Here is a 72,089-nt window from a genome sequence, read left to right on the forward strand (position 1 = left end):
GTCATTAAAAAAATTATAAGGAATTCACAAATGACTGATAATGTGAAAACACAGAGACTCGGATTCTGCTTCAACAAAGGTCCTGGTGCAGAGAAATGCTGGAGCCCTCACCTAATTCTGCACTCCAGGAATGTGCTCGTGGGCCAAAGTTAACAGCCAAAGTCACACTGGCTTCAGCAGGAGGCTGATCTGGCGAGGGAGGACGTGGGAGCTTTGATCTGGAGGGAAAGGTTCAGGGAACATTTGAAACCTGGACTAGCCTCGTGCACACATCAGTAATTGTATGTGCTAATCAGGTAAACACTTCTGAAAAAGAGGACAAGCTTGAGCAGGGGAAAGGCAGGTGCAGCAAATTAAGCGAGCCAGTGGGTCCCTTTTATCTCTGACTCCCTGATAACCAGTGGAGGATGTTGGAAGACTCACTGCATGCACAGGAAAACACGAATGGAAATTTTCCTAAATGTCATTCAATAACTGCAGACAATAGACGGTTCTTACAAAAACAGAACTGTTGGGAGCAGGAAGATCAGAGGGAACGGAGCTGCCACTCATGCCTTTGCTATGGTGGCTCGCAAGAGCACAGTGCTATGAAAAAAAATACTTTTCTGGAAAAGTGACTTTTTCAGTAGGGATTTGCGGAGTTATAACTCGCCTCGCATGTCTTTTTGTGTGAAGTGGAGGGCATAAAGCATAACCAATCATATAGGGAACTTTTCAACTAAAGATTTTTCTCTCATCTTTGTGATAATTAACACTCTTTCATTAAAATGCTGTGTCCCCCCTGGCCAGAGCAGAACTGTGCATGCCTTACACCCTGCTCTTAATAATGTTTTTAAGTTCTTGAATCTTATCAATTAATATTTTGGAGTGATTCATACCATTTCTAATATGCAGCCACTGAGCAGAATCGTGCAGATAAAAATATTTTCTGAAGAGATTCAAAATAATTGCTTTTTTAAATTGCTGATGGGGGTTCTGCCACTCAAGCAGTTAAGCCTGAAAATGTGCTTAAGAGATTAAACAAGGAAAACTGAGCTGGTCTGGTAGCTGGCCCCTTTCCATGTGTCGGGGAGTTGTCACTACTCCAAGTGCAACGAGATGACTTAGGATTTGCTGTGGTTCATCCTGCACACAAGACAGACAAGGTGCAGAAGTTTCCGTGTTCAGCCAGGCTTTGCACAGCTTTTCCAAACAGTCACCCAGGCACTGACTGGTTCATCCAAGGGAAATATGTGTGCCAGGCAGTGATATGGTGCTTGGAGTCAGAAAACTGCTGCTGGCAGATCCAAACAGGCAGTGTGCAGTTTGTGCAGGACTCCCAGGGAGGTTTGCAGGGTGATGGATGCTGCCCCTGTGGGGCCAGAGCTGTTTTTCACCTCTGTGCACTCATCAGGAGGGGCCCTGTCCCATTCCTCCAACATGGGAAGTTTCCCACATTATTCAAAAATATAATTTCTTAACACAATGGTGCTTTCTGAGGGGCTGTGCCCTTTGTCAAGGCTGAAACATGGGGCTTGTTTGCTGCACAAAAACACAGTTTTGGATCCACCACCAAACTGTGTGTGTGCATACACCCCTCCTCTGCTCAAGATTGTGTATTTGTGCAGTTGTATGTATGTTTTTACATGTTCATTCATAAAAATAAACAGTGAGGAAGCCTTTGAAGTTTCTCTTTATGCAAAACTAAAAGCAGATGGAAAATTTCTCTTGATTTTATACATATAAATAGAGTTGAGTCACAGTATATATATCATTTTTCTTCTAAAAGGAGAGCCCAACTCTCAGCTTCCCTATCTACTTGTGGAGCCAAAATTTTGGGTCATTAGAGGGTTGGCTTCTCCCATGTCAGGTGCCTAAAGATATGTCAAAGCTGTCTAATTTCCATATATTATATCTAATCTCTTATTCCCTGTATAGCAGTTTTGTGCACTGCAGTATTAAGACACCTGGAGCCACCAGTCACTGGTTAGATGCCCTGATTTCACACACCTGAAACTCTTAAGCAGCCAGGGAATCTGAGTAGCACTGGAGAGGAACTGATCACTTAAACACCTTAAACTCTTATTCTAAAAATCCAGTCTGTTTTTTAGGCTTATGTTTCCAAGGATGTCTTCCAGAGCCTCTCTCTCATCTCCAGGGGAAGTCTGCACTACCTTCTAATGGAAGAGCCAAGGGAGCAGGGAGCAAGCAAGTTAATTTAGTGTAAGCCATATCACAAGCCTGCTCATCCCTGCAAAGCTGAGGGCAGGCAGGTGAAAATCTGTAGGTGAAAAGTTATAGTGAAAAGCTGAGGGACCTGCAGGACAAAGAATTCCATGTGGGCAGGTCCTGGCAGGTCAAGGAGGAAGGCAAGGAAGACACGGTCAAGAGGCCCCAGAGACTGAAAACCTAACAATAATTAACTCACAGGTTCTCCTTGGAGGCTCACAACTTCATATTCAAAAGATTGCCCTACTTTCTGCTCTCAGATGATTTTTGCTTCGCAGAGCAGCTTCATTACTTGCTTTTCACCAAGGGGACTCCCTCCTTCCCAGGTGCCAGCTTCAGGGGGCAGGCATTCTCCTTGCTCTTACACAAGCTAGAGAGCTGACACTGAGTCCTTTTCTAGGTAATTTTGTCCATTTAAAAACCAAAAAATTCAAATATTTATGAAGAAAATGCTGACCTAGAAGAAATGATTTACCATGCAAAGGGGAAAGGTGAACAGGACAATTAGAGGCCCAATCTAATGGCTGTGCTAAGAGCAGAGGGTTTGTTCTTCTGAAATCAAGCCTTGAATTTTATTCTCCATTAATAATGGAAAATTTGACTGATAAATCAAACATGATTAGTGGTGTGGAACAGAGATAACACGAGAGTAAGCAGTAATAACTATGCCTTTCTCTTGCAAAGCTGCCCTTTTTTTGGTGTTTTACAAAAGGAGGAATGCTACCTGTGACTATGGAAATGTGCTGAGCTTTGTGAATAGTTCATTTTTACTTCTGCTATATTGAGTAGTATCTCTAAATTGCTCATGGTGCATGTTGCTCCCCTGAGCACCAGACCAACATAAATATGAAAATTGATTGCAAAAAGGACGCTGTAATAAAACAAATGCATGTGCTTCAGTCCTTAAGACAGTTCAGCATAGGCTGGTCTGTTATTGCTGGATAAATCTGAGCTTTTACGAAAATACATATGATAACAAGAATATCAATTTTTTTCTTAAAAGTATTGGATAATACTGGAAACAGATCATCTCTGCCTGGATAACAAATTTGTTCTAACAATACCATTCGCCTGAAAAAGATTGTATAACTGTTTGTCCCAAAGACTGAATAAAATCCATAACCTACTAATTCCAGCATGGTTATCAATTATTTTAAATTAGGACACAGAGATTCAAAAAGCTTTGTGAAATTCCATTTTAAAATTTCAATCTCTTTTTTAATCAGAAGTGAATATTAGGGAAGACCCCATGCTGTTGTCCTCAGCTCACATTGTTTTCCCGTCATACAGCATCCAAAACAAAGTGAGATTCAGGAATATGATGGAGAGATTAAAATCATAGCACATTCTAGTTAGAAAATTAGTGAGTACAAATTATTGGCTGGTATAAGCATTGCACCACTCCACTGCATGTCTCCAGTCCTGTCTTGGATGGACTTTGGATCCATGCTGTGTCCTTGTGTCCAGCTCTGACTCATGGATCCATTTCCTACTGGCTGCACCCTTTGTGAGGGTCTGGTGCAGCTCTTGCCTTCTCTGGCAATGCTGAGGGACCCATCAAGCTCTGCCCATCACCTTCAGACCCTCACTGCCCTCACCCCAGGCTGGGGTCACCCTCATGCCCCAGCTTGGCCAGGGAGAGGCTGTCCCTTACTGCCCTGGAGCTGTTCTGTCACTTCAGTGTGGTCAGCTCCCTCCTTCCAGATCCCTAGGAATATGTTGCCAAGATTATCCCTATCCTGTCCACCACTCCCATTTTTCAGCCTGCAGTGGCTTCCATGACTTGAGGATCCTTTTGGTGTGCTGGGATGTGCATCTCATGCTCCTGACAAGAACAAGGATCTTAGTAAAGGAGGGAAAATCAGTGATCTCCCTTCAGAGCATCCAGGTATCTATTCCAAATCCAAGTGTAGCATTCTGCTGCTGAGTCTGCACAGAGAAATAGCTTCAGAAAAATTAGGTTTGTGCCTTCTTCACATCCTCTAAAAAAGGAAACACCAGATATGGAAGATGGTTAATTAAAAAACCAGAGGGGAATTCCTCTTGATTGGATGGGGCTGGCTGGCTGAGGATAGCCAAGGTAAAGTGTTCTCCAGCAGAACTGAGGCATTTCCTACAAAACACCCCTATCCCTTAAGTAGAGACATTCACAAATTACTTCTGAGACCTCACAGACCCTGGCTCAACAAACCTTATCACTGAGAGGGGGCTGAACCTTCAGTACCCCAGGTGACCAGCAAAGGCAGGTACTGAGTGCTCAGTGTGCCAGGATTTCCAGGTCCTCCTGTGGAAATAGCAGCTTTATCAAGTAGAGGTAAAAAGCACAGGCAAAAGGCAGAACACAGCAGAAAGCAGCTTCCCCAACACCCACATAAGCAAAGCTCACAGAAGGAAGCTAGAGAGGTTAAGTACCATATTAAACTGCTGAAATAAAGCCAGAAAATGCTGCAGCTTCTTTTTTACTTGCCCTGTTGGAGTGTTGGACAGAGGTTTTGCAATTAACACAGAGACTTAAGACATGGTGGGCTGACCCAACAGCAAGCAAAATGAGTGAGCTTCCCAAGGATACACTTCCCCAGAGCCAAGCCTTGTGCCAGCTGCAATGTCCCTCAAGGGCTGATGTGCCTCACTGAAATGTAAGAACACAGTCAGAAAGAAAGAAGGTTCAATCCACAGGAAAGCTACGTGAACTTCCAGCCTGTCCTTGGCAGTGTTTCCTGCCTGGGAGAACCTGGGAAGAAGAGAAAGGAGAGAAATGCAGAGTCACTCCTGTCACCACACCTTTTGTCATCAGCTGGATGTCCCATGGCCATACACATCTGCTGTGCAATTATTGCTGTGCAGGGAGGCCAGCATACACTGCTGGAAAAGCTGTGTGCCATAAAATCGTTCATTAAGTCCCAGCAAAAGGTGGGTGCATAAATCAGGCTATCAGTGCACTTTCCTTGGGAAGTGGAAAGAAGTCTGGTCTGAGCCAAAATCCATAGAAATCCAAGATCTCTCCCAGCTATTACTCCTGGCTTGTATTGGAAAGGCTTAAATCCTCCCTGAGTGCAGAAGAGAGGAGAAGGATCTGGAATGGGTCCAGCTGAGGACACTGGGCTCCCAACACAAGATCTCCATTTCCCCAGTGGAAAACCTCCCTGAACCTTTTCTGCTCAGCTCTGTTTACCTTGCCCCCCTCCCCACAGGGCTTCCACCCACACAGGGCAGGAGGAGAAAGAAAATGGGATGGATTCTGCCAAAAACTGCAAAGTCACAAAGCCCAGAGCAGCTCTGAATCTGCAGAAAACACAGCTCCTCTCGGAAGCAAATTGCAGCCTTGCAGTGCTCACATGGGCAGCTTAGAAAGGTGTGAAGGGTGACAAACCAGCAGAAGACATTAGAGCTATTTGAACAGGATTCCAGATTGAATGTTTTTAATTACAGACTCTGTGTTTTAGCTTCTGTTTTATCCCTCTTTCAGAGAGGCTTTGGACAATTACTCTTCCATGAGCCTGCTGAGCCACCAAAATGCCACACCAAGGCGAGACCAAAGGTCTGAGATTTGGGTGCTCTTTGTGCTGTGCTGAGCCCCATGGCCTGCCTGGCTTTCCCATCCCTCACCTCTGTCCTGCTGTCCTGTGCTCCCCTTCACTTGCTCTGCACTATTTCTCTCCTAGGAGGGTCCCAGTTTCGAGTTCTCTTCCCTCCTGTTCAAGCATTTGTGTTTGGGTGCCACAGCACTCAGACCTGCCAAGGCAATTGCTGCCTTCACGGCCATCTTCTGTCTTGATAGTCACTGCCTTCCTCCTCCAAAAATCTTTATCTCTGAGCTGAAAAGAAAAATGTGTCCATAAAAAGGCAAGTGTCTCAGTTCAGCTCCCATCACTGCTGGCGTCAAAGGAAAATTCCCAACAACTTGAACAGCACCAGGAGATAACACAATTCCTTTATCTGTGCACTAATTGTCTTCTGCTGCCATTCTGCTCAGCAAGAGAGTCCTGTCAGTTCCCACAGAGCACACAAAGTCACTGTTACTTATTCTCTAATACAAGACAGTCCCACCAGTGTTTTTTCTGTTGCCTTGGATGGACTTACTGTGTGCTAATATGCATGTAATGTGAACATCTGTTTCAGTTTCAAAGACAGTAGGATTTAGGGGAGTAAAAAAATAAAAGGAATTGTAGGAAGCAACATCTCTGAACTAGCTAGGATGAGCAAGGTGTGCAGCCTGGCACATGGGCTGCATTGCAGAGGGTAAATGTTCTGCCTCAGACCACACAACCAGACACAGGGCTGAGAACCCAGCTCAGCCTCCCACAGAGCCCTCATTGCACTGGGGAAGGATCGACTGCCAGGGTGGCAGCTTGGGAAAAAAAAAAAAACAAGGAGAACCCAGGACAAAATGGCATACAGAGCACTTTGGCAACCCCCGAGTTTCAGTCATTCCTGCTCATGCTGTACACAAGGAGGTGGTTCCATGAAGAATGAGATGATGAACATATTACTGTCTGCAGGGCCAAACCTGAAATTGCAGTCCAAGACAAATTCCAGGCAGCACTCACTGACTGAAAAGCTGCTTTCAAGGCTTTTATTCATTGTTAATGCAGAGAACCGATCACTGATCCAATCTACAAATATATATATATTTGAAAAAAGGAAAAAAGTGGCTTACAGACATTGCCTGCCTGTTATTTCAGGCTTAAAAGACAAGCAAAACCTTCAGAAAATATACATGGTTATTTCAGAAATAACATTAGTATTCAGTAACACAGTAATTATTTATTGTTTTTATTCCTGGCTGCTTATGAGACTTTCAAAGCCATGGAAACAGCAATAACTTACCTCTCTACTTTGACCATTTCAATATGCAGTGGTGTTAGATTTTGGCTGGCTATAAATATACACACATATATACAGGCACCAGATGTGTCACCTGGATGTGAATGTGCTAATTATCTCAAACCCTTTCAGGGTATAAAAACATGAGGGGTGACTATTTGGTTACAGAGGATTTCCACATTGCTTTTACCCCTGGGTCAGAGCAAAATCCCAGGTTTGCAGCTAGTGGACCAACACTATCTCTGCCTTAGCACAATTTCACCCTAACCCTGTTCAGAACATTATTCCCAAACCCATCCCAAGAGCTTAGGGCCTTCCTTTTGATTTGGCATGTGTTTGGTCTCAGGTAAATGTGATTTGTCAAAGGGGTTGTGCCAGCACCACCCTCCCAGCCTGTGTGCATACCCACACTCACCTGTGGCAGATAAAGCTGTTATCCCTCACTACAAAAACACTTTACACTACCTACACTCAATAAGACCCTGCTTTCAGCTGATACAAATTTTGCTAAATGTTAACTAAAGGAGTTAGAATTTCCCATGTGCGTGTCCCCTTTAGCTGAATTTTACTATCCTCACCTCAGGGGCAGAGCAGAAAAAACTGGGTTTTTAACTCATGCTAAAAAAAACACAAGGAAATCCTTGGTTGGATGATTAAATCTGGGGGCAGGAACCTGGCAGTGGTGGCTGGAGGGCACAAGTTTAACCAAGGACATGCTTCCCACAGCCCCATTAGATTAAAAAAGCCTGCCCATGTTTAGCCAAGTTTATGCTTGGAAGAGGTCTCTGCTTCCAGAGGCTCCTGCTCAATCTTCAGGGACCACTGTCCTCACAGGGGCCAAACCAGCCATGTGAGAGGATACCTGGGCTGAAGGCAAGGACACTGCCCCTCCCACTCTCTCAGCTGCATTTTTACAAGCAAATTAAACAGCACCAAGGCCTGTAGCACAGTCTATAATGTTTAATTATTAGCATGCTCCCTGGCACAGTTTTGGCTTGTCCTAGGGAGTACTCTGAGAGACCGTGTCTGGGCAGGGTTCAGAGAGCAGCACTTGCCAAGGGCTGTTCCCAACAGGCAGAAAGGATAAAGCCATCCTGTTATGGGAGGAAGAGAGTTTAGCTGTATGGATGTGAGCCAGGCTGTGCCACTTGCTCTTAGTGCCAGCAAATGGGCTCTGGCCCAGTTTAATTACAATGAAGACATATAATCAGGGACTCCTCTGTCAGGCATTGGCACTGAGGAAGGAGGAAAAATCAAACAGTGGAAAGGGAAGAGCTGAATCCTCTGGAGAGGAAGGGGTGGCAGCAGGAGAGGGTAATTTTAGAGTTCCAGTTTGGGGTAGGAAAAAATGAGAGTGGGAGTTGGTGCAAGGGAGAAGGTAGGAATAGATGGGAAGAAATAAAGAGGTCAGGAAGAAAGATTTGGATGTGGATGGGAAATGCTTTACTTTGAGACGAAGTTTTGTAAGGGGAACAAAATGAGGTTGTTCAAAAGTAAAGAATGAGATGAGAGAGAAAAGTATGAGGAATACATGAGATTGTAGAAACTGGAAAAGGTTATCTCCAGAGAATGGGACAAAAAAATCAATCAGGCCCTTGGGCAAGCAGAGGGTACAAAGCCCTTTGAGAGAACAAGGAGAACTTCTGTCCTCCAGCATTCATGGCCCACCTGGTCCTAAAAAGGAGCTCAGGGTTTATCAGGGGTTTTCATGTGTTACTTACACATTTTGGTATCTTTATATTTGGCTTTCACCTGTGTCACATCTCATTCTTTCAGGAGCAATTTAATCTTCCAATCTCAGCAGCCTCATGGTCAGGCGGATGAAATGTCAGAAACTGTTAAGGTAACCCACCCTGTGTGTATCCCTGAGAGAAAAAGTGGAGCAGCAATTTCCATCAATAACTCCCTGCGGAGCTTTGGAAAGGCTCCTTGTTCCTTTAAAGGTATCCTTGAAGAATAATTTTAATTAACCATTTACCTGCTGCACATTGCCTGAGGCTTTCAGCAGCTGACATTGCAGTCACTTTAGCATCAGCCTGTCACTTGTCACATGAGCAGTCTAGGTAGGATGCACTTGCAGTCTTTGATTTCTGTCAAGAGAAGTACAAGCCACTCTGGGGTAAAAATCCATACTGGGAACCATCTGACCCACCTGAAAACTAAACACAAGAGGAGACCTCAAAGTTTCTTCTCACTGCTTCTGCAACATAAATATTTCTTTTTACTTTTTTTTTCCCTTTATAACTGAATATTTTACTGACCCTGCAAAAAAAGAGAAATCCTCTTACCATGATCAGAAATGAACAAAAAAAAGCAGAAAGCTCCCACTGCTATTGTGCTTGGAATATAACAGTCAAGGTTAGCACATAATAGCTAAACAATATGCATTTGAAAGCCGTCAAGAGAATAGTGCTTTGTTCTAATGAAAAGGATTGAAATGTTTTCTACTGTCTGCCTTGACACTTCATGTTACAGTACTTGGAATTACTTCAGTCAGGGAAGCTGTCACATCACTCATAAAGTGCCTGCAGAGCAGCAACACGGCAGCACCGAGCTGGTGCAGTGCACCCACAAAGAGGATCATTTTTATCCTCCTTCCTTGCCAGAACCACATTTGCTCAGGGACCTCCAGAGGAAAGAGGATTTCTGGTAGGTTGGGTTGGGTTTTTTTTTTTTTTTTTCCTTTTTTGACTGTTTCTCTGGCACTGTACCAGTGTATCCTGTGGGCCAAGGCACAGAGTTCAGCAATTTCAGCAGAAGGAGCTGCAGGGTGAGAGTTTGCTGAGAGGCTGCTCAGGCTCAGCACTGTCCATTTTGAGTCTGTCCACGTGTTTTTTGCTAATCGCATTTATCTCTAGATATAAACCACAGGGTGGAAATTCTGGTCCTGACCATATCAGGCATGCAGAGGAAAAACAATCCAAACTGCTACAGGCTGTGTCTGGATTATTATCAGGCAGGTGTCTTAAGATGGGCCTAAATAAGGAACTTTCCTAACTGGGGTAAGCCTGGTGCTGCAGAGGGAGGAGGGGTGTGATGAAGCTGTATGAGATGCTGTTGGGTTTTGGAAATATTTAAGCATAGAGTCAGGAAGCAATTACCCTTTCAGGTGTAAACCAGTTCCAGAAGGACACTCTGGCTTGTGGAAACAGCCCTGAGCAAAAACCCACTTGGTTTGGAGGGTAATTAATGAGATCAGTAATTAAAGAAGCACTGAAGTCATTCCTGCTGCCCTCCTCCCCCATCAGTAAAGGACAGCCACAGCCATTCTCAGAAGATTAATTCATCCACAGTAGTGGCATAAAATTGTGTAATGGAAAAGCATAAAAGCACAGTTCTGTGAACAAAAAAGAAAAAAACAAAGAGAGAGTAATAACAAAAAAGGCAAACAAAAAAAAATACCCAAAACAAACAAAAAAAATAAAAGTTAACCAGCTCTTCTGCAGTGAGACTCAGTTCAGCTTTAACTTCACTAGTGTTTCATTAATGCACAGGTAGAGCTGCAGCCTAGCACTTAGCATCACCAAGAAACCTAGTGTGCATCCCTCTTATCACTAAAAATTTCCCAACTCTTTGTGACAGGAATATCTTTGGTAACTGTGGTCCTTGGTCCCTCTTCAATCACCTGCCACCATCACAGACAGTTGCTCCTCACTCCTGGGCTGAAGAATGAGACCCAGATCAGCCTCAGGCACAAAAGCAGGAGAGGCAGAACTTGGTTACCTCAGCTCAGAGACACAGTCCTCAAAAAACCTTTGTGGATGCAACTTCTCCGTGGATATGACCAACACAGCCTTTGCCTCTCTTCAGGTACCTGAAACAGTCACCTGCACACCTCAGGAGCGTTTCTGAGTGGTGCTCAATGCACTTTCAAGTGAAGTCCCCAGATCACAATAAGGCAGGGCAGCCCCAGGCACACAGAAGTGCTGCTGCAGATGCTTAAACAGATTTTGAACCCAGACACTCTCGGGGTTAGGCAGCAGCAGATTCATGTTACAGTTTTGTCTGCAAGACCTAACTTTGCCTCTGTTCTTCTTTGGGTACCCAAATCTTCCTCTGGAATGAGCCTCAACCTAAGCACACTCCTGCCAGGAGCAAGCATCTGTCCTATTTCCATTTCTACCTGGGAACCATCAGCACCCTCTCCCTATCTAGCCTGGAACTAATCAGCCCCACATGTCTGGGCTATGCAGCAGTAATTGCCCTCAGCCCCAAAGCAGGGGTTTCACGCCTGAGCCTAGGAGAAGTCAACAGAAAAATCTCTACCAACAACAGATGTGTTCACTGCTGGCCAGTGGGCAAGTGCTCCAGGGGGATGCTGGTAGCCAAAGAGAAACACGGTTACGCAGTCATTAAATGGCTCCATTAAACGGTTCCTTACTGTGCTCAGCTCTCTCATGTGCTTCCACCGACCCACTGTGTCCCCTGACCATCTGAGTGCTATTTCCAGTCCCTCCTGGTGTTGACTTTTGGTGTTTTCCCACCAAACAAACCAGCATCGATATCGTGAAGAGTTGACAGAGAGGTCTGTCAGGGGCAGTAACTTAACTTCCTTCTCCTGAACTGAACAGCCTTTGGGGCCAGACAGCCTGCAACAACAGCCAGAAAAATGAACCCAGGTTGTGCTCTTTTTTGATCAGAAATAGAGAATTAAGAGTTAGGAATCAAGCTCTCCTTTTCTCATCCAGAAAAATATAACCTTACGCTCTATCTCAAGGAAGGAATAAAAAATTTTTCTCACTTTTGATGCAGAAGATAATGCTGGTGTTAATGACCCAAATGTCTTCATGCTAATATTCTAAATGTTATTTCTTAATTTAGGGGAATTAAATAGTTAACTAAGGGGTTATATTCATAGTGTCTGAGTGTATGAGGCAAAATTTTTTTGTAGGTAATGAAGAGCTCAGTCTTTCTGAAAATAACACAAGTGTATTGCAAGTGTATTTCCCAGTACAATGAAGATCATTCCTATTTTTAACTACGTAAAATATGACCATCAAGGGGCAATTTTTTAAAAATAGTTCAAAACACATTGCTCTTCATCCTTCATCAGAATGAGACTTGTCTTGTGACAAACACCAATGTATTCTAACACCTTTTAGTTCAAAGCCAGAGGAAGGAATTAACTTGCAAATGTTTCTGAGAGCAGGAATTCTGGAACATTTAGACTCAGGAATTTTGATGTATATTGCTATGAAAAATAATTAATTATTAGTTATTAAATACAGTAACAACAACAAATAACAATGAAAACAGCAGGGGAAAAAACCCAACCAGTTTTCATACTATAAAAATACTACCAGAAAAATAAACAGACTAATTTTTTTTTGTTTTAATTATGTCACTTGTTTTAAGGTGTCAGAGTTCACAGGCAACTGCTGGATTTTGATGAAACTGCCATGTTCTTGACCACATTGTATTTCAGAGGACGCTGTTTGCTGGGCAAGAGCTCTGGGTTCACGTCCAACCCCTGCTCTTTTACAGAGCGCTTATACCAACTCAGGCAAATCATTTAGCACCTCCAAGCCTTGCTTTTGATCTCAGTAGTCAGGATAATATTTATTTTCTCCCACCCTTGCCTAGTTTGGTTAGCTTGTATGCTCTTTGAAGAGAGACCTGCCTTTTTCTCCTTTAAATAGCACCTCCCAAGAGGGCAAAGAGGAATATCTTTGTCTTGCTTGTACGTGGGAGTAACGAATGACACTCTCCAGGATGTGCTTGCAGTCACCTTCAGCTCTTTGCTGATGGGATCTGGTGCTGTGGCAGTAACTTGTGAAGCTGTGCATACTCAACCCCCAGCCCAATCTCTCCCCTGCTTCAATAAAGCAGTTGTGACAAATGGCACCCCGCTAGAAAGCTAGCAGAGGCAAAATGAAAAATAATGGGTGTAGGAAGCAGCAGGGAGCATAAGAACTACAGTCAGAATGGAGGCACAGTGCTGGACACCAAGGGCAGAGGGAACTCGTGGCCCTTTTGGGTGTTATTGGCTGCTACGGCTGAGTAGCCACTAAGCACCATGAGCAAGGACCTACAGCAGTTGTAGGGATGGACAGATGCACACAAAATTCTCCTGCTTTTAAATATCCAGGGCAGCAAAAGGGAAAATGGGAGACCATTTCATCATATCTTCTTCCAGACTGAATAAACCTAACTGAAATCCATAATATCTCTCTTGTTGCTTTTGCATCAAGCACAGGGGAGGGAGATGTGGCTCTCACCAAGGCAGCCAACAGCTGTAACCACCACAGGCTTCAAAAGACTTGCACTTCTATGGCTCATTTTTCTGCATTAGCTCCTTCCTTTAATAGAAGGATAAGTTAAACTTGGCTTCTTGGGAGCAGGGAAGAAGCAAGAGAAAACCTCAACTGTGCCTCAGCAGGGCAAGACACAAAGTCATGTCCTTCACCAGATCTTTCTCCAAAAAGTGTGACTTTTTTGGAGGAAAAATGCCATGGCTCAAGCAGAACAATTCATCCCCATTTACCGCCACAAAACCTGAAAATCAGTTCCAGCAGAATGACAGTTTTCAGGGGCAGGGTTGGATGGGCAAATACATATTACAAAGTCAGGGACAGTGGGATGCAGGATGCTCCTTCCCATCAACACAGGTTTCTCTGAAGGTTCGGGGCCTTCTTTACATCTGCCTTCAGACACCAAACTAGTCATGTCCTAAACCAGCCTCCTGAGCCAGAGCAGGCTGAGATGGCATCCATGCCACAGCATGCTGAGATGCTTACGGGTATCCCCAGGGGACTCATCTGGTTGAGGTCAAAAATAGCCATTGTGGCAGGAGCTTTATTCACTGTGACTGTTCAGGGAGGGCTTTTCCATCTCAAGGGACAGCCAAGTGTTGCCAGTGAGACATTTTCTGGTCACAGCTTAAAGGAAGCAAAGATGCTAAGTGCAGGTGAGCCTCTGGCATCCAGACCACAGCTATACTAAAAGGTGAGCCAAATGCTGTTCAAAATTGAGCTAAAACATTCAGAAACTTTGTGACCTGTCCAGTTCCAGGAAAAAAAATTATTCTGAAGTATTGCAGGTATCAGGCCTAGGCAATGGCTGAAACACTTATCCAGGCCTTTCCAAGACTCAAAGATTTTTATATCTGCTATTGGACAACAACATGGCACCTGGTCTCAAGTTTTAATGATCGGGATGTCATTATAAACCATTCCACTAGATATATGAAGCAAAAGAGTATATATTTGGGAAAGCAAAGTTTAAAGAAGTAGAGTCCTCCCACCTAATATAACAAACAACTCTCGTTGCAAGCAGCTCCTTTCTCCGAGTTGTCAGAGAAACAACCTTTTCACCAGACATTTATTAAGGGACCACTCAAGAAGGTGCTTGCTTGCCAGTGGAAATTGCCCTCATCAGAAAAAAAAACCCAACATATTAGCACTTCATGCAGCACTGCCAGCCCATATCATGGCTCTGTTAGACTGGAGAAGAGCAAATGAGCTGCCATATGGGGTCAAAGCCCCATCCTTGCTGGTGCCCTGCTTTGGGCAGTGAGTAGAGGAGAAAAGAAGGAGCCATGCAGAGGGTCACCACCCCAGGCACGTGCTGGGTTCATTCCCAAGTGGGAAGTTGCATCCAAACCATCAGGTTTAATAATTGACAATGGGAGAATCAAAAATAGTTTTAAATTTCAAGCATAATAAATTGGCCAATGTTTACAGAGCCCAACCTTTCCTCCTTTCAACAGTTCACCAGAGTAAATTCATACACTTTAACAGAGGTGCGTTTGTGCTGGGTTTTGTTTAAGCTGGCGTGGCGTAATTAACCAGCCCCTCAATCAACAGCTCCTGAAATTTGTCCCTCCCTCCTGGCCTCCTGCACCCTTTCATGGACTACAACAGAGATTTGCTAACATGCCCTTCCTGAAAGCTGTCCATCAAATTTGTCCTGTTCCTTTTCCCCACTCCGCTGAACTTTGCTTTTCTATGAATACTTGCACACTAAATTGAAGTCCCCAGACCAAGGCTCAAAAGAGCATTGAGGCAAATGAGGGGGGAAAAAAAAGTGTTGAATTGTGAGATTTTTTTGATCATTCAAATGCCCATGAATTGTCAGAAAGCTGGACAGGTAGTACCTTTTCTAAACAGAGTCTTTAATTTGGAAAAAATACTAAAAGCTCAGCATTTCACGCCTCCATTGAAATATGCCTCTGGCTACCCTTTTATTTTTCATGCCGTGTTTTCAGAAATGTTACATTCAAGAGAATACATTGCCTTCAAATCATGTACACATGCATGTTTATTAAGTCATTACCATAGCCCTAAGTCCATAAAATCACTGTGGACTGCAATACCACATGTGCATCCAGCAATTAGATGAATAAATTAACCCTGAAAATTTTCTGCTTGAGGTGGAAGGGAACAACTTGTACTCTGAAAGTTGAAAAAACACTCCAGAATAGAGGAATCAAATCATTTCGTATTTAAAAGACTGCTACCTGGCTAGTGCTCAGGGAAAAAAAAAAACACCTAATCATGCTGATGAATACCAATAGCTTTAAATTTCTGAAGAAAAAAGGAAGGAAAAAAGAGTAGAAAACAAGGATTTGGCAGAGCACGCAGTTCCAAAGTGCATTACTCCGTCAGTGTCATTTTCTATGCAGCAGTGTTCTTTCAATTATTTCTTCCCCTCTCTTCCTCCGTGCAAAGAAAATTGGCAGAAAAAGTTGCCTGCAGGATCAGAGAGGGGTATTTTTATCAACCTACAACTAGATTAAAAATCCTTTATCAGAAATGCAGCAGAGGACTGGCCTAAATTAAATCCCATCTCCCTCTGCTTCTGAGCTGTGAAGGAGTACCACACAAATGGCATCTTGCTTAATTTGTATTATTTTGTAATTTCTGACGGATTTAGTTTGCACTTGCACCAGTTACTTATGCAAAAAGGGAGCAGTGCAGAGAGCTACATAGCAAATGTCCAAAAGGGGATGCCAGAGGAGGGAGGTTTGCTGAAACATCTGGTCAGTCCATCACAGAGCAGGTCAAGCCCAAAGCTCTGAAGAGCATCAGTGCATCAGTACCCAGATATCAGCTTTTTACTCTTGCTGCAGTGCCCTCTTTACCTGCACAGAGACTGTTCACATGGCAGAGCCTGTGCAGAAGCTGGGCCTGCATGAATTGTTAATGGTATTGATAATCACTGTTTGTACCATCACACTGCAGTGGCTCTACCAGGGAGCCTTCCAGTAACTGGGTCACACAACTGCCCTCTGCCACCGTGCCCAGCCCTGCTGGCACAACCACCAAGTGTCAACTGAGCCCACACTCCTGGAGCAGCTTCATTCTGCCCATTTGATGCCAGTCTCTTCCAACTGCACAGCCCCGGGGGCCTGATGTTGCAACACAGGAGGACAGTAAACAAAGTTATGAAAGAGAGGCAGGAAAAAACAGGACCTGAGAAGCTGGCATCATGGTCTGACTTGTTCCTTACCTGTGAGCAAACCACCTGGCCTGTACAGGAAGGGTTATAAACATTTGGGTCTCTTTCCTTTCAACCCCGTTGAAGGACACTACCTCCCAAAATGAGGTTGGGTGAAGAATCAGCAGACGTCCTGTCCAGGATATTTTTGGGTAGTTGTTCCAATTTCTGCTTTGCTGGCTTCTCTGGCTCTGTCTCATGTCAGAGTGTACAGGAGCAAGGAGCTATTAACTTGCCTCAGCAGTGATTGCTGTGCACAGTGTCCTGGGCAGAGACTTTTCATTTAATTTTCATACATCATTTACAGCTTGCTGCACCCATTCCAGAAAGTCAGCACCAATCTCCTTAAGTTAACATGGAACGAACAGGAAAGGAGATAGAATTCTTCTGTTGTTATTTAAAAGTCTTGTCATGTCTGGGCATATTTGGTGTTGCCACTGATTTCATTTCCAATATACTTCACTGATATAACAAAGTCATTTCCTTGAGAATACACAGGGGAGGGCTGGACAGCATTAATGTAGAAAAAAAACCAAACATAACCAGTTTGCTTGTAACAAACCTATATTCAGCATTGCCTTTTGTTTGTTGTTGGGTATTTTTTCTTCACATTTTATATTAATATGATAGGGAAGATTCTGATTTTCAGCATTGCTGTAAACCCCTCCAAGGAGCAAACAGAATTTCTGTGGGTTTGTAGGCGTAACACAGATAAGGATAAGGCCCTGAAGCTTGTTTTGAAATAGATTATACAGCCCCACCTGTTTATTATTCGATTGGGACTGCTAAAAAATTATGTGAAAAGTGCTCAAGAGAGGACCAAGAGTTCTTCCACACCCAAGTTCAGCAATCATTTTGTCTGTGTCCTTTAATCTTTTATCCACACTGCTGCAGTTACACAGTCTATGAAGAGAAGTATAATAATAACTCCTTTGCAGCCTCTGAAGGCTGTAAGGAGGATTAATTAGATAATGTTTACACAGTACAGGGGCCAGGCTCTGTGCTGTTTTCTTGATGCATGTCAGCAGGGGTGGATTAAGGTGGGAGCCAAAGCAGATCTCAGTGTCTTGCAAAGAACACACCAGGCTCAATGTTACCAATTTGCCCATTGTTTCGTTTTTTTCCCTTTTTTTTATGACTTCACAGAGCTGAGAAGGCTTCATACCCATCCAGGGAGCTTGGCACCTCTTCAGATGGCTGTGAGGACCCAGCCTGGCAGTGATCTTTAGGGAACATCTCAGCTCACAGAGATGAAGTCATGGTAAGCAGCTCTCCAGAGCAAGGAGTGGTGGCACAGAGCCGTGACTCCATGAATAAGGGGACAAGTACACTTTCCTTTAAAACAAATCCAGGCTACAGAAAATTTGTTATTTAAGGAAAAAAACTGATTTGCTGGTTCTTCTACATCTCTGCTTTGCACAGAAGATACTTCAGTGACACTGGTGAAGTGATGGTGTATACTCTTAGAGTAAAGCAAAAGAAGCATAAATGAGTCTAATGTGGTTTTCAGCTTTGAAGTTCCTCTAGACAGTGATTGCATGTCACTGCATGGGAGCATGTGGCACTATTACTTGATCCTCTTACCAAGGACAACGTTAATGACTTTTGCCTAACCCAGCAGTGTACACCGTTGAATGGTTAAAAGGATGTTCCAATAAACAAAATGCACAGAAGCCAGGGCCTATACTGTTATCCTTCTCCCGTTTGCCCTTTGAATTCTGGCCAGGAACATCTCATGTATCCTATGAAAGGATTGCTGCGGTGAGAGCACAGTGACAGTCACACTGATACCAGCTGCAGCAGTGAGCCCTGCTGTGCAGAGCTGGATTTAGTGCCTGCCTATTCTGGGAATCATGAGAAAGGAAAAATACTGTACTATTTGCCCCATGTAAACTAGGTCCCTGAGTAATTTTCCAGGAGGTGCATCCCATGATTTTCCAAAATAGTTCAAGAATGATATTTGGATGAGCTTTCATGTGAAACAGGACAGATTAAGTCCTGTGACTGAACAGTGGGCCTTGATGCCTTAATCAGCTGTCTATATTAGATGCCCCAAACCAGAGAGAGTAAACAGCCCTTGTCAAACAAAGGGTCTGCTGAAGTCAGCCTGTCTTACAGTGCCCCATAACACTCCTGATCAACAAACTAAAAGCATCAGGTCCAGAAATCCTTATAGTTCCTAAATTTCAGAATGTATAAAGCAGTAACACATCAAAGAAAAGGGGAAGAGAAGAAAAAAAAAACCCTGGTATTTAAGACTACCACAGCTTACACAGTACTTTTTGTGAGGACCAGCTCTCAGGGTCTCTGCTTATGTGAGAGTTGTGCAAGGGAGAAGTGGGGGGCAGGACTCTCTGCCTCACTGAAGTTAATAGCTAGCTGAAATCAGTGGAGCTCAATTCCTCTCTCCCTGTGTGCTTCTTGGAATACCACATTCATTGTATTTGGTCCTGCTGCCCTCTGCTACACAAAGTATTACTGCATTCCCAGGCAGAACTTCCTCATTTTTTTGCTTCAGCCCATACAAACTGTTTCAATTGATAGAATTTTTAATTGCAGGAATAGGGAAATGGATATGCCATCAATGTTAATATTCTTTGATAAGTGGCTGTCTGGAAATCACTTCAAAGTAACGAAGAGACATTGATGCCATTTCCATCGAGAACAGCGCTTGATAGACAGACACATGAGCAGGTAAATAGAACCCTAAGTTAGCAGGATGGCACATACATATTTATATATAAATTCATACCGATGCAAAAGGGTTCCTTCAACCGATACAGCGAGATGCAAAATATTTTGGCGAGTCACTCTATTAACCAGGCTCAGAAGCCACTAAATGAGACAGGAGCTGGGAGGCTACATGAAGACAGCAAGCTCCTGGTGGCCCTCTCACAGAAAAAAGAATTGAGGGAGTACTTCCTGAAGCTGAAAATGCAAATGAATGGACAAAATACCCAATACAAGGGTAGGACAGTGCCAGGAAGGTAGTTGGACGTGCTGAAGAAAACAGGAAAGATTCCAGTCCTAGCTTTGAGGGCACACTGAATCACTCAGCCACAGACTGACATACAGTGAAGGTGAAGAAGATTAAAAGGTTTTTTAAAAGAATGTGTTAATGAAAAATAGGAACTCTGGGAGGTGAAGGAGTAGGAAGGTATTCAAAAGAATTTTTAAACGCATCTGTGAATTTTAAAAAATTAGCAACTTTTGATGAGCTTTAATTTAAGATGCTCCAAAAGTAGACTAATGCAGGCACAATGATCAAAGATTTTTAGGGACTAAAACTCTAAAAAAAATCCTCAGGAAGAAGAAAGCTTGGAAAATATCCAAAGAGGATTATCTCATGAGAGATAGTAAGAACACTGCTTCTTTATTTTTCTGTTCATGTTGAACCCATAGTAAACTGTTGATTTTCAAAGCAGCCACAAAAAATCAATCGTCAGAATGATGTGCATATGACCAGTCTGGAAACATCCAAGTGGGAGTTCCCTGGTATGATGTGTGCAGTTTGAAAAAGGATCATTCATAGCAGCCTTACGGTGGTGTCTGGGGGCCTGGCTATGATCTCTTTGTTCTAAGCTCTGAGCAAACAGTGCAGAGAGTTTGCCTGAGGAACTAATGACCTTAACAGACAAGACAAAAGTTGGAGAAGGAAGCAATCCAGGAAAGACAGACTACTCTCCCCACATGTGCCAAGACAGATCTATGACTTTGTGTAAGCAAGAGCCACTTACCAAAAGCAGGGTGGAGGATCCCAGTCCTTTGAACACAATCCCATTGTCTGAGCAACTCCAAAGTCATACAACTGCACACTCCTGGTTACCTTTGGTTTGCAGGTCATAAGTCATCATTTAGACCTCCTATAGGAGGCTGCAGCATTTAAAAAACATGTGCTTTTTACTGGAAGGAGGCTGAATGCAGCATATGTAAAAGATTAAAGGAACATCAGGCAGCTGTTAAAGGTTTGCATGATATGAACTCAGCTTTGGCAGCATTTTCTGCAAACAGAGAGGTGAGACAGAGCAGGGTAAGTGTTGGTAGCAGAGCAGTCTCAGCAGACTCACAGAATTTCTGACACCTAAGAACACTGTGGCACAGCTATGCAATACATGAGGCCATTAACTTGGTTGTAATTATTAGTCAATCACATTTTCTTAATTGTTTGGCCTCACCTGCCTTTATTCCTTAGAAGACCTGGAGCAGAATTCCATGCTTCCCTGGCATTTTGCTCGATGACACACAGCCTACCAGGGCATGGAGAAAGCACTGAGATCATTTCCAACTAAAAAGGTGACTGGAAATTAAGCAGAAATGACATTAACATACCACACAGAACTGAGCACAACCCAGGCCTGTGCCAATATCCAGAGAGAGGAAAATCAAAAATAGATTGCTAATAATCATAGAATTATTTTGGTTGAAAGGGACCTCAAAGACCATCTAGTTCCACCTCCCTGCTAGACCAGATTGCTCAGAGCCCAATCCAAACTGTTCTTGAACACTTCCAAGGATGTGGCATCCATGTCTCTGGGCAACCTGTTCAAGTGCCTCACCACCCTATAATCTTCCTATGTTATCCCTAGTCACAAAGTGGGAATCATTTTGGAGTTGTTAAAATCTCAGTATGCTGAAGTCCTTTGCTCATCATTGTATGTGGGGTTATAGAAGCATTCCTACATTAGAAATCCATCTTATTCCAAAAAATGGCCAAAGTGCAGAGTAGAATATAAGACAGAAAGTCTGTGGTGATACTTCCTCAGGATAAACACCTTGCCTACATAAGTTTTCTGAGTCAGAGGTACTGGCAAAACTCTTTACTAGATTTTTTTTTTCCCATTAATCTGCCTAGGGCTGGTTTGCTTTTTTGTTTGTTTTGAACCCTATAAAACAGGCACAGCAACCTGTGGCAATAAGTTTCACAGAATTACACACTGTAAGAAGAAACATTTTTTTTCTGCCTCCTTTGAACTAACCATCTGCTAGGTTTTCCTCATACCTCTTATATTCCCTTATCTAGGGGAGTACAGTGACCAATCCCTGCTTATTTACTATTTTTATGGCATCCCAGCTGTCAGCATTGATATCTCCAATTATCTCCAGCTTGAAGCCTGTTATCTCAGTCAGTTGTTCCTCAGACAGAAGCTCTTCCATATTACATTCTTGCTGCCCATCTCTGAACCTTTCCCATGTATTCTACATCCTTTATGAGATGGGATGTACCAGAAATGCATACAGGATTAAAAAATTACAGAGTGACATAAAAATGCTCCCTGTTGTGTTCTCTGTTCCTCTCTATGTTTTTTAGCATTTTATTTACTTCTTTATCAATATCACAGATTATGCACCATGTCATTAAGGAATGAGATTTGAGGAAAATAAATACATTTCCACTGACACAGAAGCTACTACTGGCAGCATGGCCCAGACAGTCTTAGATGTAATTGCCAACAAATTAATTCACCAAAGAGCACTGAACCACTGATGCTATTTTAGGCTTCATTTTGGTAAATAGAAAGCACATTACAGAAGAAGTGATCAAAGAAAATAACCTTTGACTGAGAGATCACAAGTTGATTCAGCTTAAATTAAATGAAGGGTAAACAAAAATAGGTCTGTAATTAAGGTTCTACATTTTGAATGGGCGAAATTTGAGAAATTAAGGGGACTAATTAGTGAACTCAGCTGGACTAAAAAGCTGAAAAGCATGAATGTGGGAAAGGCCTGTGATTCCTTTCAGTGAAAAATACAGAAACTACCTCCAGTACAAGTCCCAAGCCAGGGAAAAATAAAGCCTGTAAAAATTACTGTTAATGTAAGCGAATGGGTAAACTACCTCAACAAAGTCTAATAGCAATCAATGAAGGGCCAGCAAAGAATGGAAAAAAAGACAATCAGCAAAGAGAACAGTACTTTAGAGGCCAAGAAACTTGAAACTGAAATGCCAAAACTCAAACTAAGCGAGACATTGCAAAGGATACAGAAGTAAATAGAAATAGGCTGTCCAGCCCTGTGAATAAAATAAACAATGTGAAAAGGAGAGGAGCAGACAGGCAACAGCTGAAAGACTTGATGGTTCCAGCTGCAAGCTTAGATGGTTACTTTATACACACTGATTTTTCAGCAAAGATAATAGTGCTAAAGAATGGCAGGATGGCAATCCCAAAAGTATGGCAAGGACCACATGTGAGAGAGAGGCTGAGCTCAAAAAGCATAATGCCTTCAGAAGAATCCCCATCTTCTTGGTGTTGCAGACCACAGTGACCCAGCACATCCAAAAAGAGAGTTGGTATAGGGGAGGGTTTGGAGAAAGAGGAGAGAAAAGGAAAGGGAATGGGAAATGAGAGTAATGGGGTGAGCCATGACAAGAGGTTAAAATCAACTTCTTGTGATGTGCTGTTGAATTATCCCCAGGAGCCAGAAACTCCAGAGACAGTGAAGGCCACAGTGGGATGATGGGAGTTTTCATTCCCAAAACTTGTGTTTTGCTCCTCTGAGAACAGGCTGTCTGCCCCAAGAGCTATCTATCTTCTCTTCCTTCCTTAATATGAGAGCTGCAAATTTGAAAAATCTACAAAATACTCTTGAGAGGCAGCAGTACTGAGCTAATGAGAGTGTTCTCCTATATAAATATTGGCTATAGGAAAGTGTCAAGTAAGGCTTGGAATAAATGGGATGACCTTTTCATTTGGGAGAGTTTAAAATACAAGTCGTACCATCTGGGAAAACTCATCAGAAAAGCTTTTGGGAAATTTCTCACTGCTGAATGTTTAGGTTTACACCATTCTAAATTATTGCAAAATAAAATAAATCTGGTTCTGCTTGGGGAAGGCTCATCAAGTGGACAGTATAGCTTACCAGAGGTACTGAGACAATAACTCATTTAGAGAATTATTTAGCTATCAGCTGGGAAACACATCACTGTCATTTGCCAGGGCATATATGGCTTACAAGACATTAATCAGGTATCCATTGGAGAAGAAAATAGTGATACTTTTACAATAAAGTGTAATTTCAAGGGTGATTAATAAGTGAATAAATAAAACAGCTTTCAATACGAGTAGGTGCATTTTTTTGTATCTGTAGAACTCCATTAAAAGAGCCACACAGCCCTGAATTAATGCTAAAATATCTTCCTGACCTCAGCTGCACTCTGCAGCCTTCCACACTGCACCACAGCTTTCAAACAGCCTCCCAGTGAAGCATTTCCTTGCCCTTCCTTGCTGCACTCACATATCCAGCATGTGCAGCATCTGTCCCACCAAATGACCCACTCGTGGAGTCCGAGCCCTGCTCAGCATCTGCCCTGAAAGATTTGCTGAAATCAGCAGCAGCAGAAAAGCCAAAGTCCTTTGAAAGTCCTGGTCTCGGTCACACTGCAGAGCATCAGCCACAGGGTTGCCACATTTCTGTCCCAGGTTTTCAGGAAGCATCAGTCAGGCTCTGCCCACGATTTGCAGATGGTCTGTGCTCAGAAACACATGGCATTTATTGTGCATATACAGACCATCTGTCCAGTGTACAGACCAAAGGCCCCTGGAAATGCTGGACACATCACACATGCTCCTGGGCAAATCTGGGCACGTGCAGAAAATGCATCTGAATTTTTTACTCTGCTTGAACAGTCTCTGAAACCCTGGACAGGAGTAATGAATAGCTTAACTGAAAATACTGTAGGGGAAGAAAGTGTATGTTCTCAGTGTACAACAGCTCAAAACACTCATTTTCACTGGATATGAAGGACCTTACAGTGCTGCCTGCTCTGTAGTGTGAAGAACACTGTTTAAAGTATCCCACTGGAAGGGGACCAGGACCTCTCCACCCCCCAGAATGGATCTGAACCCTCTAATCAAACAGTCAGCACAATGAATCTCAGCCTTAAGTGCCAGAAATGCTGGATGGGAGTTGTGATACACTGAATTTGTGAGAAAAATTGGCAGCTCCGGAGAAGTGCCTTGAGATTTCAGGAATACAGCCTTGTTTCTTCCCAGCCATACTCACTCCCATCAAAGAAAATTGGGGTGACAGCCTCACATTTCCCTGGATTGATCTCTGCATAAGGAGGTATAGAAGATCTGACACAGTTTCCCTATGGTCAAACTCCCCAAAAACTCCACTTTCCACAGCTCTCTCACAAACTTTTTGCAAAACAGTTGCTGGGGAGGGATGTGTGATCAGAGGATGGTACCCACTGACCAGTCAGCCTTAAAAAAGCTGGTGAAGCTCAGAAGAAGGCTCAGCTTCTCTGCTGTCTCTCCAAGTCACTGTGATCAAACCTTCTGGGATACTGAAAGGTCCCCAAGATAATTTCTAGCAGTGGTGCTGTCACTTTTACAGAAATGTAAATATTTGCTTCCTTTTTGTCTAGGTAATCTCAAATGCTTTTTTTACATTGGGACAAAAGACATTTCTGGACCTATTGCAAAGGAAAAATGTTGCAGAGAACCTGCTCCAGCCTTGGGAAGATGCACAAACCTCTCAAGGGTTATATATGCACATGAAAATTGCTGCTCTGGGCAAGAGGGCACCCACATGATACTATATGTTCCCTGACAGAAAGGAAGCTATATAGAGATGACAGTATAGTTGACACCTGGATATTTCAGGCAGTCCTGCCCTGGGGTTCTTCTCTGAATCATCTGATCATGTATCACCTCAGCTGCAGCTCGCTGGGTGGAGAGGAAGAGTGATGATAGCATATGTCTTCTCCAAAGGTTACACCTGCCAGCCTGAAAGGCCTCCTGAAGATGCAGCAGCAGCTAGAGGTTACTCAGCTGCTCCCCACCTCTCACTTTCTCTTCTCCACATAAAGGGCAGCAGAGCAATTACTGAAGGAAAGGAAGGAGCAGCCTATGCCTGCGCACGTGAGGAACCTATTACAGGAACATAAATCCTGAGTCAATGTCATTAAAATGCAGCCTGAAAAACACCAACTTTGACAAAGCTTGCTTTATTAGCACTATTTAATCACAGGAAGGTCCCTGGGTGCAGACCTGACTGGGAAAACCTGCGTGGTGCCACCAGTAGCTAAATCACACCCTGGCCCCACAGATAGAGACACCCCAGGATCCTGCTGTGCTCAGGGGACATGAGACTTCAGGGGACAGCCCATCACCCTCCCCAGACACCTTTGGGGCAGAGAAGAGGTGGAAATCAGCTGGATGGAGGGTGCTGGAGCAAGGAGTCTGCTGTGAAGTGTCTGTGGCAGCTCTGTTGGAAGACATTGAGGGAAGAGCATCATGTCCCAGTGGCTGTGTGTACACACACCAGCCAGATGAGGGGTCTCTGGATGCTTGGTGCAAGAAAGAAAATCCACCAGGTCTTGTGAAATCATAAAGAGAAAGAAGAGTCAGGTCAACCCAACCAGAGCTGAGCAGTGATGCATCACAGGCAGCCCTGAGGAGGTGGAGAGGGAGGGTGGCAGCGGCGCCTGCTCGGCAGCTGGGAGGGTGAGAGAAGCTGCAAAGGTGAGTCTGAGAGGGAAAATGACTCACAGGTTTGACACATCAGACAAATGGCAAGCATAAATAACCACAAACACCCAGATGCTCAGAGCTGGGCAGCCACAGGAGATAGCCAGACTAGAAAATCTAAGTAAATGTGTGTGGGAGTGGATATGAGATCAGAGGAGAAGGGTCAGGCAAGCTCAAAAAACAAGCTCTGGAAGTCTTTAGCATTCTATTGAGCTTGATCAGGAGCAAAGGAAGCCTTTGAAAGTGGTGAAGGGACAGGGGCATATAATACCATAGCCTGCGTGCAGAGAATAGCATGGCTTTGGCATAATGCACCATTCTTCTCTCACTTAGCCTCGTTTAAACCATGAATAATGACATGGAAAACTACAACAGGTTAAAGCCAGTGGGAGTGAGAGAAGAATCACATCCTTTTTGTTTAGAGAGAGAGGCCTGCAGGGGAAAAAAATGCAATAGAAGGAGATTTACAGTAGTCAAGAGGGAAAGCTATCAGGCATGGCATGAGCAGGAGTTGCACAGGCAGTGCTGTGACAAGGCACAGTCTGGAGGAGGAGGCAGATGTGCAAAGAAGGTTACTCAAAAATTAGGGGCAAGCAAAATTTGATGTAGCTTCAGTTAGAGGGACAGCTCTGCCATATGTCCCAAATCACAAAGCATCCTTTTCTATCCAGAAATGTGAGCCCAGTTCTGGCTGTGCCTCACACATGGGTTCATGGCAGCTTCTTCAGAAGGCTTGGGAAGGGTGGCCAGGGCTTCCACCACCTCATTATCTGCTGTCTGAATTACATGAAAAGAGCAACTAAAAATAAACCCAAAACCACCCATCACTGCCATGAAATCAGCTGTTCTGGTCACCACATGGCAGCAATGCAGATGGAGCAGGGCAGGCTGGGTGGGAGAGCTGTGGGGACCCTACGGATGGCTTTGGAATGTTGTCCCCACGTGAGAAAAGATTTATAAATTCAGAGCCCATTATCAAGGAAAGAAAGACCTCTAGAGATGTTGTTGTCATTTTAGATAGAGCTTGCAGGGCAAGAGGTTACATGAGATGTCTTTTAATGCAGCTAACACTTGCTTCATTTGTCACAAGGAAAAGAAAGAAAATTATTTATTGGGACCCTATAATAGAATAGTTTGGGGGTGATAATTTTGTGCTGACAATCCTCTGATGCAAAAGCAGAATTTCTAATGAAGAATGAATATAGATATTTCTTGGGGATTGTAAGTGAATCACAGATCTTTGAACTGAGCAGGGTACATAGTCTTGCTGTTTGTCATATTTTACATATAAACTATCCTGCTACCACCATCCTATCAGACTGAAAACACAGCCTAGCTGTGCTGTTTCTGCAAGAGAGGCAGCTTCTGTTTACTTCTCATTTAGGAGAAAAATGACATTGATAGCAAGCAAGAGATTAGTGCGTGTTCCCGGATGGGAAGAATAACAGTGGTGGAAAATATCCCCTATTCCCAAATGATAGGGATGAGTATATCTAATTAAAAAATAATCTTTTATTGTCTGCCAACTCAATCTAAGTTTCAATATACAAACCAGCAATTACAGGAAGTAGATAATCAGTTATGCATTTTAAAGACTTTCTGCTGAATTACATGTCCTTTAATTACATGTACATTTTTTAAAGCAAAAATTTGATTTCTTGGAAGTGAGGGAGAAGAAGTAACCAGAGTAGGAATGGATTTACTCTATTCCTGTATATCTATGGCCAACAGAAATGATTTGGAGCAATAAAAGCTAAGCATCCTATTTTAAATCATGTGTCACAAATACCTCTAAGAAGTAACTTTCATTGCCCTGAGGCACCTCATGTCTTCTTGTTATCCTTCCAGTTTTTGAAGCATGAGCATCGTTGAATTTTAAGCACCAAAACCAAATGCTGAAAACTTTAAAGGTGTTGCTGGCACGTGTGTGTATGTAACAGAGGCTTTAGTTGGATACACATTTTTCTGTCATATATACATGGTTAATACACAACACTTGTTGCAGAGGTTTCTGTGCAGTGGTGTGATGTTTTTCAAAGTACATTAAGTATGCCAAACCTGCAGGTAGTAAAACACAGGGTATGAATGTCAGGTTTAAAATATTCAGGAATGCAAGCTGAAGCAGGCACCCCTCTTACCACAAGCAAGGCTCAGGAGTCAATGTCACTCTGGCAGCACACATTTCTGCCACCAGCACCACCCCAGTTCTCATTAAAATCCAGTGTTGGTCAGAAGGGAAACTGGGCTGGCTGTGTGCTGGCTTTCAGACACACCAGGCCTCCAAAGTATAAAGGGGCAAATGGAAAAAGGTGATGGGGGCCTTACAAATTGGGCAATTTGCTGATTACCTGCTGCTGATACATGTTGTTATTTCTGTCTCTTAAGAAGCACTGCTGAGTATTGTTAGGTCCCCACATCTCCTCCATGCTGTCTGCCCTGTCTCACAATTTCCTTCCACAAAGCTTGTGACCCTCTTCCATAAATCAGATTCTTTAGCAGTGACAGGTAGCACTACAGCTTCCTCCAAACAGATTTTTGCTGCAGGCACTGGCTCTTCCTCCAAGGGTGCCACTCCCTGGCACTGATTAGCTCTAAATCTAGCAGGAATTTAAATAGGCTTAAACATCAAATTTGGTCTTCTGCTTTTTTAGAATTCTGGGTGGCTTTTTGGTTGAAAGACTTTTTTTTAAGGCAAAATAACCCATATATGTGCAAACACTACTGGCTCTGCTTGCATGAGCTCACCAGCAAGCTCAGAAAAGGTGTTGCCCTTCTGCAGTGCCCTGAACCCGTTTCTGCTCTCCAGGACAGGCTGTGAACTGCACAGAACAGGTCTCTTTCAGTGGCCATCTCCTGGCAGCATGCTTGGATGGGAAAGTCAAAGGGGTGACAAGATTCTGGAGAACTGCTCTGCTACAGGATCTGAGGATGTGACATTCCCAGCTCCTCTGGTGCAGAAGGAGGGGGCAGGACAAAGGCTTCAGGCCAGGAACATGCTAATGCTGATTTATGGCTCCAGCAGGAGGAGAGGAATCTGCTTGCTTCATATCCAAGTCTCCCACCTTTGAGCAATCATACCGACTCAGGTGTGAGTAGATGCCAAAAAAAAAAAAAATATTCCAAAACCACTTCTTTTGAATTGCAGGGTAAGGGACTACCAACTTCCATGGAAATGTCACACTTATAAGAAGAATTATGTTTCTCACATATTGCTGGAGGAAAAATTGTCACCAGCATCCCACTGCACTTGTGTCTACCCTGCTCAAGTGGGAGAGATCAGATTGGCACCAGCTCACTTATCCTGCCTAATTGGATACAATTATTGACTTCCTGCAATTTCGTGCTTTATTGGGATTTTGTTTTGCAGAGGGATTTGGATTTGGCAGACTGCAGCTAGTAGTGCTGCTATGTTTTGGTTCTCCTGGACAGCTGAAAAGGGACAATGCACTTACCAATCTCTGTACAACCTTTTCTTCAAAGGTGCAGAAATTCAAAGGGCCTGCCTGCAAAGGGCTCTATTTTCAGCTGTTGCTGGTGCATCTTGTTTAATAGGAAGGGGCATTAGTGTTTGGCCTTTATTTATCCTTCATTAAGACATTGTGCATTCAAGGTATTACCCAGATGTATTCTAATATATGTAACTCTTATTCTCTGAGGTCAGTAGTGTCCTTTGATGGACACTTCTCTGCTCAGCATCTCAGAGCTTATTAACATAGCTCCATTTTCCTTTGAAGTCAGCCTGTGCACCACATTCCAAGTATAGCTACAACAATCATTTTAATGTGCCAAACAGCACTTTAAACCTTGCCTTGTCAGATTTTACTCCTCCGGCTTCTAAAATCAGTCACTTTTACCTTCTTTCAATTTATTTTCTGTGGGAAAGATTTTCCCCAAAAGAGACAGGACTCATTATGGAAAATATGCTAAGTCCCCTTTCCCAAGCACTCACCTTTTTCTCCAAGGGTTCCCCCATTGCCCCCAGCCATGCACTATCATTGTAATTAACCAGGCACATTGCAGGTGTAAAAAGGACATTCCAGTTCAAAGAGGAGTTTTTGGTCAGGGACACAGCATTGTCCAAGCAGACTCCAGCTGTTGTTGCAGTTCAGCAATGCAGGGTGATGTCCTGCAGAAACTCTAATAGATCCTCCTCCATTATCTCCTCTTGGATTAGGACTAGGACTCTACATTGCCTCCAAAAAAAATCAAATTTTGTTCTTTTTTTTTTTTTCCTGGGCAACTACCACACATTTCATCCACTAGCAGGAAGAAATAATTTCAAAATGGGCAACACACCCTTTTTTCAGTATTCAGCTCAGGAAAGGACATTTAATTCTTGTCCGTGCAATTTCTCTTTTTGTCCCCTTCATGAGGAGAAGTTGGGCACGCTCCAAACAGATGCCTGAGCCCAGGCCATTGCACCAGCACTACAGAAAGCTGCTGGGGTCTCTGGCATTATCAGGTACCAGCACAGCCAGCCCCGTGGATCTGCAGGAAATGCAGACACTGAAATTTTAAATGCGAATGGGAAGAAACTATATTTTCAGCACAACATAAAAGCAATCTAGCATACACACATTCCTTGAGAAATAACTAGTTAAAATGCAGTCTAAAAAGAACATGTTTCCTCTAAAGCCATATAAATAAGTTATTTGGTCATATTCTCTGGCCTCAGCTTTACAAGAGGTCAAGGCAAAGAACAAAATAGTCCCCAGTGGCTGTGAAAATCTGTGAGTATATGGTCATTTGCAGTTTTCAACACTCTCTGAAAAATTTATTCCAGCCTCTACTTTACATCTAGGTAACATGACTGATTATGAGTGAAAAAAGTCTTCAATGAACAGAGTAATCAATAGAGTAGTTGATGCAAAGGGGTTTCTGGGGGTAACAAGATACATTTCTCACAAAGGAGACAAGAGCATGGCTGCTTTTCCCAGGTTTCCTGGATTAATTAATGTGTTTTTATTACAGGGATGATGACAGTGTTGTATGGGAAAGTTGTGTATCAGGACAAACAGCAAGAAGAAAATGTACTTCATCAGGCATCAGGAATTGCCTCTTAGGATTGAACAGTGGTTTCTGGCCCTCAGCAGTGATGTGCTGAAGTGAGACACAAATTGCTGGTGTCTCTTTCCTGGAAGAAAAGAAAACCTACAGGAGCCACAGCAGGCTGCAGTGCGGGGTTTCCTCTCCAGCCATTCTTCTGTCCTGACAACCAGCCAGGATGTCACCTTCTGCTTGTCCCCAGTCTCCATAGGGGCAAAAGACTGATGACAAAGAGTATTTCCTGCTCTTCTGTCCCCCATGGTGGCCTCAGTCTTACCTGAACTCTCTGTAATGATGCAGAATCATCTACAAGAGTCACACTGGTTGCTTACAGCAGCTTTAACTTTCAATCCCATGCTAGGACTCTGATATCAATGCGTAGGGAGAGGATTGTCCTTAATATAAACATGGCTGGAATTATGTATATCTTCATTGCTTGCCTGAGTTCTTTAAATCTTAAAGCTTGCAAGTGTTAATTGCAGTCCCCACCTGTTTCTATCACTTGTTATTTTTCCTCTCAGCCCAAGGGGTCTCTGTCCCTCATCTTTGGCCAGTACAGAAGTGATCACAGGGTTGTTCAAACAAGATGGGAAATTTGCCTGTCAAGGCTGTTAATTCACTCCCTTTTTGACCTGCACTAGCCCACCAAATCTGCTGCAATTATGTGTTCAGCTTAGCATTCTTTTGCTTTAAACTGCAAAGTCTTTGGGGCAGAAGCCACATGGCCCCATCCAGGAAGGATTTTAGTCCTTCTGCCTATATTAGCCAAGAAACTCACATGAAATCAAGAGGAAATTATTTATGTCACATACATCTACACCAAGGTTCTACCACTGTCACCCAAATATTGTTTTTAGAGGTAGGCCACTGGCCTAATATGACTGTGGGGACAAACCAGACTTGCAGCTGTGAGGTTACTTAAAGCACACCCTCCAGTTATGGTGGCTGCCAAATCATGAATAATTTACCACCTTATGTCAGAGTGCTTGAATTTGTGCACCATAATTGCAGATGATGTCAGCTCTGGGATTTGTCCTGAGAGGCTAAAAGCCACTGTAGAGCCATTGTCTCTTGTGGCATGTTTTCAGCTCCTAAAGCAACAAGTAATGCAGAAGTATAGGTCTGAGAAAGACAACCTGTAATTAATATCCCACGTGCAGTTAAAATGCTGTGGGAAGGATGGAAAGCAGCTGATTTCCAGTCATGGAAGTTTGAGCTCAGCAGCAAAGATCAGCTGTAGCAGGCAAAGGATTCCACTTCTGGTGAAAAGGGCTCCTGGTTTGAGTGACAAGAATCACAGGAACAGCAGGAATGTGTGTCACTGTGACCAGTCAGAAACTCCTTGCCCAAGCTGCTCCCCACTCCCGGTCTGGAAATCTTCCTGTGCTGTACAGGAGCAGCAGGCACAGGGTCACATCCAGGGTAAGGGGCACTGTGGGGTCCTGATTCCCTTTTCTGAAAAGGAGACATTCCCAGAAACACTGACAGCCAGAACATAAATAGGGTGCTTTTCAATGTACAAGAAGGAAGGAGACAAATTTCCTGTATTCTTTTTCCCTTTTCTTTCAGAGTTCTGGTGTCAGAGTACAATGCTGATGCCAGGGCTAGGAGCAGAGAGAGGACAAGGGACTGTAGAGAGACAGGAGGACACTCATGCACAGCTGGTGCTCAAGGCACACAGCTGGGAAAATGTTCCTCCTTGTATCTAACATGTATCTCTGTTTATTTTGTCATTTATTTGTTTTAATTCATTTTTTACTGCTTTGCTTAAGATGTACCAATATACAGCACAGCAGTATGAAGCTCAGTTAAAGCTTGAGCTTCTCTTTATTTTCCCAAGGAATGACAAGGATGTCGCCACCCTGCATGTTCTGACATGACAGATCTTCCCCAGAACTGCAACCCAGAACAACAGACTGAGTCATGCCTGAGGGGGCTCCCCACTGAAATTCCCAGCAGGATGGGCTGCCTGGCCTCGCCTCCCAGCTCCATGGCATTGTAAAGAGCAGCCTGGTGTGTGCTCATTTTTCAAGCTGCCCTCACGGGGCCAGGCATAGTCTATGTGTGCCACAAAACACAGGGCTGGTTCATCCCAAACTCAGGACACGAGGAGCTGGCATTTGTCACCCACCTGCAGCTTGTTTGGATGGGTGAAGGTTTGGCTCAGCACAATTAACCACAGATTTGCCTGGTGCCTCAAGCATCTTTCAGAGTGACACAAAAACACTCATGTTACAGCCAGGAGAGAGGAAAGTTTTGACAGATCCCCAGAATGCCCCAGACCAGGTCTCTGGAAGGAACAGGGCAGGGACACAGGTCACTCCAGAGCTCTGGAACACAGTGTCAGTTCAACAGGGATTTTATTCCAACACCACTTTTCTTCCTAGTGGAGCTGGACACAGACAGCTGGTTTCCATACAGCTTTAAATTTATGAGTAATCAAATAGCAGCCCCTGTTAATTACCTGTCCCTATTCAAAGGAAAGTGCAGTTTAAAGGCTTTAGTTATGCTCCAGTAGCTGCATTAATGTCACAAGGCTTTATTGCAATGAAGATCCAGGAGCTGGTACTGCAGCCCTGCACAGAGTTCCTGTGACACCCATAAAGGGTCAGGAAACAGCCAAAAGAAATACTAAGATGGGAAAAGGGAAAAGTCCTGATTTCAGCTAGGGCAGAGTTAATTTCTTGTCAGCAGTGGTCACAGTGCTATATTTTGGAGTCAGAATGAGAATGGTGCTGATAACACGCTGATGTTTTGGTTTTTTGCTAAGTTTATCTCAAGTCAAGGACTCTTTTCTTTTTTCCTTGCCCATGCTCTGCCAGTGAGGAGGCTCCCAAAAGAAACTGAGAGGGAGCCTGGGTGAGACAGGTGACCTGAACTGACCAGAGGGATATTCCACACCCCAGAACATCGTGCCAGTGTATAAACTGGGGGGAGTTACCCTGACAAAGCCAATCTGGGTTCAGGAAGGGGGAACTGTATTGTGTGTCACTTGTTTTTTCCCTTATCATTGTTATTTTATTTTACTTTATTTTCAATGTTCTTATCTCAATGTACATGTTTTACTTCAATTCTCCCCTCCATTTCAGCAGGGTGGGGGGAGAGGAGAAGGGGGAGGTTGAGCAAAAGGCTGTGTGGTGTTTCATCTCCAGCTGGGCTTAAAATGTCAACAGGGGAAGACTTTTCTTGCACAGCTCGGAGCTATTTTGTTTTTCTTGACATGGAAGAAAATGGGGGGTGGCCTGTGGTGCAGTTATTCTGGACTATTAGCAGTGCAGGGAAGGAAGCCCTTTCATCCAGAGTTTCAAAGCACTTTGGGGTCATTTGAACAAGGGGAAAAGGGTGGGTCAAAGTCTCAGAGAGGGAAAAGAGTTGGGGCTAAAATTAACTGGTGCAAAAAAAATGCAGCCATGAATGAAGCCCAAGGAGCAAAACTCCTTTGGGAAGCCTGGCCTTGGGCTCCTAACGGAGCAGAGGAGCAGAGTTACCACAAGGAAGGCGTCCCCTGAAGGAGATGGACCCAACCCACCTGACAGAACAGTGCAGGAGGATCTGATAATACCCTGACCAAGGGGCCTTGACAGAGACCTCCCTCTTAGAGAGGTTTGCAAGGGAACAGCCCCTCAGGAAAGAGCTTTGCCCTGCCCTCCCGCACAGCAATTGGGATCATGAACCACAGGTCATTCCCATTACCACTGTCCACACTCCAGGTAGGAACTTGTCTCCCCTGGGTGCTTCCATGGAGGGGTGAATGCTGGTGCAGCCCCTAGCTACATCCTAGAACTTCATTCTGTGGTGGGCACCATAAAAAGAGTTTTAATTTTAGGGATTCCCTGTGTGCGGTCAGACTGAGAGTCGGCAAAGGGGCAAGAGAGGTTGTTTGCTTATTTTCATTGAAAGCTTAATTTTCTGTGGAATGTTCTGTTTTCCTGTGTTTTCTAATATGAAAAATTACTCTTCTCAGTGCAAAATATTGCTCTTTGTCAGAAATAGAAACTCTCAAAAAAAAATCTCCTGAAAAGCAATAAAAAGTGGTGCTTTTTTGGCTGGAAAGAGCAATATTCAACGTATTCTGGCATTTCAAAGTGAAATATCTCCTAATTTGGAAACAAGAACCCACCTCAAGCCACTGCTGTGCCCATGGGAATTGCAGTGTGAGTTCCCCAGATCCACAAAGGTGTCCATAAACCAGGCTGCACTGTACCCTCCTGGAGGCCTTGCATCTTCCCATCAAGGAAAGGCAATGAGACATCAGGAAAAGACCAAAGAACAGAGACCATGGCATGGCCTGAGACAAAGCTGTAACTCTTATAAGCCCCCGTGTGAGCAGGCACTCTTCTCTGAGTTACCAAAGCACAACTTTTGGCTTGGTTTGGCTCAACTCCAAATGAAATATTTTGGTTTTGGTTCTTGGGGTAGTTTGATTTTCAGACAAAAAAACAAAAAACTTTTAAGGTTTTCAATAGTCAATAGTATCCCATGGCAACCTTTAAAGAGAAAAATATTTTCTTTCTCATTTACATTTTCATCATGATAAATAAACAGATACACTGGCAACCTGTTTTCCCACACCTTTCAAGGGAAGGACCTCAGGGCAGGGCCCCAGGGAGCAAGGTTCCTCCCACTGCAAGAGAAGATCAGGTTCAAGGCCACCTGAGGAGTATGAACATACATAAACCCATGGGATCTGATGGGATGAATCCCAAAGTCCTGAAGAAATTGGCTGATGTAGTTATGAAGACACTCTCTGTGATAGTTGAAAAGTCACAGCACTCAGGTGAAGTCCCTGGTGACTGGGAAGGGGGGAAATATTGAACTCATCCTAAAAAAGGGTAGAAAGGAAGACTGTGGAAACTCAGAGCTGTCAGCCTCAGCTGTGGGCCTGGGAACACCATGGAACAGATCCTCCCCAAAGCTGTGCTAAGGCACATGGAAAACTGGGGGTGATCCGGGACTGCCAGTGCAGCTTCACCAAGGACAAGTCCCACCAACACAGTGGCACTCTAGGATGGATCAGTGGGCAAGGGAAGTTACAGATGTCATTCATCTGGACTTCTGTAAAACCTTTGACATGGTCCCACACAATTCCCACATCTCTGTATTGAAGAGATATGGATTTGATGGATGGACTGTTTGGTGGACAAGGAATTGCTCAGATGGCCACATTCAGAGAGTCATGGTCAACAGCTCAATGTCCACATGCAGACCAGAGACAAGTGGTGTCCCTCAGGGGTCCATACTGGGACCAGTACCCCCTAACATCCTCAAAGACATAGACAGTGGGATCGAGGACACCCTCGGCAAGTTTACAGGTGACACCAAGCTGAGTGGTGCTGTTGGCACACCTGAGGGACAGGGTGCCATCCAGAGGGACCTGGACAAGCTTGAGAATTCCATGGGAATCTCATCAAGTTGAACCAGACCACGTGCAAGGTGCTGCACTGGGACAGGGCAGCCTCTGTATCAGTACAGGAGCTGGGGATGGAGGGATTGAAAAGAGCCCTGCAGAGAGTGACTTTGGGCTGCTGGTGGATGAAAAGCTGGACATAGACAGGAGTGTGTACTCACAGCCCAGAAAGCCAGCCATATCCTGGGCTTCATCCAGGGCAGCATGGGCAGCTGTAGGGAGGTGATTCTGTCCTTCTGCTCTGCACTCATGAGACCCCACACAGGGCACTGCCTCCTCAGCACAGCAAGGGCTTGGGCCTGTTGGAGCTGGTCCAGAGAAAGCCCAAAAAATGATCAAGGAATGGATCACCTCTTCTATAAGGAAAGGCTGAGAGGGTTGGGGTTGTTCAGTCTGGAGAAGAAAGGCTCAGGAAGACCTTAATTCAGTCCTTCAATACTTAAAGCCACATCAAGAACCATTCATGTCAGCAAGGACAGCAACTTCAACAATTTTGAACAGATACTGCTTTAGCTTGCAATGGAAATCCTTTGATGAGCCTCCACAGTTAACCCAGGCAATCTAACCCAGTCCTTAACTACCTTTACATCAGGAAGTTTTTCCTAATGCCTTAATGAAATTTCCCTTGCTAAACTTTAAGCCCATCACTTCCTTTTCTGTCTGCTATGGGGAACAGACTGCCTGATCTGCTCTGAAGATCACTGAATTGCACACCAATCCACTCTTCTCTGGACTAAGCATGCCCAAATTTTTTTCAGAGTCATGTTTTCAGTTTTTTGACCTACCTTGCTTCTTTTGATCTACATTTTTCATGGAGTGTAATGTCCAAGACCAGATATGATATCCCACCTGAGGCTTAAACTAGGCTTTGTTATGAACAAGAATGTCTCACTTCTGTTAGTTTCCAAGTAAGTTCTTGTTTCAGCCCCTAACACTGGCCAAGATTATGATATTATCATTAATTCTTTATAAGACAAATCCTCAAGAAATTCCAGAAGCTCAGATGGTGTGACCTTAATCAATGAAAATGCACTTTGTCTTTCTAACAGAGTAGCACAAGATGGCTAAAACCTCTTAATATTCAAGACTTGACAGTCTGTTTATATTCCATGATTGGAATATTTTTCTTTGTCAATAAGATGAGCAAATTTACAGCTCACGATACTGTGAGGAGCCTGGAAACCCTTTGGCACTTTTAATCGTCCAGATTTACTCTTAGAAGTAGAGTGGGTTTTTTAAACCATCTAAATATATCCTCTTAATTATTAGTCTGACTGTTGAATGCCTCAGAATGTAAAGGCTTAAATCCCCACGTCTAATTAAAGCTGTGCATGGAGAGAAAGCCAGCAGACTAGGAGGGAGCAGTCCATCTTTGCAACAACTAACAACTTGCTGTTTTCCCTATTTTTGGAACAAACAAAGTGGTCTTTTAAAGATGAAGTAGGGGCAAACAAGTGTGGTTTGTACCAGTCCTACCACTCAGTGGTGAAACTAATTACAGAAGAAAGCAGAACCAGACAACTAATACAGCACATTTGCAGCCATGAGAAATAAGTGACAAACATTTGCTGTGATCGAACCAATAACTTAAAGTGCACTTTGCAAATATTTCTTATTCATCTCTAATTCCGGAAGCCCTTCTTTTCCCCTGTTGTGCTAATTGTCTTATATCCAAGGCCTCTGGCCCCCTGCCAGATATTTGCTGTTCTCTGAAAGGCCTCTCTATTCTAGAAGATAAATGCCAGCCCAGCATGGAAATCATTTAGCAGCCAAAGAACTGATGGATTTCCAGTTTTGTTTCACTGTACTTCAGGACTATTGTAGCTCTAAATACTGTCTTTTTGGTAATAGGTGTTGGGTTTTTTAATGCCACTGATGTTTGGTGGCAGTTTCAATAGAAGGGAATATCAAAAGAATTTTAAATAGAATATTCAAGCAAGGAAGGGGGGGTTTTGTGACTTTGAAAAGAAACACTGCTCTCAGATCAAAGTTCCCAAACAAGGGTTTGGCTGGAAGATTAAAATAAATGAACCCTGACTAAATAAATTAGGTGTTGGGATTTTTAAATGTCATCTGCAAAACTCCACACAGCATAGCATTGACTTCAAGCCTTCTAAGTTCAAGCATGTTATATATGCATGAAGCAATTCAGGAGGCAACCTGTCCCTTTTCTCTAGCCATATATATGGAAATTGTCCTGCTGGATTTTTGCCTAGCCCAGGCCAGAAGCACAATCATGATCTGAAAATTAGATTGGTAGAGGAAAAACAAAGATTAACCTTAATTATCCACTCTCTTGAGCTCTCAGCTGTGTGCTATTTCCATTGAAGGATCTTTTGCCCACAGTCCACCTCCCTTTGTTCATCAATCATCTCCCTCAAGGGAAGAAGCACAAGTAATTTAGGCCTCAGCAAGTCACCCAGAGAAAGTGTTCCTTCCAAGAAAGTACCAGCTAGTCCCATGAAGGTAACAAGTTCCATGTTGATAATGACCAATACAAAGAACTTGGAGAAAGTCACTCTCTGCTGGAGAACTGGAGTGTTTGGGAATTGAAACTCCCTTTTTCTTTCAGTGCAGCATAGCTGAACCTTATCCTGATAAAGTGATTTTAAAAAATCAATACTGAATGTCCTTTCCCTCACTGGTCTCTACCCCAGCTGCCCTGCACGCAGACCTCCAGTCCAGGGAACAGGCTGAGCTGTAGGTGCAAACATCTGCCTGTGTATGTACTTTTGGGCTTTTTCCTTTATTATTTGAGCCTCTCTCCTGTGCTGAGTGATAATGAACTCCCATTCATTGACTGTGTGCCGATGAGGACATCTTCACATCTCTCTGCAAACAGGCAATTGTGTGCCATCAGCATTACATGTCATTATGATGCAGCTACAGTGCTTCAGCCCTTTCCTGTACTTTGATCAGCAAAGATTAATTACCCTCGACTGAATTATTAGTGGTGATTAAACCTAACAGAAAATAAATGGGACTGCAGTATTACTGGGTTATAATTTTACCAGTGTGGTCATTTGCAAGCAATTTCCTTATGCACAATTTTTTTCTTAATCATTATTCTCTAAGAGTTTTTCTATCATGTATTAATTAGGAGGAGACAGCCAGTACACAATACCACATTGTACATTACATGACATATGCAAATCATATGCAAAGCCCACATACAGCTCTATGTACAAAGCTCAAGCTGACTTGGTCAGAACTTTAATTGAAGTCAGTGGAGGTTTGCTCGTGGTGGAGTGTGACCTTTGTACATGCAGCTGTACATGAGCTTTGCATATGATTTGCATATGTCATGTCATCTTGACCCAAGATTTGATCAGTTGGTTTACAGGGTCAACTTCTATTAAAACTACAACTTACAGTGATTTCCTGTGAATCCTGAATGTGATAAATATTAAATGAGGAACTTAGTGAAATCACAATAGACTTAGGCAGGAGCATTGCTTTGGTCTTCCTCAGAGACTTCATATGGCTCTTCACTCTGCTCACATCCTGCACAGGCAGAGAGTGCAGAGGCAAACTCAGGAAGGTGAGCAGGGATATATGGCATCCTGAGCACTGCCAGTGTTAACTTCCCTCCAAGGCTGGCTCAGCTCTCAGAGCTGAAATATAAATTATATTATATAATAAATATAATTAATATTATATAATTAATTTATGTAATAAGTATAAGTAGTATAACATATATTATTAAATATAAGCTCCTGGCTTTCACTTTGGCTCTTCTGTAGGACCAGGTATTCTCAGAGGTTTTGCTACCAGAAGAGCTCTGTAGCACCTGTTACCTCTAAAGCACCTAGGATTTACCTTCCATTTCAGGGACAAAATTTTATTGTTAATTGTACTCTTTTTCCCTCCAGTTCATCAATACTCCTGTAGCAAAAAAAAAAAAAAAAAAAAAAAAAAAAAAAAAAAAAAAGAAAACTTTATTTTGCAACACCCTCCATCACTGCCCATATCAACCCAAGAGGAAAATAAATTTTTCACCCCAGGCTTCTCATTCCCCAGCCAATAGTCCCTGGAAAGAGAAGGAATTGCTGGAGCAAGCCTTCATTCACATAATGACAGTCCATAATTTTGCAGTCTGAGCAAGTCTTGGTTTTGGCTTGAACCATAAGGTCACTCATTAATTAGCCCAATCCCCTTCTTCAGCCAGACTTTTTCTTGTTCACAACAACTGTTTGCTCAAATGTTTTTGCTGCCTTATTCTGAAGCAATTCTGACGGCAGGCTGTGAGTGCTGTGGAGGTTTTAAACTCCTCTGTCTACTCCAGCCTGGAAGTGCCCTCAGAACACCACTTAATGGTCTCCCACAGGCTGCCCCATTACCTGTGAGGACAGAGCTCCTGCAGTGGCCTTGGCTCCAGAGCCAGAAATAACCAGCAAAGATTTTTTTTTTTTTTTCTCTGAGCAGAAAATCTCTACTCTAAACCAGAAAACAACTTGCTTTTTATAAGATTGTAATAAGGTCAATAAGAGGCCTTCCAAGCCAATACTCTGTCTCCCGCAGTGACCAGTAGTAAACACTAAGGGAAGAGAGGGGCTTGGGGGTTTTGATTTTTAACTCTTCTATGGCAGGAGAAGTAATTCACAATACCTGAACTAATACAAATATTTTCCTCATGTTTCTGGCAAGGGCAGTACAACATGCAGTCAGTAGGAATTACTTGGTTGTTCTGACTTCCAGAGCTGCAGAAAAAGCTCCTGCTCTGTGATTTTGCTCAGGCTTTTCTTTTCCATCACTGGGATCCCTCAGCTCCGGAGCCATCTCTCCCTTCTAGACAGGCATTCTGCACAACATGCATGCAGCCACAGCAGGACTTCTCGTGGGATTCTAAAACCCAGAGTCCAGCTATAAAATTTTGCCATATAACTCTCCAATTATTTGGGAAACCAGCTACAGGATCAGCTTTTATTCAGTGAAATCCACACAACAGCCTTATAATTTTAGTGTCACAGGAAAGAACATGTTTTGTAAAACTGCAAGGGAAGACAAGCGCCAAAAGAGACCCTTTCATTTGATGGTCTAGTGTGTAAATCAGCCCTATATTTGTTAAAATGCTCAGATAAGTAATTTATGACTCTGTCAGAGCAATAGATCCGAGGTTATATATAAATATACACGTACACACACATGCACACTGCAGATCAAAAAGGCATTTGGCTGTCAAACATGAAAAAGAAAACAAAAGGTGTAATTGTCAGCTGTCTGCCTTGGACACCTGGAGCAACAGCTAATGCAATCATCTGAAAGGCACCTCCGAGCTCCTGCCATGGCTGTGGCTCTCATGCCAGGCAGAAACTTCTTCCAAAGGCAGCTAAAAGCCCACTGAGCTTGATTTAATTTCCCTACCCTCTCCTGAGACCTGTGACAAAGAGATCTGGGCAGCATGGCTTATGGTGTTGTTTCTTTCTCAGGAGCAGCTCAGAAGATTTTCAAATTAGTTTGGTCGCTGTTCCCCCTTAGCTTTATATATTAGATGTGCACATCTGTAGCTTACAAAGATATGATTTTGTACTGCAGCCTATTTATGTTTTTTTTTTTTTCCTTAACAATCCAACTGAACTAGGAAAAATAAATAACTGGCAGTTTGTCTTGTGGGAATTTTTTAAATTAGAGAGTTTTAGGAAAGTTGTAAAATACAGGCTTTAGAGATAGTAAAATTGTGATTAGAATTAAGCAGCAGCTATAAGATTAGTTAGCAGAAAAATTATGTAAGAAGTAGAAAAGTAAGGACAAATAGAACAATGGTCTGTGTATTAACGCTTTTCTAGAATAACTCCTTAAGTTGTAAAAAAGTATATTTAGTAAGATATTAGGAAGTTCTAAGCCTAATAATGGAGTTTTGTGTATTATGTTTTAAGGCTTACAAGTAGGTATTGTATTTGAAATAAGCAAGCATTGTTTTAACTGAAGGTACGTCTGCTTATAGTGGTTGAATGGAACTAGTGTTAATATGCTTTTGCTTTGTGAAATTAGTCAAAAAACGTTTAAAGTAAGTTGTGTAGTATGCGATTTAGGTAATTCATGCTTATGTAGAATATGATAAGAATATATGTTAGAGTGTCTGAAAGAAATATTTCGAAATATTTCAAACCCACATGCGGAGCTGAGGGGTTGCCTCATACCAGCAGACTGCTCTAATTTGCTAATTTGCAACCGAAAGAGCCTGGCTCTGGAGGAGATGGGTCGTCACTCAAAGGCCACCTGGACATGAAGTCTCCTCAAGCAGTGAGATCAAGATAGCAGAACCTGTCGGGGAACTTGCACCCAAAATGCCAGGTTCCCGTAACCCCGCCATCAGCATCCATCGCTTGCTGGAACCACATCGTCCAGCCCAATATGGATATGTTTGACTATGGAAAGAGCAAGAGGAACTCTGCCTCGGGCAAGGAAATGAGTATAAAAGCTGACTCTACCAGACAGTTTATGAACAGAGGGGGTCCCAGTGTGACTGAGGTCTGACCGGTGTTCACCCAGTGCCGAACCCGGGGTCAGCGCTGTCCCCTTTGATTGTGGCTGTCTAGACTGTAAATCGGTCACAAAATAAATTATATTTTTTTATTTGATTATTACATTTGCTTGATCAATTTTTACCTATAACAGTTGTAACATTAAGTTCTTAGTCTACTACCTCAGACGCGAGCTGATGGCATTTTCCCATTGTCATAACCACGAAGCTGGTGCTAGAAAACAAAACCATTCAAGCCCAGAGCCACAATGAGTTCTGTGTGCTGCCGCGGAGAGCTCGGACGTGCCCCTGCCAGCCCGTGCTGCCCTTCCCTGCAGCCAGTCCTAGGCTCAGCAGCGCTGATCCCTCTGGATTATGCAGCAAATCCCCCTGCTGCTCCGCAGGGACAGCCAGGAAAGAGCTGTGGGATGCTTCGCTGGGTTTTTCTGCCTCTGGAGTTGGTGGCATCTCCCCGTCTGGAGCTGTGTGTGACAGCAGCCACGCCGTGCCAGCCCTCCCAGGGGTGGCAGGACTTTGGTGCTGCCCCAGGCCTCGCCAGCCTGGCCACCCCTCCCAGGCACAGAGGGCTCCCCAGCCAGGAGGAATGCTGAAACACACACTCGCCTCTCTGGTAGGCAGTAGGGATTTCATCCCAGGGACTTTCCTAGCCCTGTGAGAAAGCCTTAGAACCCTGCATCCTGCAGACGTGTTGCTGCAATGTCCTTTTGCTGTTAAAAATAACCTTTCTCCTTTTGCCTCAGGTATTAAATCTGGTGTTAGTAAAGAGGGTTTGTAAAGACAGTGCAAACCAGTTACATCAGAAATGCACTGTATTCTAGTAAGAAAAAAACAAGTTATTTCTTTTCAGCATCATTGTCCTGAATTTAGAGTTCAGTATCCTAAACCATCTGTATGGTGCACTGCTTGCTCAGCTGGATTACACTGGCATAGCTCCTTTGAACTGATGGAGCAAGGCACATGCATAGCAAATGGGGGTCTGGGTCTTAATACAATGGAGCAAAACTCTACCTGGCCCTTAAGTCACTGGAAGAAGAAAGAAAGAGCAGGTGCCAAGGGAAATGCTATTGCCTTGTAGGCAGAGGAAGCAGAGTGATTTCAAGCAGCTCTGGAAGCCCCAGTTGTTTTATTTTGCAGGGAGATTCCCATCCCAGCTGTGCCAGCACACATGCTGAGAACATTTTAACTGGAACTGGCACATATGTCTTAAAGAAATAGCTAATTCCCAGTACATGTAAGAGTCTATAGCCTCTCTGTGCCAGGGCCGTAAGGGAGAAAGACAACCTCGTTCCCTAGAGGATGTTATTATCTCCCCAATATTATTATTCCTCAAATTCCGTAATATTCAGGATACTATTATTCCTCCAAAGCCTTGTCAGCATGAAGCTGCTTGTAATCCAATCCCCGCCGCACGGCAGCCAAAGATAGAGCCAGCCCTGAGAGGTATTTGGCACTTCCCTGGAGAGCAGGGGACCTCGGCAGCTGGAAGCTTCATCCCCTCAGCTCAGGGGGGTGCAGGCATAGACCCCTGCACCTTGGACTGATTCGAGCCTTCATGTACCCAAAACAGCCAAGGTCTGAACCCGCTCTGCCTCTCCCCACAGCGCTGCGGCCGCACTTGACTCCCCGCATCAAAGCTCAGGCCCTAAGCCTGCCTGAGCCCTGTGAATGGGAAAGCCCAGGACCCTGCCCATTCTGGTCACTTCTAGCCTTTGATCACAAAACTGATGCAGGTTGTGTAAAGAGGCAGCAATCCTTGCAGGCACTCTCCCCCTTCCCCGGCTCCTGAGCCAGGCTGCCCTCCCCCGGGAAAGAAGGCAGAGAGGGCTCGAGGGCAGATTCGCCTCTCTTGCACATCCAGAGTGATTGCACTGACGTCTGTGGAGTTATTTCAGGTTTGGACTTGTGTAAAATAGATCAGCTTTTCATCGGAAGATTCTTGCTTGGGGCAGCAATTAGTTTTGCTCTCCTTGTGCTTGCTCTGGAAAGCCCAGATCATTCACACCATCTCTTAGCAAATCGAGCCAGGAAGACACTGTTTGACAAGGTATCTGAAGCAGCTATTCAGCAGTAAAAAGGGAGACTGGGATGTGATGGGCAAAATCAAGACTGTTTCTGAATTTGCTCAAAGCAAGGAGATTAAAAATATATATAATCAAAGGCAGAGAGGCAAGGAAGAATTTGGGTGTTCATATCCCACCTAAACACGGTGTCTGTCCTTCAGTGATTCATGACAAGAAGAGAAATTGCTTTAACGCTAAACCTATAAAGCCTCATATTTCAAAAAACACCCTGTCTTAGAAATATTGCTTCTTGCTTATTCAAATTGAACCTATATTCTTCCTCTAGTATCCAGCTAGAGAAGAAAAAAACAGCATTCTCTTTCTTTATTTTCTTCAGATTCAGTCCAGTGGAAATTTAGCAGCCCAGATTTACTCAGGCGTTTTGAAGTCAGGCTGTGGTTCCTGCTACCTGATCCCACTCGTCTGGCATCTGGCACAGTCCTGCTTTTGTTTCCTATGACTTAAGCATCAGGCTTTACTGATGTGTGGCCATATTTTGCTCAGCCCTGCAGGTCAAGTGAATTCCATGTCTGTATTGGTTCCCAAGGGGCCAAGAAGGCGGTCGGGTATAAGCTCTCACATAACCTCTTCTTCTCCAGCCAACTTTCCAAACGGCTCTTATTGCTCTTCATGTTCTCTGAGGGGCTTTTATTTAACTTGGCAATCGCTGTCACTTTTCATGTCCATTTCCGCCCTCTCCTTTTGATGTGTAAATTATCCCTGGATATTGGCAAACAGGACAATTTGGGTATTGCTGAGCACCCCTAGCCTGACTTCCCCCCACCTTCTACAATCATACAGGCCTCATTGACTATCCTTCCTCCAGCCCCCACTTTTAATTTGTTGAAGCAGCCTGAACATACACAGTCAGTAATTTGACCACGTTTAATCAGACACTGCAGCTTTCTGTACCCCGAGCCTTTGCCCTGGTTCCTTTCTGATTTACTGTATGTACAAATTGGTCATGGTGCCAAAGAGGTCCTGATGCAGCAAAGTGTTTTGGCACGTGGCTTTAAGAAAGGGACAGAGCTCTGTGCTGAGGAGGGACCAGACTCCTCAAACCCCACTGCAAAACCAGGAGAGGGTTTAGGTCCAGCACTCTTCATGGCCCATGGCTCTGCAGCAGCACTTCAGGTCCAAGCATCCATCCAGTGTTTGGAAGGAGCCAAGTTTAATACTTGGTCTTGAAGGGAGCTCAGATCTAATCTTACCTGAGAGAATGCAGCTGAGCATCTGCTGTCCTTGCTAGAGTTGTTTCCCCTTCAAGTGCCATCATGCTCTTGGTACAGACACATGGAGTGTTACAGCACCTCAGCAAGAATAACCCATGGCAATGTGTCACAGATGTCCTAATGAACCTTTGTCCAAGTACCCTCTGCACTCCACTTCATTAACTTTAAAGTGGGGATAGCACAGAAGTGGTGTAAGAAAAACCTAGTACCTGTGAGCCCAGACCAGGACACATGTAAGCACTACTGGTTCAGTAAATTGTGTACCAGATGAAAGCCTAAATGAGGGACCTCTGAAGGGTTTCTCACAGAGAGTCAAATTATCCTGCCTGGGGTAGTTGGTCAGCAGCTGGAAGCAAGGAGAGAATGATGAGTGTGGTTAGCCATGGGAGAGAGGGACTGATTTCCTCTCTTCTGTGCTTGACTGGTTTCCAGGCAAGGGGAACGGCTGTCATCTGGTAATAGTGGCACATGTTTTTCCTGTATTTGCATTTCAACTCAAGGGCATCGAGAGCAGCTGGAAAGCAGCTATTTTGTCCTGTTTAAATAAGCAATGTGTGTGTGGCAGGTTGGCATTCTCACCGTATCCAGCCTTCACTGTACCATCAGCTGTGAGAGATGCTTTTGGCTTGAGACTCAAACAATTAAAATGCTTCTGACTGATTCTCTCAAGATTGACCAACAGGTCCAAAAACAATCCCTTTCTGCACAGGCTGGTGTGGTTAGAAGTAAGTTTTGTACTTTTCAGGGCAGGGTTAAGCTCAGCTACAGCTTGTCTTGTTGGGAGAGGGTCCCCTCCTCCTTTAACCCAGAGAAATGACCCAGCCTAATGAGCTGGCTCAGAGTGTGCCATCCAACCCAGCAAAATACCTCTGGGTGTGGGAGGTGGTAGGGCACTTCTTATAAATACATTAAAAAAAATAAATAAGGGGGCAAATTGAGTGCAAGGAGCTACCCTTTTAATAGATTCACTCAAAACACACGCTCAAGACCTTTAGTTTTTCTAGGCTAAAGCAGGGGAATCAATCTTGTTTTTCTGGGACTGTTAACACCTGAAAAGCCAGGAGTTCATCTCAGTGACTTTGAAGCAGTAAAACCTTGAAGATATAATGTGGCTTAAACACATGGAAATTCCTCCAGGCCTTAATTAATTTAGTATTCTTCCACAGAAAGACTGTTGGCGTAGTAAATTATTCATTAGATATTATAGACTCACTGATCTCAAATTTCATACAAAATTACAGCAAAGCTTTCAAAACGTGGGGGAAGAAAAAAAACCCAGCTCACAAATTAACCCTTGCATAATGCATTTCTAAAATTACATCCATAGGGGATATTTTTTGGTTGACTTTTTTTTTTTTTTTTTTGCATGATTCTATCATTATTGCTAATACATATAATTGCCTTTCATTTAATGAGACACTACTAATTTCATATGAAAACCAACAGCCACTACCAGCAAAACCCAGGAGTTCATTTTACAGAAAACTGAGACATATTCATCCCTAGTGCTTTAGTTGTTTCACTCCAGGTGTAATAAACCAGGCCAGTGGACAGAGCGTGTCAAATAGCAGCTGCTGGTTGATCTGTCTCATACTCTCAATTTTATTCTGCACACAGAATCCTCCTGATGAAAACACACCACACCACAAAACAGCTTAACAAACAGAGCATAATTATAGCATTTTCCAAATCAAAATGACACCCAGCTTGGTGCTCTCTTTCAGTGAATCCTTGCAAATATTCCTCTCCCAAAACACTAAGAACATAAGGAAAATACCGAATCATTTCTTTGAATTGTGGCAGAGGGTTTGAAAACCTGGCAAGTCAGGCCCATAACACACTACGAAATATTCCAAAAACTGCATTTATTTACTGCAAAAGCTGCTGAAATTTAGAAATTTTCTCAGGTAGAGGAGTATGTTGGGTTATGGGAGTGCCTGTTAATTTTTTTTCAAGAGAATCAATCTCTTTTTCTGAAAGAGATGGTTCATATGCATGCAGTGACAGTAAAAGGAATTTGAATTTATATTAATGCAGCCAAACAAACCACTCATTGTTAAAAGTACTCAGTGATTTTGTTTAGTTAATAAGATGTTAGAAAGCATTGTATGCAACCAATGCCACAACATATTCAATAGAAAAATCAAGACATTAAATATATTCACTCTGGACTGAGATTAAACAGATCATCATCAAACACTCAATAATCAGTTGTCTGACTATTCATTGTCACCCACCAAGGTAGCTGGGATACAAAACATGCAAATAGAATTGTAAATGCATCTCACCTTCCCCTCTGTGAGCTGGTAGAAGCCTGGATCCTTATTAATATTGAGCAATAGATCCTTATTGATTTGGTTTTAACATCCTCATCTCAGGCACACTCCTGCAATAAAGTCACCTTCCTTGGTGTCCCTTCTTCCAGTCTCCCCTGGGATGTTGCACAACCTGGACTGGTGGGAGATGTCCCTGCCCATAGCAGGGGGATGGAACAAGATGAGCTTTTAGGTCCCTTCCAACCCAAACCATTCCATGGTTCTGTGTTTTCTACCCCACGTGATTCTAACCCTCTCCCCTTCCCACAATTCCAGACTTTGCCACATCCACCCTGGATTCACATTTCCAAGTCCCCCGTGTCACAGCCAGGTGTGACAGCCAGCCTGGAACTAGGCCCACGCCAACTTGCTGACTGCTTGGGTGGCTGCTGGCCTGTGGGAGGGATAAATTCCCAATAAAGTCTTTCTCCTTGACACACGTCTTGATTTGCACCAAATGCGTAGGAATGTAATATCTGAGAGGTGGCTGCCCTGTGTCAAAGGTGGCTGAGACCAGCCAGTGGACCCAAAAGTTATTAACAGAATGACTGACAGGCAGGCAGAATAGGATCATAAGTCTCATTCCCTTGGGAAACAAAAATAGAAGGAATTGGAGTTTTTTTCTTTAATCCAGCAAGGTTGAAAATAAGAAGTGTCTACAATTCAGGTGTGGGATTCCGGGAGGGGGGAAACAGTAGTAAGCAAGGTTATCTTTTCAAATTTTTTACATTAAATATTTCACGATATTTTTTAATCTGCAGAGGTATTATTTTTTTAGACTAGATCTAAATTTTGGCCTGATTAGGTATGGTCAGAAGCTGTACACTATATAAATAGTTGTAGAAATAGAAACCAAACACCATGAGGTAGCCAGAAAGTCATAAGAGACTGAGACACCAAACTATCTAATTTTAATACAATCTGAATCTTTAGCTTAAGTTTTAACATAGTCAGAGAAAGTTATTTGAGTGCCTGAATACCAACATGTATTTTGTTCTTCCATAAGAATTTTGCACAGATCTTTTCTGTCTTTGGGAAAGTGAGGTGTAGTGATTGGAGATCAGCCTACAACCTGTCAGAGGCATTGATAAATCTTACCTATGAAATTTCAAAAATGAGATAAATTGAATATTTGTGTAATTTTTCTTGCTATAAAGAGTCCTAAGGAAAGAAACAGTCATGGCAAATGTCTCCTGTGCGTGGTTCAGACTCTGCAAGCAGAGATTCTTGGAAATTTTTGGCTGAAACAAGGTCATCAAAAGTGGCTTGCTGAGTAAAAAAAAAGAAAAAAAAAAAAGATTGATTTAAAAATGTCTTGACAAATGTTGATCTAATCCACAAAAGACTCTTGAGTGAACCCTGGACTCCTCACAGTTCTGCTGCCTTGGCTAGCAAGGTGTGCTAGTCCCAAGGCAGATGTACTTGGCAGATATCCTCCAAGATTTGAAGTAAGGGTCTTTTCATCCCTCAGCTGCTCATGAAATTAGCAATCCTGCCAGCTTTGAAGCCAAACCAAATAAAAAGTATTCAGAAAACTAAAAATCCTTCCTTTTTTTAGCCAACTTCTCTGCATGTATTTGTCTTTTAAACTAGAACTCCACAGAACACCTCTGACTTTCAGTTTCCTGGCCACATGCAGGCCTGTTGTTTTCTATATGGATTTCTCTTAGAGAAAGGGAAGGGAATTCTATTTCAGCCTGGCCCCTCGAAGGGCAGGTCGTCTCTCCCAGGCAGACATATGGAAAGTTGGGCATTTATTGCAGGTCTGCTCCTCAGCCCTCTGCACAGCCAAGCAGCACGTGGTTCCCAGGGCTGTCCAGCCTTTCTGAGACACCCCCAGAGCCCTGCTGGGTCAACGTGGGTCAGATGTAGGTCCTGTGTTAATGCTGCCAGACCCTACTGGCTGTCTTGGATACCCTCACACATCTCAAAAGGCTTCAAATTGTATCATGCTTGAGGAGCTGGATCCCACCCAGCAGGCTGATGTGATTTTGTGCAGACAGATACTCACCTCATGCACACCCCAAAATAACTGGACGTGATCTAGACTGATCCAAAAGCCACATCATCCTACTAGCACAACACTGAGTTTAAAGTCATCAGCCCAGACTCACAGGTCACATCTGCTTGCAAAAGACAATTAAATGTAACTTCTCCCAGAGAAGAGATCCAACAAAGTCCTTGAGATTCTGGTTTCCAGACACAAGGATCACTTCATCATTCCTCTCCCCACTTGCTGGCTCCACTCAGGCAAACATGATTTATTTTAATAGCCCAAAGCATTCCCAGAGCTGGTCACCAATGAAGGCATCCTTCATAACATCAGTCCTGTGGGCATTGTTCTTACTTGCTTTTCCTGGCCCTTAAATTCCCTAGGAGGGGCTGCAGCCCTGGCAGCAGAAAGAATGACAGCTTGGTCCCAGCATCTGGCCTGACCATTCTGATGACTCCTTGCCATAGAAGGCAAGCTCCAGTGAGAAATAAGTGCAGGGCAATTTCTTTGACCTGACTCATTTGAGAGAGGTCAGGATTCCTGACCCAGTAGCTGTTCCCTGGGTTGCCAAGGACCACTCCCTGGAAAGACCACGTGCTGTTCCAAGAAGCAGGGAAAGGGAGAAGCAGAAGGAGTGCATTGCCACAGTCAGTTCTTGTCCTACAGGAATTGTGCTCAAGCTTGTCCCTGTCCTTCACCAGTGTTCAGAGCATCACTGTTCTGCTGGACTCCCCTGCTGTAGTTCACCACAAGATGCACAGGTGGAACAATTATTTACTTATAAGACCTTCAGACACTGAAAATACCCCCAGCATCTTGCCAAGCATGTCAGAGCTTCCTGCACCACTCTCCTCTTTGCACACCACTTGCACAGTGTTCCCAGTGTGAGCTATCATCAGCCTGAGTTTCACAAAAGCTGAAGGGTGCAGGGAGGCAAAGCAGAATTTTTAGGGAGCTGTAGGGATGAGGGAGAATGACAACAGAAATATCCATCCACCTGAGACACATACACACAAATCTGTTAAACATCTGTGTATTGTATGCCACAGGTTACACCACTTTAAAATGTTTTTCTTTTTAAATATTCGTTTCAAGCTCTTCCACAAAAGAAATCAATTACTAATGACATACAGCCCTACTTTTCTTCCTGAACCCATAATTGCTTCCAATTTTAAGCTAAAATTAGTCATTCATGCTATCCAAATGAGCATAGTTTAGTGCTGATGTACGTAAGTGATGCTTTAGATTGTTGAACATAGCTGATCTTTGACAGCTTCTTCTTATAAATAACAGTTTCCTCTTTACACTGAAAACTTTTCAGAGGCGACAGATGTTTGAAAGATGGGACTGAATTAGCTGAATAGCCTGTAAAACCCACCAACCTGAGATTTGCAAATATGAAAACTCAGAATTCTTACAAAGACAGCTTGGAGAAAGCATAAATCACATCTGCATAAATGCCTCTCTTTCAGCCTACATCCTTTGCACGCCACATTGTCAGCATTTAATGCATAATAAATAATAAACAACTTAATAGTTAACAGTGCTGACACAGACAGGCTGTGTTGCAGAGAGGAGGACACTGGGAATCCATTAAATGAAGTAAAAAGCAATGATAATGGCAATAGTACTGGTGATGGTAATACAACAAAACCTTTTGTTTGTTCAACAAGATAGAAAACACTGCAGGAAAGCAGAGCTCTGTCAGCCACAGACCTGTCCTCCATCTGTGGTTCATGGGCACGTGCTGAACAAAGGATGCTGGGGAGACAAGGTTTTTTGATTACTTCCTAACTTAAAAAAAAAAATTAAAAAGTTGTCCCTATGACAAAGCATGGAGCTGACACTTCATTCCAAGTTTAACATCCTTTGTACCTTGCTCTCTGTTGAAGAAAAATGAGCATGTTCCAGCAGCACTTCAAATGGCCTGACCTGTACTTGTCCCTCAGACAAACTGTGCCCTCAGCAGGCACAGCAGAGAGTCTCCCAGTGACAAACAATTTGGTTTTATTTACATATAAACATATGCAAGCACATGTGCATGCATGAGGAGGCAAAGCCAAAGAAACATGTTTGGCACTTGGGTAGGGAAAGATGAGTTTCATAGGAGTGCATTTGTTTTGGTGGGAAGGAGAGGGATTCAAACCACAACTTTATATGAGCCCCCACATCTTCTCAGTTCCTTCCTCCTGGGGTCACAATTTTCTTCATCTAATGGGCTCTACAATTGTTTTTAATCAGCTAAGCCCCTTCAGAGTCTTTACAATACCTGGTACACAAGTTATACTTTGGAGGTGTGGAAGCAGAATTTCACACACAGACAATTTGCTTCTCAAAATCCCATTTTCAACATTACTTCTATCAGTAAATAAATCAGACAGTTCTAATCACATTATTATTCCATAAACATCACTCTTTGATTAGCTCTTCTCTTTGGAAAATTCATACACCAGTCCCAAACGAAATGTACTTTGTCTGTTCAAGGGATGTTCTGCATTCTGTGCTTCTTAAAGAAAATGGCTTTAGATTAGCAAAAATTGCAATGACTGTTTTCTTATGCACTCAGTTAACAGCCCAACAAACATTTTACAAAAGTCTCCCACAAGAAATAAGATAAATAGCACCATCCCACTGCTTCCTAAGGTAGAAGGCAGAAACAAATTACCCAGCTAACACACAAAGTATACAGAATATATTACAAAGAAAAATATGCATTATTAGAGCTAAATTTATATACCAATTAAGTTGTCCATCTCTTTGAAATCAGACATATTACCTTACTACTCTCAGGCTTGTGAGTAGCATTTGTGAGCACTGAAAGGCAAATGGGTACCAGGAAAGTTTTCATTTTTCACACTGTCATTACAGGAGCAAGGTTTCAAAGGCAGAAACAATCCAAGAGCTTCACAAGACTCATGCAAGTCCAGCCACACACCTGCATCAATCAGCACCTCTTTGCAAGCATCCATCTTCTCCCTGTTCACAGTCCCTCAGGTTACAAAGGGAAGTTTTAAACAAGTGCCCTGGATAGTGACTGGAGAGAGGCTGCTCTAACCAAACCCATGGAGAAGAATTTCCAACCCCCCCAATTCACTCCAACCCCCTTGTGTGACCCCAGCTGTGAGCCTGCACCTAGTCCATGCTGAAGCATGGTTAAAAATGCCCTCTTGTTCTGATGATCTTTATGAGTTTTGTTTATTTGTACAGAAAAACACTTATTTTCTCCTTTTTTCCTACTTCACCTAGCAGTCTATGTGTTTATTCAAGGTGGATCTGTCCCTTCTTCTACAACTGTGAAGCACAAAACACTTCTGGGAGCTTCCATGAAGAAATAAAAATTCAATGCAAATAAGGCAAAAGCAGCAATCACAGAAATTGCCCCTCTTGACCAACTCCCTCTGTATTATTACAGTGTGATTACAGCAAGGAAGAAGCTGCAGAAGCAGGAGAGCAGCCTTTCAGATCCAGCAGCTGAGCTGGGTATGGAAAATAAAATATACAAGTGTCCACTCAGAAAAATAAGTCAACAATAGGCATTAAAACAAAAATCTGTGGAGAAAGTCCTCCCATGTATCCTGGGATTCATTACATTCCAGAAGATTTTGCTGGCTACATTCAGTAGGTCAGAGAATGACATTTTGGGGATTCCTCGTGCAGTAAAGACTAATGGCAGATTTCAAGGACACGTAAAAGGAATTAAAAGGTAGCCTATTACTTAGCTTGGAGGTGCCCCAGTAGCCTACCCTGTATCACAGCCTTCATTTCACAAAATGGAAATAATCACAACCGTCTTTTTCAGGTCACTCTATAATTTGTTCTCTTTCAGAGATTTTATAGTTGCTAATCTACCTAGAGACTCAGGTGGAAAGGCAGTACATAATTATGTGATTAAAGATCATGTCAGCATGCAGATGCCCAGAAGTCAAAGTCTGAACTCCTTCTGTCACTGAACATACAAGTTTTAATATGATATCTAGAGTTTCACCTCCTGATAGGCTGAAGACACCGCCAAATCCTTGGGACAGAATGCTAGAATTCAAGTCCAAAAGAACAGATACCATATAATCAATTAACAACCATGTCTGTCAAGCTCTCACCAGGTGTGCCTTCAGCAGCTGGGCATTGATTTGCAGGAGCTGGATTTGTCTGTAGAGCAAGATGTGTCAGAAAACAGAGCAGAAACATCAGAATACTTATCATAAAACCATTGAATGGTTCTAGTTGGAAGGGACCTCAAAGATCATCTTGTTCCACCCCTCCCCTCTCATGGACAGGGACACATTCCAACAGACCAGGTTGCTCCAAGCCCTTTCCTGTCTGGCCTTGAATACTCCCAGGGATGGGGCATCCACAGCTTCTCTGGGAAACTTATGTCAGTGTCTCACCACCCACCTAATGATGAGTTTCTTCCTTATATCTAATCTAAACACTTGGCACCCTACAGTTTCATGCTGGTTGGTGCCTATACAGAGTCTCACCAAGTTCACATATCGGGAAAAGAAACAGAAATAGAGAAAGTGCAATTTATAGAACAGATCCTCCTCCTCCTCGTTTACAGATTAGCAAATTTTCTCCACTTAGCCACTATGTTCACACTTTGTATAATTAACCTATTTCATTAAAAGTAGGAATATTTTTCTTATGCAAAATAGGGACCCAGGTGCTGTAAGTTATGAAGATTTGCTTAGAAAATCCTATTTTCAAATCCTGCTCAGGCGCATTTCCCAAACTAAACCCAGTAATATCACTGATTGAAACAAAGTGACAAGGTGGGAAGGGGAGTGAAAAATACCGAGAACCAAGGACATCACCAAATGAATAATGTTTAATCCGTCTTAATGCTACCAGGAAAATTAAGTTTAAGCTGCACATTTAATTAGTGTGGTAATGCTGTTTGATGGGCCTCCTCGTAATGCCAAGACCACTGGGATCTTCTGTGTGTCCCCAGGAAACCTGAGATTTTTCATTATGTCTGTATCTATGGCAGAGGCAAAACTTACTCACCCCTCCTCTTGGGCTTCAAGCCTGTCAGTATTTACACATAATTCATGTGTCTTTTGCTCATGCATTAGCAGGAAGATGGCATGTGCTGCTCACAGAGAGGTTTTGTGTTGTTGCAGCTGAGCTTGTGAAAACCTCACCTACTGCCAGGCCAGTCAGGCACTTTTAGGCTCCAAAAGGCTGGATGTGTTTGCCAGGACTAGCAGTGCTACTAGCAGAACTTCATGTCCCTGGGGTCTTAAAAATAATATCTGGGGGCAGGGGTTCCTGGCAAGGTGGTCAAAACACAGCTCAGCTGTGTTAATAATATAAGGAAATCTCTCCTGTTAGGGCTTTGGATTAAAGCCACTAAAGAGTAGGTGGATGTAAAGACCACAAAGTTATTCTGTTTCATTGATTAGCTTAGAGAATTTGTTTGCTAGAGATTGCACAAGGTCAGGAAGTCCAAAGGCTCCTTAAGACTCTGTTTGGTTAATGGATTTTGAGCAGCATCACAGCACTTAAACCTTTCCTCACAGAGCTGGAGGCCAAACGAAGCTCTCTAGCACTAATTATTGAGGGTCAAGTTTACTCCTAGCAACAGGATCCACCAACCAGCAGGTCCAATGACACCCTCCTGATTTAGGGGAAAAAAAAAAAAAAAAAAACAAAAACAAAACCACCACCAAAAAACCCACGATCAGCAGCAACCCCACACATACACACACACACATAAAAAAACAAACAAAAACACATAAAAAAAACTCAAACCAAATAACAAAACCAAACAAACAAACAAAACCCAAATGCTTAATATCAGTCTGATCCTTCTGGGTGCATGGATTGCTCCTCTAAGGAAACAGAAAGAGATATTCAGACAGATCTGTTTTCTTTTTCAAGTTCAGGACAGCAACAGAAGATTGCAATTTTATGTCTCATCCTCATGGTACTGATTCTAGTACCATACTGATGTCCAATAAAATGTTTTAATACAGCATAACAACACTTGACAGCCTTTATTTTGATCTGAATCAAAGAAGGCAACTGGGGATTACACACACATTGAGACACGTTAGTCTGACTGCTCCTTCTCTATTTTTTGACTGAGAATGGTGACTTTGAATTTCAGCTCAATGGCAATGTTTTTCCCAATAGAGGGACACCTCATCATTGAGGAGAAATACCAGATATAAAGAGCTCTCTTCCTTACACTAGGCAAAGACACACATGCACTCTAAAATAAAAATAAATACATGTCTGTGACCAGGCTTATCAACATGGACAAGATTATTTTACCAACTGCATTGTATGCCTTCAGTATTTCAATATGCAATCAGCAACAACTACTGGCATCTTATACAGTACCTTTTGCTCTTTGGAAAATCACATAAATACTCTTTGCATCCAGCAGTGGGAAATATTTTCAGAGAATGTGTTCTTGATTTATAAGTTTAATTAGAAACTTTTATGCTTTATACTGAAATACCCAGAGAACAGTTTGACTTGTCTGAGCATAAACAACAGCATTAGAATTCCAAACACATCTTCCTTGTATCTGAATGTTAATGCCCACAATTTCTTGTGCAGCCCTCAAAGAGAGTATTGCAAGGCACAAAACAAAAGGTTGGTGTCACATTCTTACCTTCCAATTCATGTAGAAATTTCAGACTGTGCAAAAGAAGAACTTCTCTGAAGGCAAGAGAAGAAGCATGCAGAAACAGCTCTTATAGACCTTCACAGATGGCACTGGCTTGTCCCCACAAAGGCAATGCTTTAACTTGCAAACAGTCCTTTGATTTTAACAGTCAAGTAGCAACCACAGGTCTTGGTCCCGAGTGCTCAGCAAGAAAAATAACAACCTTAAATACTTCCGGAATTATGCAAAACTGAGGTGGCATCATTAACTTTATCTTATAATTAAAGAAACCAAGGCACAAGGCTTGAGTGATATTCATCAGCAACAGGAAAGCCAGGCATACAATTAACATTTTTGTGGCTGCTCACCCATTACACAGAGTCCATGGAAACAGAAGGATCAAGCTATGTTTAAAGGCATAAAGAAGGAACAAGATGATTCTGTGTTTAAAACTCTGGAATTAGGGCTTAGAGCAGCAAAATTGAGATCCTAGTTCTGTCACAGCCTTACCAAGAGATACTGAATGTTTCATTTAGCCCTGTCATATTTGAGTCCACTTATAGTAAAACAAGATTAAATACATTTTCTTTCTCACAAATGCAGAGCATCTCTCTGCCCCTTCAGGTTTTTCCCCATACATATTTCGCTTGGCAAAAGCACTTTTTGCTGAAAAAGACTGATTAAAAATGTTCAACCAGCCACAAATGGGGAAGGAACTTTCTCATTATCTGGGTTTATCAAAGTCTGAAAGGGTCTTGGTCTTTTCTGAGGCTCTGCACAGTACTGTAGCAGAAACAAACTGTGATCCCAGTAGAGTACAGATTAATCTCATTCAGAGCATCAGTGGAATGGAATGAACTCATTACCTTAAGAAACAAAATATTATTTCTAAACACAGTCCTTTGTTTGGCACAGTAATGAGTCAGAAATGGCAGTGGCAGAAATTATAAAGAAAGGACATCCCACAAATTATTTTGCACTCTGAGCTGAATGGTCAAGTGTCTGCAGAGAAGGTTAATCACAGGAATAAAGACAGCACTCCAGAACCCTCAAACTCTGCCAATAGGATTTCCACCTGCTTCATCTCACCAACTGCATCAGTCACAATTGCACCACTGAATATTTGTGCCTTGAGAAGGGGTACCATTAACAACAAGGGCCCTTTAAACATTTCTGAAGGACTGGAGACTGGAGGATATTGCAATTCCCCTCCTCCCTTTTAATGTAGAGAAACGCAACATAAAAGAGACTCAACAGAAGCATTTCCTGGGCAGCTTTGACTCTGTCTCCCACCCCACACTGACGTGGCAGCTCTCCCCAGATCCTCTGTGCAGATGCTGTACCAGAAATTAATCCCTTTGCCTGTGAAAAAGAACAAAGGGCACTGACAGTGGCAGCATGTCAGCAGCAAAGAGCACTGGGGAAGAGGAAAATCCAGATCTGAACTCTCCTCAAAGAGCCAGGACTCTGAGTTCAACATAATCCATGGTTTTACCAGAAAACTTTGATAAGGTGGTTAATTATTGGCTGAGTAACCCCTTGCTATCCCTAAAATCGATTGCCTCTCCTTCTGAATTGATTAAAACAACCCATTGCTATTTTCTCACGATCCTGGTTGTCAACAGCCCTGTTAGATGCTCTCTCTGTAAGCAGACTATTCTCCTTTGGCTCTTTCAAGTGCAACTCCTAAGCAGAGGATCAGTCAGTAGGAAGTTTTCTTTTAGTTCCCTTTCTCCTCTCCACAGCTGCTGTTCATTGAAGTTATTGACTGACAGACCAAAGTAAAAATACCTTAACTTTGTACACTTAGCATGAAATAATCTGAAAGTTATAATGCAGCATTTTCTCACACACAAAAAAAAAGGCCCCCAGATGCTTTTCACCCTTTTTTTGTAAATCAATGAATTAATTATTGAGCCAATAAGTTCAGCTTCATAACAATAACTAGAGGGTCTCCACAGAAACAAAAGCATAGGGCAACTTTTTACTCCTGCAGAGCACTCCCCTGATACAACCTTTGAGGTCTTGTGTTTTGTTATTCTGTTTGTAGATCTTTCACCAACCATCAGAAATGGGGCAATGCAGTGCTGGAACTACCAACATTGCATCTGAATGGTAATGTCCAGCTACATCTCTACTCCCTGGATCAAATTGTAGTCTAAGGGCTCTGGCTTTAACAATCTCCCTCCTATCACCATTCAATATTTTGTTGTTATCATATTTGGACTACCCAGCAATTTTTGTGTTCCCATGATGCCAGTCTGTGTACAAGAATAACTGGGGTCCCAAAGATCCAGCAATCCAAACTGATAGGACAGACTCAGGCAGAAAAAAGGGAGTGCTGTGCTGCCTATTTCTCTAACTTGGGAGTTTAAAGCAGGAGAAGATGTTGTGGTCAGGCCTGACTTGCAGTGTTTCACTTATGCTTCTTTCTCAAGACTCAGCTCCAAGACACTCCAGCCTTCATTGACAGCAGATGAGACAGAGCAGATCTGAGCTCTGAAGATCAAATGTCCTCCTTGACCCACAGCTCAGGTGTAGCACATGCAACAGGAGAACACTGTGCTGCTTCAACACACGTCAGGACTTTTCTCCAAGGAGGGAGTGTACCAGCTCCAGGAATACGAATCAGGGATATGAAGAGGTTTTCTTATACTGGCTCCAAGAAGAATATATTGGAGAGCTGGTTAAACTTCTTCTTCACCAAGTTTTTGAGGTGGAAAACATTTTGAGTTGAACAAATTCACAAAGAACTTCTTTGTGAACACAGAAATTTAGGGGCTTTTGGTGAAAAGTTAGCAGCAGCATGGAAATTGAAATACCCTTCTGTATCAACTCTCAGGAAAAAAAACAAACAACCCTAACTCATCTTATCCTACATTTTGGCAGGATGAGAAAAAAAAAAACACCTTTCTGAAGATGAGGTCCAGGAATACACAAGCTCCAGGAATACGTAAGGAAGCAGCAGTACTTGTGACAAAAATATACCAACTGTTGCATGGGCTACCAAATGGCAGGCAATATTTTGGGAACACCCCACTCCCACACACCCCTACAAGGTCAAAAAGCACAGAAAAAAAGAAAGTGTGAAGGAACTCAAGGCTAATCAAGAAAAGCCACTGTCAGAACCAAGAACAAGCTCTCTCCCAGTCTATACAGTTTTAACCCTGAACCCAGCAGACACACGGATCTCCTGTAAGTCAGGCTCTGTGAATAAAGCCAATCCTACACATGGCTCTGATGCTATGAGGGATTTCAAACGAAAAAAAAAAAAAAAGAAAATAGAAGAAACAGGGTCAATGACTGTCACCACAATTCATTCTTGTATCACTTTTAAATTACTCTTAGTCATCACAAGCTCACAGAACTGTCCCTTCAAAGTGGTAGGTGTCACAGAGCTGAAGCTGAGGGCATGTTGATGCAAAGCAGCAGAGAAGCAGGCATATGTCTGGATTGCTTTAATTTTGTGGGTTTATGTCAAATGCTGAAACGTACTCTAATGCTCTTGCATATTTAATTTCCCTTGTTCTTTTCAAACACTAACAAATGTGACTGCGTGCACTGCCAAGACGCTGCAAATTAAAACAATATACACAGTCAAAATGTGACCTTGAACTGCTGCTAGATCACAGCCCTGCTTACATGAGGCACACCAGCAAGCATGTTCCTCTCCCAGTGCAGTCCCTTCTCATGGCACGTTATGTTATCCAACATGACAGTCTGGCAAAATAAAGTCCACTGGAATCATGGTACAGTCCAAACTTCCCATTCATTGCAATGGGAGATCGTCTAGTAAAAATAATTAGACCTGCAGGGAACTGTTCCAGAGTCTTGCCAGCCCCAGTGAACAAAACCCTCAAAGCTTACCAGTTTTAGCTCAGAAGTTCACTGATGTTCTCCCAGTAGGATCACTCTTCATCATGAAAGCTGAATGTACCGCTGATATTTTGTGTGATGAAGACCAAGGCCTAATGAAAGGCATTTAAATCTGCGCCAGAGAAGAGGAAATTCAGACTTCTGAAAAGCAAAGAGATGTCTGAGCAGCTGGAAATACTCAGTATGATCTTCCAGCTGAACACAACTGTGCTGGCAGACAAGAAGAAAACTCAGGAAGAAAGCAGGGCTTGCTCTTACACACCACCCCATGGACTACCCTCTTAAGGGTTTCCCCCTGCCAAAAAAACAGGAGAGGAGACAGGAGGGAGAGATCAAGAACACCACATGAGAAAAAAACAGCCTAAAGTCTCAGCATTATCCATTGTCCAACAGAGCAGTTTTACTACAGCAGGACATACTGCTGGTGTTCTTCACAAATCTTTCTAATGATGGAACCAGATTATTCAGCTATCTTCTGCACAGAGACATATGAAGAACTGGATACATGAGGAGAATGGTAATGCTTGGCCAATTAATCCACAGAGTAAATGCAGTTACTTAAGATATAACCACTAAAGGTAGAAAATATTTCTGGTTTTCTGCCTGTGTGACTACTGCTGACTTCAAATTGGAGAAGAGAGATCACTCAGGCTGAAGAATCAGTTTTCAGTCAAAAGAGACTGAAGGGGCTTAGCTTGTTTAGACTAGCAAAATAGCTGGTGAAAGGGGGAAGACTTCTCTCTACAAATCTATCTTGAGGATAAATACCAGAAGACAAAAGAGCTATTTGACTTAATGGCCAATACTGGCACCAGAACAAATGAACAGAAATTGGCCATGGATACATTTAGGTTGGAAATTAAAAGCGGTTTCCTAATCACTACAGCAATTAGGGTCTGAAACAGCCTGCCAGTGGGAACAGCAGAGCAGAATGAGTTCAGCTGCTTTTAAGAGAAAACTGAACACCTGAAGAGCTTAGAGAGTGTGCCTGAGCTTGGGAACAGAGGCAAAGCACATTGGTCCATGGCTAGTCATGGGCATAGCAGTAGGTGCTTTATGTCCAACCTGCCCACAGACACAAAGTCTGTTTTATTCTACACAAGATTGTTACCAGTGGCCTTGGTCCATACTGGTGTTTATGGTACCAGAACCCCCCCCAGCTGCAGTAAGAAGTGAGTACCCTGAATGATTTTTAATCCTGGCACTTGTACAAGAAGGGAGATTTCACCCAAAGTCCTTATCTACGTATTTCACTTAATTCAGTAGCACTAAAAGTCCAGTCATTGTCATCCTTCAAGGCCTCTGAGAGAGTGCAAACTGACTTTCCTTGTGGCACAGGGCACTGCCTACCCAGCCCCTTACAGACAGGGATCTCCATAACCGTGGAGCACCACATGGAACACCAAGGGAATATCTCATCTCCCCAAGGGTAGCTTTGCCATCAGCTGCAGCAGGACTGGGATTGACCTTGGCTGTCTCCTGCTGGCTTGTGCAGCCCAGAAACAGAGAATTGACAGGTGGCAATTTGATTAAGTGCACTGGTATGAGCTGAGCCCGAGCCAGGATAGCTAGAACAGAGCCAACAGGAGGGAGCAGCTGATGGCTACTGATCCTGCTTGCAGAGCACTCTGTCTAGTCAACGACCACCATGGGACCACAACAGATGATTTGTGATCCTCAGGCAAATGGACACAGGATTTGGCAATGGGCTGTGACTCCCTGAGTATCCAGCCACATGACAAGAGACTTGTGTGCAGGAATTAGTGGGAGAAGCTCATCCTGCAAGGGATTAGAACACAACATCAGGTGACTAACCAGCCCGTCCGTTCCACAAAACATTTTATTTTCATTTTAAATGTCTTTAAAACTATACAGATAGCATACTCCCTAATGGAAAGCCATTTAAATGCCTCTCCTATGATATGCAGAACAATTGCCACAGCACACGCATCTGTAGGTTTTGTTTTCTTATTACTGGTGGTTGAATTTGGATTTGTATTGTTTACTTGAAATCTGAAATGTTGTTTTTCAGTATACTATGGGAGACCACAGATTGAAGGTTAACCTGCCTGCTTTGAAATAAACTGAAAGTCTGAATCACACCCATCCAATCCCTAATTATTTAAGTGAGACAGATGGGTCAACCCAGCCATTCTTGCCAAGAGAGTGGAGAGGTGTCATTAACTGTGGGAGGATGGGAGGAGGAAACCACATAAAGCATGGAGTGTACCTCAACCAGCATCATGGAGAGGAGAACTTCTCCATTGGAGGATTTGAAGACCAGAAGGCCCAACAAGTCCACTCTTAGTCTTTCTACCTAGAGGCATCAAGGGTCAAAAACTATCAGAGAGAAGCCAGAAGCCAATGCTCCTGTTAACAGATATCCTTAGAGTGACTTTTCACAAGTAAACTCCTGACAGTGAAGCCAGATCCAAATGTCACTTCTGCCTACCTACATTTGAGGTGAGGTTGAGAAAGCCAAGACTGCTTAGCCTAGATGAACAAAAAAATAGGAGAAAGACAGGATCTTGTCAATGTGTATAAATACTTGTCTGGGAAAAATAGAGATGACTGATACGCCTCAGTCATACCCAGTAAAATGACAACAGGCACAAAATGAAACACAAGAAACTCCCCCAAACCCAAGAATTAATTGCAAAGGGAGTTAAATGTGAGAACTGATTGCACAGCATAATTGTGGTGTCTCCATTCTTTACAGTATTCAAATCCAACTGGATATGGCACTGAGAAAACTCCTCTAGCTGAAACTGCTGTGTGCAAGGGGCTTGAATGAGACAATTTCCAGAGCTGCCTCCCAACCTCAGTGATCATAAGAGTCTCTTCCAGAAACTACTGCTGTCTAGCTGTACAGCACAGTTCTTTTGGGCTGGTTTTGAGTCATCTGTCCATTTTCCACTGTTGTCAAAATAGACCATTTTGACATGAAGGAGTCTGTGAAAGCTGTGTGATAAAAGCAGGAGGCAGGAACACACAGACACTGAGGCTGGGTAAACAAGGAACACCTCTGAACACAGCTCTGTCAGTCAAGAGAGAATCCCCAGGAAGGAAGACCCTTAGTGCTGCATCTTCCAGGATGAGCTGCTGTAATCATCTCACTGCAATGTCAAAAGAGCACAGAAAGATTTGATACCCCACTTCACTTCTGCTTGATTTCAGCATGGGAACAACAGCAACTTGATGCCTCCATTACGAGGGCCCTTCTGAGACTCTCATTAGCCTCAAGAGCAGCTAGAAACCTTGGAAAAATCTGGTCCTTCACCTCTCTCTATTTCAGCTGTTTCCCTGTAAAATGTGTGCTGTGGCTTTGCCTGCCCCAGCAGCTTTAAAAGAAGAGCCTACCCTCCTTTGCACTAGCCAGAATGGATGTAACATCCAGGAAATGTTACGTGTAAAAAGCCTTTTTTCTCATTCCTTCTTCCTGAGCAAAAGAGTCTGACTGACTCTGCTGGCTGATGACTCAGGAGAAGTTTGTTCATAACTGCAAAAAGAACTTGCCAATGTTTCCTATTAAAAAAACCCCCATGAGACCTGAATAATTAATAACCTACCAGTGAAAAATTGGTCTAATTACCAAAGCAATCCCCCCCAAAAAATGTTAATTGCTTGGCCTGTGTTCCTCCCTCAATGGAATGACTATATTGACAAACCTCATACAGGAAGAAAAATCTGGTGGCCACAAGATACACTTGTTACAAATGGATCAATAGCAATTATGAAGTTTTCTTGCATTTCTGAAACTGCTTCAGGCTTCAATCTATCTTAAAACAATATCATACATTTTTATCAAGGTACATTTTCTCCCTTTTTTGCTTCAGCTGAAGATGATTCGTATTTTGCTGGGGACGAAATAAACATGATGAAAATTTTTAAATGGTTTTAAACAAAGGAAGTCATTATCAAGCATTGGCAAACGCATTCAGTTAAATTGCACTCGTGGTTGAAATTAATTTTCTGAAGCAAATTCTGAAAGAGGCAGAAGCCAACAATCAATAATCTCTTAATGAGGTGCAAGAAAAACATGTGTAGACATGACAGGTTTTGATGGCTAATGAGCTTCATAGGAAGAACATTGTTCAGAGGAAAACTCTGAAAGGCACAGAAAATTGATTAATTGCCAGACCAAGATATTGCAGGAAGGCATTTGGAAATTCAGCAGCCCTCAGTCCTCATATCATTTACACCTCCTATGCGACGTGTTAACTTTGGAAAACATTATAGCTGGAGGGTGTTGTTTTTCTCCCCCCCTCTCCCTAGTTGCTAACTCAGGATCAATCTGCTTGCTGTGATTTGTTACCTCAGAAAAAAAACAAAGTTACCTGGTACAACTTTCCCATACTGTTAGTGGGGATGAAGAACTGAGTGCAAAAGACAGGCCATGGGGGGTCCTGTTTTTCTTTTGTGTTCATAGCTGCTCTTCTGGGTGTAGGACATAACTAGGCTAACAGAGATTTTGGTCTTCTGTCACTTCTGCTCACAGGTGTCGGCAACACAACATAAAAGATTTCACATTTACAAAAAAAAAAAAAAGATCAAAAGAGCATGGCCTATTTTCCTGCTGTTAAACACCTTTTAAGGTACAGAACTAAGCTCCACTCTATTTCCTGTCAGCAGCAAAGACACAGCTCACACAGGTGGGAACACAAGATCCCAGCAGTGGGAACATGGAATCCCAGACTGGGATTGATGCCTTCTTCACTTGGGTCTTACTGCAAAGATTGAGGAATCCTCTAAGGCCAGTGGGAAAGTCTGGAGCAAGACTTACCCACTGCAGAGGATGATCAATCATGGGAATATTCAAACAAACTGGACAACAAAGTCCTTGGGACTTAATGGATGCATCCATGAGTGCTGGGGGCCAACGTCACTACGAGGACACTCCCAATAATCATGGGGAGATGGGAGGCTCCTGCAGACTGGGTGGAAGCAAATGTTGCTCCTACCTCCAAGGAGGGCAAGGAACAGGTTCCAGGAAACAACAGGCCCATCAGCCTTCCCTGATCCCTGGAGCAAATCCTCCTGGAAACCATTGCCAAGTATATGAAGGACAAGAGGGTGATTTGGAGTGGTCAGAGTGGCTTTTGGAAGGATAAATCATGCCTGACCAACCTGACAGCCTTGTGCAATGAAATGATAGGCTTGATGGATGAGGGAAGAGCAGCGGATGTTGTTTATTTTGACTTCACTAAGGCTTTTGCCTTAACTTGTCTGCCATAACATCTTCCTGGACAAATTGATGAAGTACAGACTCAATAAACGTGCTGTGAGGTGGACAGAAAACTGCCTGAGCTGCTGGTCTCAAAGTGTTGGAGCTCCTGCCCTCTACTATCATCATCTCAAAAGGTTTCACTTTCACAAATAGCAGATATTATGTCCCACATGCCCCCTTCCATTCCAACAAAGCCATTAATGCAGCCAACATGCATTTTGTTTTCCTAACCTGAGGTGTGACCATCTTAACCAGAATCAGGAGATAAGCAAGGAGCTTACTTTTTTTTCTTACGTGAAGTAAGATATGTTTCCACAGAATGTACAGGTATCTTTCTACAATAAGTAAACATACTTCATCAAGGATCAAAACACACTCAAGGATCAAAACACACTGAGACTTTACTAATTACATGGGCAAAATAAGGAAATACAAATATAGGTGAAAGAAAGAAAAAATGAAGATAATTTATAAGTCCAAAAGTTATGAGTTCAAAGTCAGGTAAACTTTTTGTCTGAATAGTGACTGGATTGGGAGATCATAGTGATCCCACTACCTCAGATGATGGCCTTGTCTTACTTGCAGTGCCTCTTTTTATAAGCAATCTGTGACTCAAGGTCTTTATTAAGGGGAGAGATGATTATTTCTACAGACTTGTCCTCTCATATATAAGACAGAGACTAGAAGACAAATATCTCCTCATCAACAATATAAGACACAATAAAGAGATGAGGAAAAAAATTATCCTGTTTACATGGCCCCTTACATACTGACCACTCCTGTAGAGCTGCTGTATGATTAACAGCATGTTATAAACGGGGTAAACTCATCTGAGAGCCTCATTTGATCCCAGAGACAAACAGCAGTTACCAGCACATCTAGACATTGATCCAGAAGTAAAATGGCTCTTAAGGAGTACAGGCAAGAGCACAAGGCAGTGGCTTCAAGAATCCCATCTCTGCTGATAAATGTGATACACCAATTACTTCACCTCACTCCCTGTACTCATTCTTTTTTCATTTGCTGCCTGGTAAGGCAGTCATTCACTTCAAGGTAGTGATTCTCTCTCACTGCCAACATGATTAGGAGCTTGTTCTTGTCTAAAGCCTCTAGCTGTCATTTTTATTTTTATAAAAATAGTTTAGGTTAAACACTCCCAGAGTGCTGCAACTTAACCCTTGGGCACCTCAAGACACAAAGTTCCTATACATGGTGATGATAAAGTTAGCTTAACTTTAGGGATATGAAGTTAGCAGTTTGGGGCACTACTGGAGCTGTCCAAGTCTTTATGTTGTGGAGCAGATGGATACCATCTCATTTGCCCTACTGTGATCCACAAACTTTCCCAGCCTAGCTCACACCTGCAGAGCCCAGTGCCCCTCCAGCTGTGTTTCTCAGACAGACAGACAGAGATTGATGGCAGCACACAAGACATCAGAAGGAGACTTGAAAAGTCACTGAACAAAACCAGGTAGTCCCACACATGGGGTGAGGGACACAACAAAAAGGGGGCAAATAAAAACTCAGGCAACGGTGTAAAAAACAACTTGTGAATTTATTTATAGGGTTTTTAATAGTAGGAAAGAATTCTTCAATTAAGGAAGCATTTGAGAAATAAAGAAAAGAACAGATCTGCACCAAGCTCTGACCAAAACATGAAGGCCCAAGCTCTCCAGTTTTAACTTCCAGCCTAGTGATAAATGTGTTTGGCTGGAATGTAGAAAGACAGGATTTGAACTCCTCTTCTATCCCAGAGGCTGAACTTCTTCTGTCTCATATCAAACAATCTCTTATCAGAGCTCAGTAACAAAAATACAGCAGTACAGCTTGCAACTCATATCTCCTTCATCTAAATGTGCAGACATGCAACAGGGACATCTGTCCATGGACAAGGTCAAACAACAAGAAAAAATAACATCTCTTGGACCCAGCTGGAAGCACAGAAACCTCACATACCCTTGCTTGGTCCCTCAAGTAGGATCATGACAGAAGAGGGGACAAGGCTGGAATTCAGCCAAAGCCAGGAGCTCCTGCCTCACATAAAGTTATTGCAAATCAGTTTGTCAAGGACTCTAAAAGGTGTTCAGTCCTTGACTGAGAATCCTCACCACAGGTCTCAAGAGTTACTGTCTGTAGCAATGCAATTGTCCCCCACGCAAAACAAAGAGCTCTAAGAAAAGGAGTCCAGTGCCTCCTGTCTTAGAAGAATCTCCAAACCCAGTGGGGTTCAAGTGGGAAATAAGGGTTCTCCACCCCCCAGGTAGACAGAAGATGTGAATAATATCTCAGGCCAAGGTCCTAAGTTTATTTCAAAATGGGGGATGGGGGAAGGGGAAAACAGAAGTGAATTACACATCTGATCACATCTTAGAGAGAACAGCAGCTGACCCTCCTCAGACTCCAGGACAGAGTGATGACAGTGAGCCCCTGCTGGGGAGACATCACTGAAATTTAGGCACCACAGCACTGAGTCCTTCTGCTCATCAAGCTTTCCCAATCTGATTCAAGACTTACCGAGTCAATGTAGAGCCACACTGATTTCAGTGAGCTAATTAAGTCTTGAGTACTCATAAGCTTTACTGTGACCTAATCCCCATTAGAGCTGTAATTGTACAGATTGATTTATCATTTGATACTGAAATTGGTTAGACTCCAAGCAATAATCTCTTTCTGACAAAGTTCTTTTTTTTTTTTAACAAAAAAGTATGTTGTTTCACGAAGTTAATCTTTTGGAGGAGCACACATTTCTACTGAAAATTTTTCTGAAGAAAATTATTTCAATAGCATTTTGACTGCTAAAATGATAGTCAGAATGAAAGTTCAGCATTTTTTCACATACTTACACTACACTTACGCTGTGAAGTTAAATTTAAAAGGTTACAGCATCTTCTTGGAAATAGAAATTGCAGCCCCTGGCAGCTCTATTCCCAAGAGTTGCTGTAACCCCCTGCTGTGTCTGTGCTTCATGCTCTCTGCCCTGTCTGGTCCACAGAGGAGGAGAGTCTGCTGAAGTTGCCAAAAAGAAGCTTTTGCCAGAAGTCCCACCTCCTCAAAAGTTGTTCCATAAGCAGTGGAACTCTTGAAACCTGTTTTCCTATCATTTGGTGCCCTGCAGCCAGATTCTCCTGTGCCTAAGGAGGTGCTAGACCTTCCCTCTCAAGGTTTTCCTGTATCTGGGGTGTTATTCCAGTCTTTTCCCATGTGAATTCCTTCCCACCTAACAAGAGATGGAGTCGACCTTCCCTCCCCATCCACTCTCAGGAAACCATCAGGATGCAAATTACCTTTTCTGTCAAACTCGGCTACAAGAGACCAGCAGGTTTAGGAGTCATGACAGGCAGGTGCATGCATGTACACACACAAACATCCCCCTGTGCTCACAAGCCTGCCTTCCTAAGGAAACCAGCCTAAAAATAACCAGCTGTAGTTGCAATGTGAGCTGTGCCTCTGCTCCCTGTCAGTATGCATTACAGCGCTTCTTAATTTCACATTTCCGTGGCTTGTCTCAAAAGAAAACCTGGTGTTTCTCCTGTGATCTTTTCCTAGCTTCTTTATATTTTTATCACTGTGTATTCATATTATTTTCTGTGTCAGAGCAGTCCCAAGACTGCAATATAGGCTTAGACATTCTGCATTCAACTTCTTTGCTTAAAGTACTTTATAAGACATGAATTTTAATTATTGTTAGAACAGTACATTTTATTTTTAACCTGTAATGTAGCTCACTTTATATGCAACTCAGGCAGAAATCTACAAAAGGTAAATTAGCTGTTAACTGGCACAATCTATATATGCCAGCAAAAATGCACTGTCACTAGAAAACACTGTATTTAGTAACTATGTAGCAGAAGGAGTTAAAAGAGGTCCTTTTTCCCCTTCACGGAAACTATTTTTGTAGATTGGATCTGGTAAAGGCAAAGTAACACATGCTAAAGACTCCTGTGCAAGTACTTCTGGTTGTTTTTTTTTAAATTGTTTATATAGTAATATTTGAGATGTTCTATATGGTCTTGCCTTGAAAACCACAATGAAAAGTTTGCATGTGCTCTTTCTCCACTGTCTGCTTTTAGCTAGCCAGCATACTCTTCTCTCCTCTCCAGCATTGTGTTATTCATGTTTCTCTGACAGCATGAGCCTCACAAAAAGTGCCCTTTTATTTTGTCTTTCCATACAGTAATAGTTCATCATCACAGAAATCCAATATAAGCTACTTATTTTCAACACATTCTATAACACAGAACCTTTGCTCACAAGACAGACTTCTGGAAAAATAATAATCCTGTATAATACATCTAAATCCCTCCTGATCAGTAGCATATTCTCAAATAATTTCCTTGATTCAGCCAAGTTTCCACTCAGAGGCACAAAATCTGGAGGGGAGAAAGTTGAGCCGTCCAGGTGGCACAGACAGCATTTCACATCATTCCAGCAGCTCAGGCCCTCCTGCTTCTCCTCACTGTCTCAGGTTCAGGGGAGGGACACGGACAGGAGCAGGACTGCAGTGTTTGCTGAGCTTCAGATCTCCTTGCAGCCGACCAGAGGCCCAAATACTTAAAGCATCGCAAGGGAAGGTTCAAGCACAGATCACCAAGAAAGAAAATGGTGCAGTTATAGCACCAGAGCACACTGTTTTTGTTTATGTTTGCCAGAGTTTTCAACTGTTTATCAGAATGGCAACAGATGGCACGAGGCAAACGCGCGCACTTTTTCACAGTTTCCTACAAAACGAACAGATGTCTTCATTACATGCTACATGACCGCGTTTAACAAAATGTGACAAGAAGCAGAGGTAGAGAAAAATGGCATATCCCTTTCCCAACCTGAATTGCCTCTTGGCACAGATTTGAGCTGTGCCTGAGCATGGGACTGAATGCACAAGAGGGAACTCTGAGCGATTTTTGCTTGTCTCTAATCCAGCGTGCATTTGAAACAGGAGCAGGGACTTTGGGGTGGCTCCATCCCTGGGGACACGGCAGCTCTCTGGACCAGCCAAGATGGACAAGGAGATGTTTTCATCATCTCTCCTTAGGAATGATTTCAGGGCATGACAGTGCTCACCTGCATGAGGGGAGCCCCTCCAAAAGAGCCCATATGAACCTTGAGAGGTTTTGTCTCTGCCAAAAGGGACACGTAATCCACAGTCCAGTGCTGCTGGGCCACAGACAGCCCTTGTGCTGCCCAGAGCCTCAGCAAGAAGATGTAGCAGACATGAACAGTCAAAATGCTAAAGGTTTCTCTGGTGATGTGAGTGAGTAGAGCACCATCCACAATATAAATCTGTTCTGAAAGCAAGGCCCATGTTGGGTTAAATTCTGCCTGTCTGCTCATCTGAGCAGCTCAGCAATTCCAGGAAATGCATGTCTTGCCACACCAGGAAGGATAAGAGCATGAAGGCTTGCTCTGTACTGGAGATGGATGTTTTTAACATTCATTTTTGCTAACTACTTATCCAGCAATCAGACAGACTTTCTTTTATTTCCAAATCAGCTAAAGAAGAAATGGAGAGAAGTGTCCACATTTGGTGGGCACTTGACATCCACTCACTCAGGTGTTCTGTAACTAACCATGGTTCTTAGCACAGAGGGAATCAGAGTAAGATCACAGCTGATGTGAAAATTTTACAATAGGGCAGCAGACATTCATATATTTCATTTAGTTTCTGCTGAAAGGGACAAGGCCAACCATTTCAGACAGCTCTCTGAGTTAGACCATAGGCATAACTTGCAGATCCATGTGCCTTTGTGACTGTAAAGGCAGGGACAGAAGCAGAAAGGTCTGCAGCAAAGCACAACCTTGGACATATTTCTTCCAGCTGGAAGCTTTGAATTGCTTAAATGCAGAACTATATTCCAGCCTGTTAAAGAAAATTTTAGACTCCACGTAATAAAGC

The 72,089-nt window shown here is 43.0% G+C and overlaps 2 long non-coding RNA genes across 3 annotated transcripts; one reads left to right on the plus strand and one right to left on the minus strand.

The window, feature by feature from the left end:
• Window positions 1-3,811: 3,811 nt before the first annotated feature.
• On the minus strand, window positions 3,812-7,597 carry LOC135302444 (uncharacterized). Of its 2 annotated transcripts, none has more exons than XR_010364053.1 (3): window positions 7,036-7,597; window positions 5,815-6,191; window positions 3,812-4,190 (listed from the first exon to the last, which is right to left on the minus strand). It is a non-coding gene; the product is annotated as an uncharacterized LOC135302444 (long non-coding RNA). The 2 variants fall into 2 exon arrangements; XR_010364054.1 differs by having other exon boundaries at window positions 3,812-5,255.
• A 170-nt stretch (window positions 7,598-7,767) lies between these two features.
• Window positions 7,768-37,087, plus strand: LOC135302443 (uncharacterized). The gene is made up of 6 exons (XR_010364052.1): window positions 7,768-7,905; window positions 8,809-8,975; window positions 9,508-9,681; window positions 10,615-10,842; window positions 17,617-17,731; window positions 30,915-37,087. It is a non-coding gene; the product is annotated as an uncharacterized LOC135302443 (long non-coding RNA).
• Window positions 37,088-72,089: the final 35,002 nt, after the last annotated feature.

This window comes from Passer domesticus, chromosome 6 (assembly GCF_036417665.1).
Source record: "Passer domesticus isolate bPasDom1 chromosome 6, bPasDom1.hap1, whole genome shotgun sequence".
NCBI lineage: Eukaryota > Metazoa > Chordata > Aves > Passeriformes > Passeridae > Passer > Passer domesticus.